At 37.5% G+C, this 72,089-nt stretch overlaps 1 protein-coding gene across 1 annotated transcript; it reads right to left on the bottom strand.

Annotated features, from left to right (window-relative positions):
- Window positions 1–27,125: 27,125 nt before the first annotated feature.
- Window positions 27,126–58,486, bottom strand: LOC113098521 (immunoglobulin superfamily member 3-like). The gene is made up of 2 exons (XM_026263644.1): window positions 57,360–58,486; window positions 27,126–28,054 (listed from the first exon to the last, which is right to left on the bottom strand). Exons 1-2 carry the CDS (start codon window positions 57,397–57,399, stop codon window positions 27,549–27,551), a joined length of 546 nt encoding a protein of 181 aa, XP_026119429.1. The 5' UTR covers window positions 57,400–58,486; the 3' UTR covers window positions 27,126–27,548.
- Window positions 58,487–72,089: the final 13,603 nt, after the last annotated feature.

The following is a 72,089-nucleotide window of genomic DNA, read 5'->3' as shown; positions in this document are numbered from 1 at the left end:
ATGTATTAGATACTGCACAGTCAGTAAAAATCTAACATCTCGTATTGAAGTAAAATTTACCACAGATGTTAGAACTAAAGCTAAGGTAAACAATGAAACACATCATGCACCTTACACACGAAGCTTCTCCACATTATGTCTTGAGCATCAACTTGACACTCAATTGAACCATGCGAAATAAACGTACATGATATACATTTGTCAAGCATATGACATCTATTACCACCCTAGTCACAAAAATGATACTTAAGGTGACGCGATGAGTCAGTCACAGATTCTACAAACAAAACCCACACATTCTCACAGATGAGATGCATCTGTGGGCCGAAGCCGAGACAACGGAAGACCAAAATCACTTTGATTTCACCACTCAGACTAATCAGCTGATGAAATCTGCAGTGAAGCTGATGGAGAAACATGACCTCAGAGCACTCTGATACCATCTTTTATGCAAAAAGCCTCCTTTGAAGACAGACAAACGATTAATATACTCCCCTTAAACTATCTGTATGCTGTGTGAGGCTAGTGAATACTACGAAGCTGAGCAATGGCTCAGAGAGACTCGAATATATGCTAAACAAAAAAAACTACAATGAATTTGTTTTAGGTACAATTTTGGATATCTTAATGGATTTAATCAACAATTTTAGTACTTCTGAGGTGAAAATATAAGTGCAATTTCATTGTAAAACACTGAATAATTACATAATACATTTAGCTGTTTAATAGTTAGACTTAAATGTTGTATATTTTTGATTTACTTAAAAGAACTGCCCAAATCAGTTGGGAATTGCACTGGTTATGTTTTATTGTTTTAATTCACTAAAAATAAAATTATTTGAATCACACTGAAGCTGTAGAGTTTAATCCACTTAAAGAAACCGACTCATAAGATTCCATTTGTTTGGGAATAAGAGAACACTTGTAATAATTTATGGTTCTGATTCACCTAAAAATATTTGGCTGATAAGATTCATTCAACTAGACTGGTAAAGCTTTATGATTCAAAAAAAAATTTCTGGTCACACTATTAATTAGATTAATTAGATGAGGACTAAACCACATTAAATGTATGGTTTGATTCACTAAAAAGAACATGGTAATGATATTCATTCATTTTGAAAATTGAACCAAACTGGTAAATCTGTATGGTTTTGATTAATTAAAAGAAACTGATTTGTTTGGGAGTTGGACTACACCCATTATGCTTTAGGTTGTTGATTCACAAAAATAACAAGCTCATAAGAGTCATTTACAGTTGGCTGTGAACACAGCACATATAGAAGACAGACTTAAGTAACACCATTCATCTCATGAAAGTATTGGAGGGCTAATCTAACCTGTGTGCTGAGAGGTGAATGACAAATCCCCCACAACATGTTTTACCCAGCTTTCTTTTCACTGCTGATGTCATTCTAATTATACTATAATCCTCTGCACACATCATCCCTGACATGAAGACTGCTGGGAAAGGGTGTCCACAGCAACTCTCCAACTTTTCATGTTTTCATATTCATATTTGCTGCTTTCTGCAAGTGGATGTACATCCTTCTGTGCTTACCAGGGAACACAAGCTAACACATTAACAAAGACGTAACAAAAATTCTGAAATCTCTCTATACCTGAACAGTGAAGTATGTACATGTAAATCTGTCACTAGAAAATAAAGTACTTTCATTTCAAGGGGTCATATGACGGTGCTAACAAGAACATTATTTTGTGTACAAAAAAAAAAAAAACTTATTTTCCACAATGTACATTATTGTTTCTCCTCTATGCCCCGCCTTTCTGAAACACATAATTTTTTACAAAGCACATCGGCCTCTGATTGGCCAGCTATCCAGTGCATTGTGATTGGCCAAATGCCTCAAGAGTGTGTCAGAAATGTTAAGCCCCTCACCATACTGTTATGGTATGTCCCAGTCAGAACACCGGCATGACAGGACAAGAAAATTATAAAATTAATTACAAATGAGGCATTTGTTGCATCCAGTGGGTACATAATTACCTATTTTTAAAGACTTGTACAGTCTTTTTTTGCATTGCGTATTGCTCCGAGTAAACATAAAACCATTCCTGGAATATGTTTGTTATCTGAAAATGACAAGTGCTACTCTACACTGCTCAAACTCACATTTGAATCCTCAGTGGCTAAGTCCTTACATATAAAAAAACATACATACAGACTGAGTCTGATGCACCAGACTGTCCTTGCAAAGAGTGAGGAATGGCCAGTGACTTGAGTGAGATATGGCTAGAGAATGTGACAAATTATGCCAAATTTACAAATAAATCACAATGACAGGGAAGGTCATGTAAATTAATATGTAAAAAAAAAGAAGAGAGGAATCCCTGAAGAAAATGCAGTTCCTAAAACTACTGTAATGTATTTAAGTTTTACTTCCTTTTTAATTGATTGAAAAAAAAAGAAATATCCATAGATTAAAATAAGTTTTGAAAACAAAACTAAGAGTAGGGCGCCTTTGAATATGTTTGTGGACTATGTGTGTGTGTGTGTGTGTGTGTGTGTGTGTGTGGATTTTTACTTTTCTGAACTGCCACACTGTGTGACATGACAAATGTAGTCACAGAATAATAGACATCACATCGATATCAGATCACAAGCAGTCACAGGATACTTAATTGAGACATGAATATCATGTGTAAATCTGTCTTACCTGACCACTTGTGATCAGATCACCCGAAACTGATGTTAATGGCAGGCTAGTAGTGAAAAGGGACCCATCACACACACATTAACTGACAACCACACCCTGATATGCCCATCCTTGACCCCAGGGGGCACAGCTGCTCTGTTTTCAATACTACAATGGACTACAACAAAAGAAAGATGGGAAAATGCCCAATTAGAAACACCATCAATCCTAGCCTTGGGCACACAGTCTGTATTTGTGTAGATATGTGCTTGTGTGACTATATGAGTGCAGAAAGCAACCTGACACAGCAGTGTGGTCCACTCTGTCGGCTGTCTTTGTTGCTGCCACACAAAGAGGAAAATGTGAGAGGGCGTACAGGGGCTTTCCCCTAACCCCAGCTTGTGAACAACTGTGTGTCTTCAGTTACGGCAAATACGTTCATGGCAAAATGATGTTGTAGACCAGAGACTGAACAACTGGTCCACCTCTGTGAAAAAATGCTGATGCCAGACAGACAACTAGAGCTGTAACATGGCTAACCAGAGTGCTGAGTCAGTGTGAGAAGTCTGGGGTTTTCAATAACAGGCAGGCAGATCCCGAAACACTGAAGAGTGCTGGCAGATGTTTGGACTTTATTAATGCTTGTCCACCACCTCAAAACAAATATGATAAAAAGTATATTATATACTGTATATGACAGAGTCATTTTCCATGTAAACTCTCGAGTCAACAGTAGAGAGACACGAATGGATGCATACAAGAGTATATATAACATACTGACAAAATTCAATAGTTGCGGAAATGAGAAAACCTCTACTATAAAGAACATTAAACTGTAACTGTTCATATGTAGAGACATTTCTCAATCACGAATGTGTTTCCCAAAAACATCTTCAGCCAACTATGATCTCAGCTTCTGTTGTTACCAGCATAGCTCAATGATTCAGTGTTTCCCGAAACCATAGTTCAAACGAACGATCTGAAAACAGAATCACAAACTTGTGTGGTTGGTACTACAGCATAGTTTCTTATTAAAAACACATATGTGACCCTGGACCACAAACCTTAATCTTAATTAAGCCTTAATTAGCTGGGGTATATTTGTAGCAAAAGACAAAAATACATTGTATGGGTCAAAATCATTGATTTTTCTTTATCCTAACAAACCATACATCAATGGAAAGCTTATTTATTCAGTTTTCAGATGATGTATAAATCTCAATTTCGTAATTTTGACCCTTATGATTGGTTTTGTGGTACATGGTCACATATGTACTTAAGAAGCAAGGTAACATGCAGTGTAATCTATATCTTCCTTTCTACTTTAATATAAAAAGATTTTAAACTATATAATTTTAGCACATCTTCAATAAGCGGCTTTGTGAAGACTAGTCACAACTGTTTCCAAAACACGGCCGCATTTCCGTTATTTGAACCATACTGATTCAACAACATTGGCCCGTTGTTAATGTTGTGGACTATTTTTAAGTTTTGCTAATTCATTGATTTGAGATCTTCCAGACACTGCTTCACTCAGCATGGTACCTGATGAATAAATAAATAAAAATTGTTACCTGTCATCTGGGAATGTTAATTTGAACTATGGTTTTGGGAAACACAGGATCGATTAACTACTGTATGCCAACAGAAGCTGCGACCATAGTTGTCTAAGGATGCTTTTTGAAAGTGGATCCCAGCTTGACACCCCAACACTGGCTCAACCAATGGCATGACTTTGGGGCAGGACTATCTGTTTGACAGACAGACAGACAATGTTCAAGACATGTTTGAAAACATTTATGGTTTGAGACGTAACACACATCACCTTTAAATCTAATCAAAGACACAAAGTAGCAGATTTACTTCCCTAGTAAGGCAAAGATTAAGAGCGATACTGTTCATTCAATGATATTCCATGGCCATGGCTAGAAAACAAGCTTTGTTGTCATGTGATGATGGCTAGAATATTATAATCAGCTAAAATGTGTCAAGGCTAAACTAAGCTAGCAATAATCTTCTTTCACACATCAAGAGAAAAACAAGTCACAAGGAGTTTCAAATATTTTCCAGCTTGAGGAGCAAACCATACTGGGACGATGAGCCACCGACAGTCACAGGAGGTTCTCCACTTAACAAAAACCTTGATGGAAGCACCATGTAGTGATAATGTCATCCTAAATAACCATTCATAATACCATCAAAATGTGACTAAAACATGGAGAGGTCTGTCAAGAGAGTCTGACTGCATGTCTGGACCCTGTTCGCTCTTAGAGCTGGGATTAGTGCTGCATTACCAGCTCTTTATCATTGGGATAATCAGCCCATCATTAAAGGGGTACAAGAGCCCTGTAATCCGATTACAGCAATGAGCTCATTAGCCATACCTCTATTCCCCAAAATTTCAAGCAAAGTTCTGCAATTTGATTTCCAGAAGAAGGGAACAATAAGGGACCGCAACAAATCAATAGGCAAGCAGTAATCTGTAAATCTCATCAAACGAATCAAGAATTTTTAGTGCCGTAATTGAACGCACTGGAGAAAAATAGCACGAAAATAATTACTGATAATACATCTGTGACATCTAGTCACAGTCTCATTACCATAATGTGTGTTGTCGTGGCTTCCAAGGTCCTTTCAGAAATGAATCAGACGATTGATGTTCCAGCTTGAAGAAAGGCCCTGACACACCAAAGAAAGACGCAGATAAGGAACTGGAAAGAACAGGGAGGAAAGAGGATAGCACCCACACCACGACACGACAACAGCAGGAAGGGAAACAAGATGGAGAGGCGGAAGGATGAGAGGGCACAAAGTATTGATGTACAACAATGGGACAATGGATCCACGAGGAAGAGAAAAAAAAGAGAATTAAACCCAAAGAGAAGTAAACAGTAGAGGACAGAAGTGACTACATCTGTCTTTGCTCTCTATCTATTTCTTGATACATTTCAACCCCCTTTGGGAATCTGTCTCTCTTCTTGAGCTCTAGCTCAGCTGTCCTGCTAGAGTCTCTCTGACCCCCACCCCATAAGAATGCTTGGATCAGCAGAAATGTACAAGGTTTAGAGGCACATGAAGAAGTAATTACTAGTATTTCCCACAAAACACACTGAACACATTCCCTGTATCCAGAGAACCAATCGGATTGCAGCACTGCTGCTAATAAATGGGATCCAGCGCTTGCTTTACAGTAAGCAAATGTCTGCTTCTGCATTAGCATGAGAAAAGAGATGGCCACTTATTCTTTGATGCACTATTCATGTGATGTCATGCTTTTTTCTGGTCTGTTTAAAGACAGTCCACCAACAACAAAAAATTATGTCAGCATTTAACTTCACCTCATGTCAAACAAGACCCATAAGTCTGCTGTTTATCTTCCGAACAGAAATGAAGACATAGACATTTGTAATACTTTCTTAGCAAGTTTGTTCATTCTTTGAAATGCTATGCAACTAAAATTTCTCAATTGTCTGAATTAATACATTTAACTAAAGATTTGATTCACATGTAAACACTGATCAACTCGCATGCTGCTTAATGCACAAGAACAAATGAACTTTGCATGCACCAAGTAGATCCGAAGTCTCATTTTTGCTGAACTTTCCCTAACAAAAGGAGAGTGATTAATTTATTTGCAGCAATTTAGATTAAAGGTCAATTGCAAAATCTCTAAATTTCTGTTGCAAAATCAGAGTTGTTTTCTCAAAGGTTTCCCAAGTACTGCCCTTATCTGCCACTGGCCAGACACTGATTGAGCCAAAAGTTTTGTTTCTATCCAAACTGCAAATTTAATTTATGCCAAATATTAGATAATTCCAAAAAATTGTGTGTTTGTGTTTTAATCCCATGTGTTCGAGAGGTGTTTGCATTATTTAATTGCAACACTTCACCTTTAAACCCAAATCAGATCATCATAATAAGCAATTACATAGAGCAATTGAACAAAAATGAAAGGTTATTGCATGTTAATAAACCTAATGGGTGTTGTTTTAGTTTTGTGACATGGAGTAGGCTTTTATTCCAGTTTGCACAATCCTTCTGCAGTCAAATAATGAAGGGAAATCATGATTAATGAATAAAATGAATAAATTCATGATTAGCTTATGAAAAAAAAAAAGGTATGAGGACAAAGATTTTGCCCCATGTGCTCTGGGGGTTTTGGCACCCACTTCCTCCCCTATAAGCGTACCCCCCTCTCAGTCCTTCTGTCATTCGCTCTCCGTCCTCTTCTGCTCCTCTTTTTTTTCATCCCATCTCTCAGCAGCTTCGCCCCTGCTCACGTCTCTCCCAACTTTCCATTTGTCTTTTCAAAAGAGCCGCCTATACCACAGATGGGCAACCGCGGTGACCAATTAAACAACTCCTCAGGATGGCAACAGTTAGAGGCTTTACCATCTGATCAGTCTGCTGAGGTGCGTTTAATGTGCCCGTGCATAAGAGTATGAAATGTTACATTGCGAGAATAAATGAGTTTATGATTCATTACCAGTGCCGTGATGTGAGTGACTATAAGTTAGTTGTGCCAGTGTCACAGCATTACGTGTGGGTGAGGAATTGCTGTCGTAAACCATGCGTGGGGAGAACCAAGGCTTCGGCGAAGGATTAAGGCGACAAAGGCTACAAAGGCTGCACAGCGCTAATGCAGCGGCTGGTTGTAAACCACAATGGAATGGTGTGATATCCTTCATGGCGAGCCAATAATAAAATCCCTCTGATTACACAACCACAAATACCATAGAGACTGAGCCAGTCTGGACGTTAGAAGTACAAAAGAGTCATCAGGAGAGGTCAAATCCATTTATTTGCTAGACTGAGCAACCACCATGGACTCACGGTGAGAAATCAGCCGTAAGAGGAGCCAAGCTAATATCATAACTGGCCACGGAGGGTGAACAGAAACAGAAGGAAGCAATCCAAACAGGGCAAGCCTTCAGCTGGACCGTGGGGGCAAAAAAAGCAGGATGCAGCTTTGTTAAAGGAATAGTTCACCCAAAAATTTAATGTGTCATTATCTACTAAAACAAAATGGATTTAGCAAAATGTGCCTTCCCCAACCAAGACTCATTGGAAATGTGTGCCTGTGCCACGTTTCATGATACTTTAAAAGTGAAATGGGATTGAGTGGTACTAAAGCACAATCAACTTTAAGCCCAAAACAGATGAAGGTAAATCAGGCACCATTTATTATTTTGCACATATCCCAGTAGTAGTTTGGAACTGTGAGTGAGTGGTGCTAAAAGGTTTATGAGCAGTTGGTTAGGTTTAGGGTAGGTGATTTGTTATTTTCAAATGTAATAGTATTAACATTAGCAAACCTGGGATAAAAACACATTTGCTGAAGTAACCATGACATTTTAGTTTGCTTCTACAAGTCTTTGAGCTGTTTTAATGTGATTCATATTCTATGCAAATTATCCTTTATCACCCCCACTCGTGTAAAGTGCAATGCTTTAACAACATGTTTACTATTTCAGAAAAGTCATAATATATATATATATATATATATATATATATATATATATATATATATATATATATATATATATATATAGCTGGTTATTATGACATGTTATGAGGCCATAACACAGTATTATGAACTAAACTACTGGAAAATAAGTCACCGTTAACTTTCACTTCATTGAGATGCTCTGTTAAGAATCTTCTTTTGTATTCCACAGATGAAAAAAAAGTGACTTCAAATGACATAAGTGTGAGCAAACAGTGACAGAACTTACATTTTTGGGTGACCTATTCCTTTAATGCCCAGCCAGACTGCAGGATCACGGGAGGTGCTGAAGGCAGCAGAAGAGGATCTGAATGGCAGGGTCTGTGAGTGTGTGGATGCCCAGGGGTCTGGCCGAGACGCAAGAAATGAGGAGGGAGTGTAGAGGCACACATCCAGGTGGGCAGCAGATGCAACCAAAGAACACCCGTTCCATCTCAACCAAGAGAAGGCGGGATGTACGGATGGGGTGAATGAGCTTTCCCTACAGAATAACAGGCTGGGCGGAGGCGGTTGTGAACGGGCACAGGTGGCAGCATATGTGCACTGTCCTGGTCTATTGAATATGGCTGACATAAACTAGGAGATTAGCATACACAACCCCCATGTCACTATAGCAGAAGGGAGCAGGAAAGAAAGATGCATAATGTACATTATTTAAGGCCCTTTGACAGTGACTAGACTCAACAAAAGCTGTTCTGTAATACTGGTAAAAATCATTAATTGGTTTGATGTACAGAAATATAGATGTTACATTGAAAACAATGGCTTTAGAATGGGTCAAGGCTTGGGCCTGTTCTATCTTAACTTTCAAAGAACATCTTAAATTTCATTCAAGCTATATATAAATTGCTAATATATATATATATATATATATATATATATATATATATATATATATATATATATATATATATATATATACATATATATATACATATATATATATATATATACATATATATATATATATATATATATATATATATATATACATATATATATACATATATATATATATATACATATATATATATATATATACATATATATATATATATATATATATATATATATATATATATATATATATATATATATATATATATATATATATATATTATGATGCAGATATCGGTCCAGTGCCTGACTGAAGGGCTCTAAAAAGGAGTATATTGATTGATATTTGTCCCTGTCTGCTGTCTGGTCACTGAGGTTCATGTTGAAAAGCTGAAATTGGAAAGCAGTGCAGTCAGGAATTTAAGAAAAAGTCATTAAAGCGTGACATTGCTTTAATGAGTTGGATTTTAAAGACAACAGACTGTCAACTCTGCCCTGTGCTGGCACTGCAACACGGCCTGTAATACATAAAATTATTTAAAAAAATAAAAATAATGATTAAACAAAAATTAAATACTTAATCCTGAGTGGCTGAATAAGCTTTATGGGTAGACGTTCCATTAATTAATTCATTTAATTCCCTCTCTCATTTTAATTAGATTCTTTCCAGCTGAATGTTAATAGTGCCTTTTACAAATTCTGGTCACAGGTTGAGGGGGTTAAAATGTGCATCAGACAGAACTGAATTACCATGAAAATCTCCGGACAGGTTTTAAGGATATGAATTTAGAGGGTTTGGATTTGGTTGATTTGGAATTCGAATGCACACTCACCCAGCCCTTTACCTCAAGAAAATGAGACAGGCTGGAGATTTTCAGTAAGTGTGCATAAATGCTTGGTGTGATGCAAGCAGAGAGGACGCATCTGCACTGGGTAAATGATGCACTTATCTTCAGGGCTTTGAAGAACTGGCTGGCTGGGCTGCAGATAAAGAGGGGTTTAAGAGTGTGTTGTCCCGGTTAAACAGTTAAATGAGCTACAGGCTGACTGCTAAGAGTGAGAATCAGTAATACCATTATGCCAACATCTGGGTCATAATACAGCACTACTGAATATTTGAAAGTTTAGTCACAGTCATTCAAAATTGTGATATACTACATTTACTTGTTTTCCTTTCATTCGCTTTGGGCATCAGTGCAATTACATTCGGAATTTGATCAAATATAAATAATTGAGTGTCTGTTGATCTAACAGAAAATAATGTTTTTCCTGAATATGAACTGTGAATAATGAGGAATCTGAAAGGATTTGTTGTGGAGTAAGGGGAACTAACCTAGCCTAGCTATGTTTACAGCCTTTATTATAATGTTTGTAAACATTTCACATCTGCATTATGCCTATTTCTGAATTAAATAATAAAATGTGACATATACATGGCTTTAAAACATAAATATAGGTCGTTATAAGGTGTTTGCACAAACGGCCTATATGGTCGTTTTTTGTTGGAGGACAGGTTCTTAACAGTAGTTCTTCCGGAGGTATGACAGAATACATTAGTTATTGATTAGCTAATTGTAATAATAAAATTGTATTACATATGGATATGTTCTTCCTTAATAGTTAACAGTACTGAGTTAAGTGTTAATGTATAACTATACCTGTTAGTTCTTCAATAATTCCTTATTAGTCTTTATAAAAATTCCTTTTATCCACTTCTGTATTTAGTACATTTCATTGTCATTCTGTTTTTTTAGCGACTGCTGTGCTAAAGCAACTCATGAAAAGGGTAACTGAAGTAACTGAAAAGGGACATAGAAACCACTGTGGCCCTTTAATTCAAATTTAAACTAATTATGTCAAACATTTTTAAATAAATCAAAATTTTCAATTCCAAATAATGAGAAAAGTGATTAACATTTTAATGAGCAGGGTGAAATGGTAATATTTTTTACTAACTCTAGGGAAAGTTGAAAGATTATTGATCCAGGGCTACAGTGCCGTTATCCACGCACCAGTGCACCTCGACAGCCTCCGTTTTATGGCTTATGCAAGTGTGTATTTGCATGGGCGTGCATATGCACGTACACACACAATGCAAATGTGAGTGCGCAACAAGACAACAGGCGTGGGATCGCTTGAAACAATGGGATGTGAATTTATAGAGGCATTAACATTTTGAATGTTGCAAATAACCTGGCGAACAAAACGTCTGTGACGGCAAGGTCACTCCAACAGAAGACAATACGCTTTTTCAAAGGACATGATCATGGCATGACAGGCTTTAATGGGCTGCTGCAGACTTATAGGTATCTTATTCATCCCTTCTTCAGCTTCATTTATTGCTTCATAACTCTGGGCTGACCTGAAGGAGCAGCAGTCAGGAAGGTGAACTGACTGGGAATAATTATAAGCCTTGGTGAGCATCATAAAAGCATGTGCGGTGATGAGCAGATAGGGAAAAGATGTATTGATGGGCTGCATGCAAATAAGTTCACAGTCAGAAGAGAAGGGCACCTTGAACATCTCGCTTGTGTGCACACACTGGAAGAAAACAGAAATATCTTAATTTGCGTTAAACCAGGGACATTCAATACTTCACAAAGAGATATACGTTCCTGCAGAGTCAAACCCTTGATTAGCTGGTTGAGTTGTGTTTGATTAGACTTGGAAGTAAACTCTGCGGGAATGCAGATCACGCTCGAGACGCTGTCAGTAGGATGCCTGAATGTGGTGTACAGCGAAGCAGCAGCCACTGAATTCATTCACAAATGATATTTGTATTTTATTTATTTTTTTATTCAAGAGGATTTGTTGCATTCATTAGACACTGCTGAGGAGAGAATGCCTGGGGTTTAGTGGTTTAAGCAAATCAAATCTAAAGCAATGCAGCAGAGAAATGCTTTGGCACAATTTCCCAATGTAAAGATGAACCTGGTTGAAACAGTCAAAATGTATAAACCCATTAAACCACTCTCATTAGCCAAGAGCTTGTTATTGTTCATGTTCTCAGGCCCACATTGGTTCCAAGTCCCATTAATTCCAGCACATGATGGCAAATAGCTTAAACACGGGCCTTTCTCCATGGAGCGCCCATTATTTGAAGAACCGCTCCATGGTGCCAGATTGATCACCCAAACCCAATGGTCGTAAGAGAAAGAATCGCAAAAGACTGACTAACTGTATTCTCACTCTTCCTCCATCAAGCTCCTTCTCTCCTTGTGCATTTTTTTCTTAATAGGTTTCTCAGCCATTTACCATTCAGTCCACTTCAGTCTACTGATAGCCTTCTGCCAGCTCCTGGCTAGTAACGGTGGAGATTGTTCAGAGCAAATTACAGCTCTAATATCTATCAATTACTGCTAAAGCCAATCTCAGTACACTTTGTACCATTATGTCATTACTCCAGGAGCCCCTCCGATGGCATATGGGACTGTCAGACAAACCGGAAATAAATTTCTATCCTACAGTGCAAACAGTGCAATTCATATGTGCCCAATGAAAGCATGTGTTAAAGACTACTCACACATATGCGCACACGTCTGTATTGTCAGCACTTGCAGATTTAAAAAAATAAAAACAATTGATTTCTGGGATTCGTCTTTTGGAATATCGTTTAAAATGCCTCTACTACCTGACATGACAGATATCACTTTAATAGGTGTCCTTAGAAATTCATGCTTTAAAAAAATGACCAGAAATGATCTTTGCCTGTCAATCTGTACATGTTCTTTGTGCATGCTTTAGGAAGGAAGGCATGTAGTTGTGGATAGGGACCATCTAATTCAGTGGTGGTGGTGAAAGTTAGCAAAACTTCTGAATCATCCTTTATCATTCCAAAACCGTATGCCATTAGCTTTCTACCAAAAAATATTTTTTATGAACTGTCACACAGATTTTATTTTTATGCAGTGACAGCTTATATTGGCTACCGGTTGTCAAGTTCCAAAGAAAAAGCATTATAAAAAGCGATTAAAGTAGTCCATAAGTCACACATGCCATTGTCGAGTCCTTTGAAGTTGATACAATAGCTTTGTCTGAGGAATGATTAGTCATTATTCAAGGATAACTGTCACATCCACTGCAGCATTCAAATTGCAAATACTTTCTTCCATCAAATATACTTCTTCTATACAAATATACATCATTGGTTACAATGAAGAAGCAAAGACCAAGCTACCGTATGGCTTCAGAAGAGTCACTTAGAATATTACATTTTGTATGTTGATGTGTGTTGGACTAACATAGCAGGTTTTGGAATGCGTGAGTAAATAGTCCCATATTTTGTATTTATGGGTGAACTAACTATTTACACTAAACTACATCCAGATGCTTCTGACAAAATTCAACCAAACAGTCAGCAAAAAAACCCACAAAATCATTAACTGTGGAATATGACATCTGCAGGCTCCACAGGACAGACATGAAGATATGTCAGACAATGACCAGCACACTGACAGTCTGATAACAGATTGATAACAGGCTCCCAGCTCGTCTGTCTCATCACCTCTCAGCAGCCTCCCTCTTCTCCTCGGTTGTCATCTGGATGGTCTCTTTCTTGTCCCCTTTTCCTTTGGTCTCCACAACTTCTACTCCATTTTTCTCATTTTCATACTTTCTCTTATCTGGCTGGTTTAAGCAGCTTTTCCTGACTCTCAGAGAGCCTTTAATATGAAGACTGTCCTTTCTAAGACAGGAGGTGCAGCTCAAGTTCTCCGACTTCAGTCTGGCCATAAACTAAACTCACAGTACAGGGATAGAAATATCAGTGCAAACCAGAAGTGGCACACATATAGTGAAAAATAAAGGAATAGAGACAGCGTAAGAAAAATGTTCTCACTGCGACATTCCTCACACAAGAAAAGACCAAACGTCTACCTAACTATGGCAGGCAAGACGATTTAGCACTTCACAACCACTCAAATCAATTTCCCTCATAGAGGTGAATGTACTGAAGTCACCGAATAATGGGAAAGGACATTTTAGTTAGCCTGAAAAGAGTTTTAAAGATAAAATATAAAAGGAGAAACAAATTGCATTCTTCTATGCTGATTCTCTAAAAGAGATGAGAGGAGCAGCTATCTCCAGTTTTAGCTCTCCCGCTGATCTCAGCAGAACCACGTTTAAAACATGCTTCCATTACGCTACATTACCCCCACTACAGGACCCCAAGTGAACTCTTCACCCCTTTCCCTTAGCACAATCATTCAGACGCTGTGTCCTCTTCATGAGGAGGAATACAGCTGACTCTGGAATATGATTTCGTACTCAAACCACAGCTTCATTCTGATCGGCTAACCAACATTCCAAGGCTTTTTGACAAACTGTATTTTGAACCAAATAAATGAAGCCTTCGTGAATATATAACAGACTTCTTTTGCAAGAAAAAATAAAACTTGCAAAGTTTCTAATTACCTGAACCCCATAGATCCCCTACAATCTGCCATATCAAAAAGACAAAGAAAAGGAATGGAAAGGAAAAACATGGATAAAAAAAAAGACAAACAATTTAGATTAACTTGGAATGCACAGCAATTATAGCATCTGGAAAATCTGAAATGGTCAAATATCTGGTCATAATTATATTTAAATCTATCATGAGAGGTGCATTTATATGGACACTCTTGCCCAAAGTAGCCCACAAATATTTCAATCAAAAACACTTAGATAAAACTATAATAATTTACCCCCATTATTTGAGGCGACTTTCCTTTCTTAATCAAATCAGAATTGGGCTCGGAGTAACAATGTAACAACTATGCCTCTAAACAATATAATTCATTGTGAGAATCATGCCAAATGTTGCTGGAGTAAACATGTATCTCACTGTATCGAACATTGTTCACACAATAGCCTAAATTCTCACAAAAACTAATTTCCTCCCCAGCAGGTCCATGACTTGATCCTCAACATTTTTTATTTATCTATCTCATCTTTGCTGAGAATACAGCACATCTCAGGAAACTGGAAGCATTTTCCTTGCTCTCCTTGTTATATAAAACATGATTTAGAGATCTGTAGCATTAAAAAGTTAAAACCGTTCACTGCTATTCAAATGTTGTGATGATGTTTATTGATGATGTTGTGATGAAATTAAACACTTCAGCTTTGCACCACAGCAGGTTAAGACATTTGAACTTCTCAAGCCTATGTGATGGTTTCACTCAGAGGTTTAGGCTGCTGTCCAGTGCTCTCTGAAAGTTAGTCCAGACCGCACTGCTCCTCACACTCTAATGAGGTATCGAGCCAAACACCAGCCTGCAACCTCTGACTCATGCTAGCACACTTCTTAAAGAAGGAGCTCGGCTCCTAAATTACTAACGGCCCTCTGGACTCCCCTCGCTGTCAAAATACGCTGGCTGACAGCTTTGAAGAGGGCTAGCGCCGTAGCTCTTTATGACTCAGGCACTGCTGCCCAACTTGTTCATGTGTTTTGCCATGATTAAGAGAGGGGAGGTCTCTCATCGCCGGCTCAAACGAGTGCTCGCAGCACATGCTGGCATTCAGAGGCACTGATAGCCTTGTTCATGGTTTAATATCATTCTCAGTGTAATATGGAGCAGTGAGCATGTGATTATTGGGGGTGGAGGACTCCCTGCTACACATGCTATAAAGTGCAGGCTGTCGTTTTCTGTGTTTCTTGCGAGGACTGGTGCGTAGGTTGGAAAGCTCAGCTCCAGATCTTCTCCCACTCTGCTGGATCAATGCTAAGAGAGAGGCTGGGAAAGTGATGTTTCAAAACCTCTCAGATTCTAGTATTGCACATGCTGATGACATATTTTGCAACCCACATTAGGGAATGTTACATGTAACATTATATTACAAGTCCCACTGAAGCATATAATGTTACATCACTGCTTGACGAAATAACAAAATGTAATGTTTCTTAATGCTAATCCAACCAATAGCAGAGGGTGGGACCTGTTTGAAGACAATCATTAATTGTAAAATTATTTTAGACCGATTTCCCCTTAAGAGTTAAGAAAAAAGAATGTGTGAACTAAAACAAGTCGAGAAATTTAAAATGTAAGAAACTGAAAGAAAGTATTTAAAATGAACAATTATTTGCAATCACAGAACATAGCTGCAAGTAGGAGACAATTGATATATAAGAGTCGAATACGACATATAAAATAGCAATTTTTAGATTACGTTTAAGTTAAGATTGTGAGATATAAGGTACGATGAAGTCACATTTGCCAGAATTATAATTATTACTTGAATTAAACTGAACTGAATTTAATTTTATAAATTTGGAATTGTACAGGCTATTTGGGGGTGGGGGGGGGGTTACAGTATCATAACATATTTAAAAACTAACATTAACTGTAGCTTCCAAAAACTATTCAGAATGTCTAAAACTGATTAGAAACAGGCAAACTAAGGACACAGAGTGTGTAACTGTGGAGAAAAGCTCCACACGCTGTTCTCAAGGTCACAAGAACACTGATTACACTGAAAGCACCAGTGTTTACAGCGATGGCGATGAGGGCTCAAAACATTGCCATATATGGACAGAAAGATAACGACAGACAAAAGAAAGATCATCTTGTTCTTGTGGTTTGTCACTCTTAATTTCCCAGACACTGATGACAATGTTCATAGATTCATCTCTACAGTACCTTTCGTCATTACAGGCAGAAACCTGCAGGGTAAAGTGAGTGTGTCTTATAGATGTATCATGTTGCAGCCTGTCCAGGTGTGCTAACACCATGATACTTGTTTATAGTTTTAGTGAAGTATACGGTTTTCTCCCTTTCTCATGAAGCTGACACACCACTGACGATCCGCTACTGACTCCAGCTCACATCCTGGTTTCAGCCTGACTCACCACTGACTCTGTTCTCTCTGGCTTTCTCTCTTTGCTGCCCTCACTCACATTTCAGGTTGTTTAAGGTGATCTGGTGCCAGGGGCCTGAATTACGTCAGGTTAGAGAGGATAAGACATTGCTTGTCCCTGAAACTGCATACATAGCAGTTAAAAAAAAACAACAGCACGTGAAAAAGCAATCCAACTGACCTTTCACTAAGCCATGACCTTAAAATGTTATGAGCAATTCTACCTTAGAAACTCTCCCATAATTTCTCTCTTTTTTATGCACGAAATATATGAGAGCTTTGGACATTTTTATACAATTTTAAAGCCATCCAAAAAAATATTTTAGTTGTCCATGCTGTTGTATTAAAATGTGTGGTCCCTCATTCACAAATTAACATGTACTACATCAGTTAGAAAACCTACTTTTGCTCCCAGGTAAAATACAGTTAATCATTTAATGCTAATTCATTTAAGTATTAATTCAGGTCATAGGACTAAAGGTTGTGGTAAAATTAAAAGTTATAATTGCTAACAATGCTTTCAAATGAGATTCCTGTGAGTAGCATTTACCCTCTGGAGGTTTTAGTTGTTAATTTATGTTACTGTTTTGCATGTCAGACTTAATTTAAACCCATGTAAGAATAATATTACTACTTCGAGAACATTTTAATAGGGAACAAATTAATAAAAAAAAATGAAAAACATACAGAAATCTGCCTGATATATCCATCAAATGTGTAACCACACGGGTCAGGACATTCAGTTGGCTCTCTCTCCACTTCATCTCTAGTCCTCCACAATTTCTGTACACCTTCTCATAAATTCAAAGTGTTTGAAATGTTTTCCAATTAAACTTTAGACACTAGTATAAATCCAAACTTTGCTTAGACACACTTCAGGACTGGAGGACAGATGATCTGGGCTTCAGGGAAAAGGAGATAAGGAGGGATATGTTGGCATGCACACCCAGTGGAAACTTCAGAGGAATGTATAACACCCTACATGCATATCAGCTCTGCTCTCTCGGATACAGTCCAGCTGTCTGCAGCTACAATCTGCGCGTTTCAAACCTATTGGAGGTTAAACAGCTGTAAATCTTCACAGAAGTTAGTTCTAAAATAAAAAAACATAAAAAAAACATACATTCTTCTGATGAGTTTAGCAACACAGAAACTGTCATTGAAATGCATCAACACTGACTCGAGCTGAATAACGACTCCATTATTTCTGTAGGGCTGCTTATACCTGAATTGAACTTGTTTTATAATTGATGAACTTGCACTGTTATTAAACTGAACCAACAATAAACGGACTCCAGCTGAATAATAACACTACTATCTTTTTTAGAACTGCTTTACATTGCCTCAAATATGATGAAGTGTGCATCATTGATTCGTGTCACCCCCCTTGTTTCCTACTACGAAGCTGCTTTGAAACTATCAGCATTGTATAAAGTGCTACATAAATATAGGTGACCCGACTAGACAAGAGAATGATGGCTTCACCCACATCTTAAATATGCCAAAGCATTAATTGTATTCATACAAATGTTTTACATTGTATCACAGTATATTTCTCTTATTTGTCATTTGTAAGATTTGTGATGATAATGGTGTGCATGTACATAATTACATGTACATTTAATTGAAGAAAACTGATTTCTAATAGGAACTTTCAATTAATCTACAGTACATAATTAACTTTAATTAGTTGACAAAATTAACCCATATCCTTCCCACATGAAGATAACCTATTTTACACAAAAAAACTCACACTCAATAGATGAGATCTATAGGAGCCTAAGATCAGAAACCATGGCACAAAATACAAAAATGAAAGGTTAAAAAAGCCCAAACACCTTTTGTTTCTGTAAAAGCCATGTTTGCACACAGTTTATGACATGCCAAGACGTACTAGCTTTCCTTAAATGTTTTACTTCACTCCATCAAATACAACCTTAACCTGTACATTCTTTCAGATATCTCTAATAGAGCTAGTTCACCCAAAAAATTAAATTCTGTCATCATTTACTCACCCTCATGTCATTCCAAACCTGTATGAGTTGCTTTCTTATGTTGAACATGGAATGTCAATGGCAACCACCAACAGTTTGATTACCAGCAATCTTCAAAATATCTTATTTTATGTTCAACATAAGAAAGCAACTCATACAGGTTCGGAACGACATGATGGTGAGTAAATGATGACAGAATAAACCTTTTTGGGTGAACTATCCCTTTAAGAGGATCCACAAAACATCACAGGAATTCAATGAAGTCTGAAAAGAAGAAGAAGAATTGTACTTCATTAGGACTCATTAGGTTATTAGGTACTCATGTATACATGCTATTCTGAATAAACTAAGAAACGCCCTTTGTTTGCACTCTTTTGTTCTTCAGTAATAATAGAGATGCTTACTCATACCATTCATTATTCTGTTTTTGACAATTCTGCACAGTAATTTAATGAAATAATGAATTCTCATTCATGCCCTTCAAATTATCTTAAAACGTGCACAAAACCAGCCTTGAGTGCCCTGTAAAACTTCATAAGAGTGACTTGTGGTTCTTTCACACTTTTAATTGGTTTATTCTCATTTCTTTTCATCTTAAAAATACATCTCCTTGGCTTGCTGCATAACAACATGCTTAACATTTCACAATTGCTTAACATCTTGAAGGTTTAAAACTACTATTATTTGGACATACTCTGTGCAGACCTCAAAATATATTACAGTGGATATTAAATACAGAAAATTGTGAAATGAGTATCAGATAGGAATGTTTAGATACTGGATGTGCATTGGATTGAGAATAACATATCAAAGTGTTCCACAAAAAAAAAAAAAATTTCTATAACCAAATCTGGTGCCATATAACCATGGGGAGAATACAATAAACTGGTTGACAGAGTAAATGCAGCCTAGTTTAGTAAAGTGTCGGAGGAAGAGGATTTCAGCCTGAAAGCTCATAGTCATAAAATGTTTCAACTAACAAAAACATAAATAAATTATACCCAAAACAAAAACCACACAGTGCCAAACACCCAGTAGTGATTGTATCGCTCATGTTTGAACAGAATTGCATCACTGGGGACAGGGTTGAAAAAAGCACCAAGCTAGAGAAGAGAAGAAACCATTTGAAATGTACAACTACAAAACTCTAAATCTTCTTCAGAAGCAAACTGTTCAATAAATCATTGCAGCTGAGTGAAGCAGATTAAAAGAGCATGTTTCGCCCGTTTGCTTGAACCGTTTTTCTGGCAGGAGCGAGCAGAGCTTCCTTTTTCCCCAATGACGTCAGAAACAGCAAGCCGCCAAGGGACCGCATAGAAATGGCCGTTTATTCAGGAGAACTGAAGTCTATCATCTTATTTCATCATTCCATCATGCAAAACACCAGATAAAGCCTAGCACAATAAATATCACAGACTACAGGGAGAAAGCTTTTAAAGGACAAAACACAAATAGAGAAGAGGTAAAAAGACTGCACATCTCACAGAGATACAACTGACAACAGTACAAGGATAAATCTCACAAAAACATGCTTTGGTTGCATTTCATCCCAGAAGAAGCAAAAAAAAAAAAAAAAAAAATTTGTATAAAAGACAAGTAAGCCTTTTTATTTATTTTTTTATCATTAAACACATTTACCAATGTTTATCCTTAGCTTAGCTTTTAAATTTTATAGTGGAAAATCTCTATTGCACTCAGGGATTTTCATTCTTTAAAAAATTGATACATAATAAATACATTTTTACAACACTGGAATTTTTGAATTAGTACGAATTTTGTGGGTAATGGATTTGGCAATGATTTTGCATTTGGAAAGGATTTAAGTAAATAAACCACAATATTATAATAAAAATGACATTTTAGACCATACAAGAAATATTTATGTATGGTGTGTATGGTGTGTATGTGTGTGTGTGTGTACACACATACACACAAATATACACACATACATAATTGTGTGGTCTAAATTGTATTAATTTATTTATTCTTTATGTGATTAAGATATAATAATTATAATTTGGGGAGTAAGTTTCATTTAAAAACAAAATATGTATTTTTATGAACTGCCTGTGAATCATTGCATAATTATTTTGTTATTATGATTATTGAGATTAAATATGATCTGCACATGTTCTTGACAGGAATACTGATATATTTACCCAAAGTTTATCTGTGAATACAGAATGAATTAAGGACAAAAAAAAAGAGAAAGAGAGGTAGAAAGAGAAGGCTGGGTGATTTTCGAAGACAGCATGCATGAGCTGCCAGGGGGTGAAGAATTGAAAGCATGGAGGGTTGTCCAGTAATATGAGCAAGGCAGCGGGGAAATGGGTTAAGAGGTTAGAGACACACAGAGGCTCCACTTAGTATTTGTGCTTCCTACTCTCACCTCACCCCACTGCCTAAAAATACAGGCCACAATGAGCACAGCCATTACTCCTGTCAGCAGCTGAGAGCAGCCAAATCATGGCCTACATTCAGTTCACACATTCCTAACCCACTTATGAAGCATACTGATCATCCATTAATCTATTAAAACACACATACTAATTATTACACAGGGCAAGGATGCATAGCATTACATTCGCCCTGATCAGCTTCCACGACTTCAATCATCACATGCTTCAGCTGTTAGCTTAGCGTAGCTTAAACACTCACACACAAACAGCTCCAGTATACAATCTGTGGAATTCTACAGATACCTACTAACATAGAGCATGACTGACATTTGTGATTAGTCGACTTATTCCTGTCAATGACTAGAAAATCCCTGAAGGTCACACAACTGCTGTGTCTGTTCAGTGGCTTTGTTCCAAATGCTAGTGAGCTGCTAACATTATTTTTAGGCACTACTAAGATAAGGCAGTGTCGTAGCAAAATTATGCTCTCTTAGTTCTCTCTGTTTGCCCAATTTTGGAGTCCTAGCAGATACACAAAAAAAAGCACACACAGTGGCAGCTCCATGAATGGTTTGTTGGGGGTGCTAAGGAGGGGCTTAACAGTTCAGAGGGGTGCTAAAATCTAATTAAATTGAGTGAAAGTAAAGAACATCTATAAGCTTCAGCAATCTAAATAGCATCCAAATTCAGACACCTTGTGTTTTTTTATACACAGCAACTTCGAAAAAGCTACATTAAAAAAATAAAAAATCTGTGGTATTAAACTTCTCATATGCCACTGTTATAAGTTATATAACTTCTAATGCCAACTGCCAAATATGACGTTTACAAATTAATAAAATTTATGAATGCACATAGAAAAGAGAAAGTAGGTTTTTTTTTTCCATTGTTTTCTTTCTTTTCTTTTTATTATTATTTTTTTTACACTATATAGTAATTTCTTCTGACCATCAAGTGTCAGTCACTCACTTTCAATGCCAGAGATCAGCTGAATGGATTCGAAAATAGTAGAACTCCACTGTTTAACCCTAGGGGAGTTGCAAAAAGGAGGCTTTCCTTTAAACGTGACCATTTAACCCAGATATTAGATTAATTATGGGGGGGGGGGGCGCAAGTGGCTCAGTGGTTCATGTAGGTTGTCTACAAACCGGAAGGTTGGTGGTTCGATCCCCGGCTCCACCTGACCAAGTGTCGAGGTGTCCTTGTGCAAGACACCTAACCCCAGCTGCTCCCGCCGAGCTGGATGGCGCCTTGTATGGCAGACACCGCCGTCGGTGTGTGAATGTGTGTGTGAATGGGTGAATGTGAGGCAAATTGTAAAGCGCTTTGGATGGCCATGTGGTCTGTTGAAAGCCCTATATAAATGCAGTCCATTTACCATATTATTAGTAGTAGTAGCCCTTTATTGTCACTAGTCACAAGTACCAGCGAAATTAGCCATCAACCTGTCCATACATACTTATACACAACAAACATGAGAAAGGGGAGAAGAAAAAAATAACCCCCAGACTATGCTCTTCTGGGAGTACAGTGTGAGAACAGGAAAAACACCTCAGAAACAAAAGCACATAATCAATGCAGCATAAACAAGACTTTGCAACAGGAGGGGAAAAGGGGTGTAGAGGTAATTCAGCACAGGCAAGCAGCCATCCGGTCCTGCAGCCATTCTCGGTGCTGGTCAGACTGGCGGTAAAAAGCGGCGAAGGCGAGTGATGGGGGGTGGGGGGATGAATGCATATCTGTATATATGTGTGTATGTATGTATGTAAGAGTTTGTGTATTTGTAGGCCTGGAGAACTGGCATTTAAATCTAGGTGCCTCAGTCCGCAGATTGTGATAGCGACACAGCAAGTTGCCATGGAGACAGCCTTAATCAGGTCCCAGACAGAGTCAACAATCAGCAGGTGTCTGTGGTGAGGGGGGAGGAACGCAATAGCATTTCGCTGCAATGCTCTTCCGGGGTAGCTGTTGTTCCCAACATTGCCCTTGTCCGAGGCCAGTGCCGGTAGAGCTGAAAGAAGATAAGATTGCGATTGTTTGGTCTTAGGCCGAGTAGTCGTATTCCAATTTACCGGTTACTCCCTTTGTCCATTCTGGTCTCCAAATCCATCCATTTTCCTTTACAAAGCCGTGAGCTTCTCCATGAGGGTATCCATATTGGGGTTAATAGTCTCAGTCTCAGTGCTGACCGCTCTGCCAACTGCTTCAATCATGACGGGCAGCCTTATGAGGCTTTGGACACCTGTTCCCATTTTCTGAATTATTTGATAACCCAGGGCAAAGCCTAATCCAATCAGCAGAAGTCCTGTTATATGGTTCCAAATAGGTAGATATCAATGATGCGCGGGTCAATGTATAAACAACCCACACCTGGCCGATGTTTTCAACTTACCCGCCCGCAACTCGGACCGCAAAAAAAGAAAAAGAAAATATTGTACCTGACCTGCTTCCTGACCCGCGTTTTTTAAAAGTAGTAAATGCGACGCCCCTTTATCTTAATTTAATTACTTAAATAGGCTATAGCCTACAGGATAAAAAGCGTTATGACCACACACATAAAGCTTGTCACAAAGAACCGGTTAAAGTAATGATTATGAATGTGTCTAAATTAGCAAGGAGACATTTAATTGTTTAGTAGCTAATATGATGTTTTCTGTGTTGCTGCAAAAGATGAAGTTGACAATGCAGACTCGCCATGAACGCCAGAGAGAAAAACACATTTCATATGGATTACATAATCAGAGAGTAGCCTATTTATTTTGGTTTGAATATTTTCGATTAAAAGTAGATATTCCAAGCTTTCTGTAATATATTGCCTATATTTCTTTTTAAACCCACTGACTAAAAGATTAAGACACTACCTGACCCAAAATATCACCCAAAGTTTCTACAGCTTTTTGGAAAAATGACTGGGGCTAACTTGTTCCTGCAGTCGGTAGAGCGATATGAATGTGTGTGATGTACGGCATGATAAATGCTCGTCACTTCTGCTGCTGAAACTTTGTCAGCCTGTGAGTCATTTGGTTTATTAGAAAACCATTGCACTGATTTGTATGTTTCTTGATGATGTGCTTTTTTTCTGTGGTACTCACATGCACCATGTCGCTTCACGTCGTATTCTCCTCCATGTCCCAGAGAAAAAAAAAAGAAATCTCTCTCTGCTTCGCCATCTACAGGTCTTAACCAAGAGTATGTTACGGTCCATTCGCTATTTGCATCTTCTCTTTTACGTGGCCACACTGGCCATGGCTGCTTAACCTGACCGAATAGATCGCGCTCTCCAATTTGAGATCGTTGACAATGTTGAGGAGGCATTCGTGCACCAGTCAACAGTTTGATTGACGTACGACTGAGCCTATCGACTAACGCTTTTATTGCTTTCCTCTGAACATTGGACATAAGATAACAGTACGCCTATGGACGTATCCGTGTATTTATTAGGCAGGGTCAAATGAAAAAGCGGGACAGATGCTCAATTTGCGTGAGGCGGGACAAAGAGTAAAATTGCTGTACAGTACAACGTAAACCCAAGTACCCCCAGCTGCAGCCTGCAGATCGAGGCAGGGCTGTGCAACCCCGCCCCTCACCTACTCTGATTGGTTCGATCATCTTTCATATACAAACATAATAGGAAATGTGTGCGTAGTTGGTGTAGGACAGACAGGTGCAGCCCCACCTCGATCTGCTGGCTGCAGCCGGGTGCTTCTCTGTAAAGTGGGACATGTTGTCACTCTATAATCTTGCCAATTATTCAGCCAATAAAGTGTAGGCCTAGGTATTTCAAAATTGTGTCTAGTACCATATAAATTGCAAAGGTTTAGTTGGCATCTTTATTTCAAATGACCCCACCGACCGCGACCCAAATATCATTACAAATATTTTTGGATGACTCGTAACCACGGGAAACCGCTCATTTCGGATCACTTGTAGATATCTTCGGTGTCCTCCATGAAAAGAGCCGCCTGACACACGACCCGCCTCCTCTCCCACGTGTCCATCGTGTAGCCAGCCTCAAACGTTCCGGCAGGGCAGTCAGGTTCCCCCGAACCCAAGCTTCTCATCGAGAAGATGGTGTCAATTGCGTTGAGAGACCCGTTGATCAAATCCATGATTTTTCAGTTTGGAGAGAGCAAGAGCAAGCAGGGAAGATAAGGGGGAGGAGAGGGAGAGAAAAATGCGTCTGCCTATTTGTGGAAAGCAGTATTGCCTATATTTTGGAATATATCCATTGCTATCTGTGTTTTCCAGAGCTATTGAATTTAGCCAAATTTTACTTCTGACCTTAGCTTGTCTTTCAAGCATAAGCTTGCCTGAAAGAGACATAAAGGGTTGAAGGATGTTTTAGAGCTGATCCTGGTGCACTGTGGGAATTTCAGGATGTGAGAAAAGATGTAAAAGAAATCAGATGTAAAAAAGGTCACAGTACCCTGACACACAAACACACACACACAAACACTGTTTGTGTATCTAAAACACGATAACAGTTCTGTTTCACCCTGTTCTAGGAAAGGGATTAAATTTAGATCAACACTGCATTTCATTAGGAATACGAAATCCTGCAGCATTAGGGAAAGTAACTGGCATGGAACAGTATAAATGTATTTTATTACTAGCATTAGCATCTCAAAGACAGTAACTGAACTCTATTCAGCATACAGGGTACTTTTTAAACCAGTCATCTGGGGCCGGATTCATTAATCATTCTTAGCATGTACAGACAGCAGGAAGAATGATGGTATGTTTAAAGAGGGACAGGGATCTCGGAATGGGGCGCTGAACAACATGCCTGTCCTTAAACAGGTGGCTCTCAGTGTGATGCTCCCCAGCCCACACCAAACACGACTCATGAGTCACCGATCCCATATTAAAACTGTTCCTGCTGGTCCACATGTCCATTTGTGCAGCCTCTCAAGACATGCGGTGCATGTGAGCCTATGCAGCAACGCCTGGCGATGACAACTCAGCCCACACGGTTAGTCACAATCAACAGCCGAACTGCTAACAATGAGCTTTTTGTAATAAGTTACGGTCACTGATAAGCCCATGTGACTGTGCTATCAAATAGATGAGACATCAGCGGTATGTGAGTGTGAGCAGAGCTGGAAGGATAAAGTTTAATTACAATTACAATTAAGAGGACTACTGATACTGATATCATGGTGGCAGGTGGCAAGGCAGCATTACAAGCCTGTGCCCTACTTAATAATAGGGTGAGATGGCACACAGATGGACTGGCATTCTGTCAGGTAGATTCTCTATTACTCCACCAGAACAGTGACTGATTTGTGCAGCATAAATCCACTCAGGCATTAAAAGTCCACCAATTAGCGTAGATCCATTAACATGAGCAATGACGAGTTGGAGAGGATTCAGGCTGACGGCTCCAAAAAAAGCTGCATTTCAAAATGTCATAAAAAAAAAAAAAAAGATCTCAAAAGCGACTATCCAAGCAAATCCAAAACTACATTGCTAGAATTGCTTGGGAAAACTCTAAAATCAGTTTCAAAGACTATAATAAATCAGTAGTACTATTAAGAGTAAATATGTTTTTAGTCACCGTTATCAATTGTGATGAACAATTATTACAATTCTGACTGATGCAGATAAGCTGATAATTATTTTCATTCTGAAATGAACAATTTAGCCTGAATAAATTAGAAATAAAACAAAAATTAGCTAGAGGTGAATTAAAATTACAATGTAGAGTATAATAAAATGTATATTAATTGTATTTGTATATTCACATTTAGTTTTTCTAAAGATCTAACAGGAGTTATACACACACACACAGTATATATAATTGTAACATAATCCAATATATTGTGCATCCCTATAATTAACATAAGATGCCTGACATTTCATGTACAGATTCAGACAGGACTTGGTTGTCTATGATCGATTTAATTCTCTTTTTAAATTCTCTTTTTAATCTTTTATAGATTTAATTCTCTTTTTAAATTGGATGGGCTGTCACTAGTGCTTGAACCACCAACCATTTTATACAGAAAGCTGGTGGAAAATGTCTAAATCCAAGGACAATACTGTAACTATAACATTCTACTTGAGCTGACTGACAGCTTTAGTTATGCCTTTTAATGAAAGGTCAAAAAAATGAGTAGAAAAAAAAATAATAATAATATCCCACAAATCACAGACATTGCTATCCGGATGGAATTGGATTTCTCAGAGGACCCCTGAGTTATCTGAAAAACGGTAGGTAATTTTCTCTGTAATTTGCACCTAGGTTGTGAAAGAAAATCACAGATGTGTTTGATTCAGATAAGAATAAAATCACAAAGTACGTCTGTGAAACACGCATTTACCCAGCCTCCTGCGGGAAAACCGGTCCGGTTTGAATAAAGCTCATGAATGCAAAAACACATTGCTGTAGGAAGCATGCTATATTATAAATCAGGGTCAAGTGAGAGTTCAGAGGGGGCTCACCGGTGAGGTTGGTACGGGCACTGTAGGAGCCCAGGTAGCGGCTGTCAGTGTTGGGAGTGTAGCACTCGTACATGCCCTGGTCGGTGGCCTGCAGCTTGGTGATGTGCAGCAGGACAGAGTCTCCACTCAGCCTCTCGATGTAGATCTCCTTGCTGTTGACACGCTGGGCATACAAGGCATAGGCGTAGTTGTGCTGAGATGTGCTCACAATACGGATCTCTCGATCGGGAGTGGTATAAAGGTACATGGACCATTCAAAGTCTTGCTCGACCCCTTCCTTGTAGCCGGTCACGTTACACCAGATGGTGATGTGAGAGCCTTCCGTCCGGATCAAGGGCCCCGGCTGAACTGTGACCTGCCGCTGGGCCAAGCATGAGACCACTGTAAGAAAGACAGAACGGGTCAAAGATGCGAGTATATTCAATATAAACATCTCACTATTTTAATTTTTGACTTAAAATGGTGTTTTGTTTAATCAGGTAAAGCATCATAACCAGTCAAAAGTTATTTCTTAAAAATGTAGTTATAATCTTGATATAGTCTACTCCTGTCTGATAAGAAAAGCTTCAATCTTTCGAGTACTTGAAATGTGTGTGTTTGTGTGTGTGGGGGGAGTTTGCTGCATGTGAAGAACCATCGTCTCTTCAAGAAATCAAGTGGCCTTCAGCCAAGAGGCCCATTATACAGTAAACACAGCCACTCAATAGATTCACCTTTCAAGAAACACAAACAGCGTGTCAATTAACACCCAAATAAAAGTCAAAGTGTCAGCAAATTATAATAAGTTTATGAAAACACATTCAGTTCAGGGCTTACATATAAAGCGAGAGATGTGCCTAAACAGACCTAAGACCTAAATTAAGTATGTTTGGATTGGGAAATGATGTGGAAAATAATGCTGTCAAATTGGACAGGTTTTATATATATATATATATATATATATATATATATATATATATATATATATATATATATATATATATACCTAGCCTCCTTAGGAAACGAGCAATACACAGGACTGAAGACAAATCACATTATAAAATTATAACAGCATTTCGGTGCAGATGAGTGAACGGTAGCAAAATGTGAATAGCAGATGTGGAACATTCACTAGAAAAAGGTAATCTACCATTTTTAGTGCAATTTAATGGTTTTCATGTGTGAAAGTGACAATTATTCAACTCTGTATGTGTATAAAGTTGTTATTTTTCCTGTAAAATTATTGTATACTTAGTTTATATATTTTTAAATATTTGGACAATATATCTGGAAAATGGACTTTTGCTCAACGACTCCGTTAAAAGGGGTTATCTACCTAGAAATACATATACGTACATATATATTCATGTAGAAATATTTAAATCTAAAATTAACATTAATTGTAATCATCATATAATACTTTATTATTGTTATTATTATTATTATTATTATTATTATTAACCTTATTATTATTATTATTAACCTTATTATTATTATTATTAACAAACACCTACTGTACTGTACACCTAATTTGCTGATACATATATTTATTATGATACCCATTTTATAAAAATAACCTACAATGTGAAATTTAAATGTGAATTTTAAGGTGAACCATGAATTCAACAGGAATTTTTATTACAGTGTAAAAGTAACTATTTACCATTTGATTCTCTCAAGCCACCACGGGACACACAAGTGGCATTATTTTTTACTTTCAGAAGTTTTACAGCATCTGCATCTCTGAGACAGCCACAACACCTCCTCTGTCAGAATAATGAGAGTTCTGTACAGTCTAAGAAATGTTAACCGATACACAAATGTCGCCCTAGCCTGTCCGAGTTTGACAAAAACGTAGGATAAAGAAAGACAAGTGAGAACATTTGGAGTTGAGAGAACCGGGAGAAAGTCATTGTCCAATCTGTAACAGAAAAAAGACGCAGCCCATCTGCTAGTGCGTCCCGTCTGCTGTGGATCTGTGACAATGAGTGAGCATGTGTGGGTGAACGCTCCCCATGCCTCAGAAGAGATGTCAGTGATTTAATTACTTCTAAATATGCACATGCATCTGTATCTCTGAGCCATCCCGTAGTGAACTGAAAGTGGCTTTTATCACTTACTTTATCCGTTTCCTTCCCTCTCATAACCCCTGTACGCCCACACAAGCCTGTCCTTTCCTCATACCAGCTGCCCCCACACACACAGAAACTCTAAAAAAAATACCACTGAAACAGCATCCTAGTGCCATGTCAGTAAACAGCTCACTAGAATGGCAGCAGACAGCTGCGTTATCGTGACTGTGCTGCACTATGGCACAACCGTGCACATGGGAATTTACACTTCCCAAGGTGATCTGATGTTTGTCATGCCCTGCATTTCTCTCTCCCCCATGACATCCGGCTCTGTTGGAGACCCATGTTTACCTTCTGCCAACCTGGCTACCCATAAACACTTTCATGTGCAGTAAATTGTTCTCTATTCAGTCAGAATTATAGCTCAACAAATAGAGCCAAATTAGCCTCAAAGAGCAACACATGAAGTCTGGGCCACATTGAGGCATATTTTAAGTCAATAATTGACTATAAAGATGAACGCCTAGATGACATATAAATTAATTGAAGATTATGTACAAATGGGGATGATAAAAAAACTACTTAGGACGTTTTTATTATTATTATCATCTGCAACACTACCAATATTACGACACATAAAACTACAGTTTTAAATTACAAATAAATGTGATTCAAAATATCTTTCTTATGATAACTAATTACCTCAAATAAAATTCCTAACACCTTTTTATGTGTCCAAAGGCTTCTTTACCAAAAATACATAAATAAAATTAATATATATTAAAGATTTCTACTACCATGTTTTCTACTAACCAAATTTGGTTTTCGTTTATATATATATATATATATATATATATATATATATATATATATATATATTATAATTTATTATATATATTATTATTATTAATTAAAAACATTGCGTTTCCAAAAGTGACAGTAAAGGCATTTATAATGTTAGAAATAGTTTCGGTCTTAAATAAATGCTGAAATATGGTAGGCAATTTGAGAAATCTACACGCTAATACACAATTAGTGTTGGGCGATATGGTCATTTTTCAAATCGTCATATCGTCAGCCCATGAGATCGATGATACACGATATTATCGTGCATTGGTGGAGCAAGAGAGAGGGAGACTATTTGTTCTTGTCATAGCATAACTATTTGGTTTGCGAGAGAAAACCTATGGAATCACCGATAATAATATATAATAATATATACTTTAAAATATACTGATAAACTAACGTTAAAAGGCATTATAATGTTAGAAATAGTTTTCTGTCTAAAATAAATGCTGAAATATGGTAGGCAATTTGAGAAATCTACACGCTAATACACAATTAGTGTTTGGGCGATATGGTCATTTTTCAAATCGTCATATCGTCAGCCCATGAGATCGATGATACACGATATTATCGTGCATTGGTGGAGCAAGAGAGAGGGGAGGACTATTTGTTCTTGTCATAGCATAACTATTTGGTTTGCGAGAGAAACCTATGGAATCACCGATAATAATATATAATAATATATACTTTAAAATATACTGATAAACTAACGTTAAATATAAATACTGTATTTAAAACCGCATGTTCATATAGTCAAACGCAGCTGACAAATTTGCCGCATCTGCGCACGGAAGTTATCAGTCTACATGTTCAGCAAAATCAGTCAATTGGTGAAAATCATTAGTACATTTAATTTAAAGTCCAGCAGTTTATCACTAATATTGGTCATAAATGAACACGTTAAATATAAAGTATTCAAAACAGGTAAGTTCATATATTTGGATTAAAGCTGAATTGAACAGATGCATCAGTCATACAGTGCTCCGGACCACACGCCTTGTGATGAGACCGATGCACAGCCACAGAAACAAGAATGAGATGCATTCTAACATAACTGTGGCATTAAACTCAGTTAGTGGGGGCTAGTTTAAAATATTGCACACATATAGGCCATTCAGATTACTTGTTAAAGTGAAATGAAATACCTTTATCTGCAGACGATGTACGTCTGTTTGTGGATGGAGACTTTGTAACGTCCGAAATTATGTATTTTGCATGCATCACATTAAAGTGCGGCGTGCATGAAAATAATAACGATAATAATTATATTATCTATAATAATAAAGGCGGCAGAGCAAACTTATCCATAGTGGTTCTCACGTAGTCCTTCTATGTCATCACCACATAGTGAGTGTTATAAGTTAAGTGATCAGTCTTTAAGAGAATGACTACGTGAGAACTACTATGGAAGATAAGTTCACTCTGCCGCCTTGTTATTATTTTGTCTTTACTTTATTTGTAAAACCAAGAAAGAATGAATCTCTCATGTATGAGAAGAGCGCGTTGTCGTGTACCAGCCATTAAATGTGTGGGACACCAACTCCAAATTTTCTATCTCTTTCATTTCATGGATTTAACGAGTTACCTGAGTCAAAGTGGACAACTTCACCGAATACAGGCTCTACTACTGCTCCCATGTGGGTATGTGTGTTTGAAATGCGATGCTGAAGTGAAATAGCTGGGCAGTTTGATAGCCAAATTATAATAAGCCACCTAATAAAACAAAACAAATTTTTTTATTATTTATTATTTTTATTATTATCCAATACATTAATAGGAAAACGAGCCTAATATCGTCTTGATTATCGACAGAGAAATCTTCTTATGTCGATATCTTTGACTATCGTCGATACATGATACTACCATCTATCGGCACAACCCTATACACAATATACTCATAGTCACCCAATGCTGATGTTGTTAACATTAATAATTTAAGAATAAAGTAGAACAATAATAATATGCACGTTTTGATGTGATACAAGCTAAACAATCTTCAGATTTAATCACCATATATCACGATTTATTGTAATCCTTTATTCCTCAATTGGTAAGAACAAACGTGGCAGACTTGATACTTACTTACATGTTCAGATGACACTGTATAGTATGGTGAAAATTCTTATTTGGGTCATATATTCAAAGATGTTGGCTAGAGTATATGATTGTAAATATCCACACCAGTGCGGTGACTGACTGCCGCACACACGCTCCTCAAAACATTAGACTCATCTGAGCTGGAGCCGTGCCGGCGCACAACCAATGCAAGGAAGAAAATTCCGCAAACAGCTGCAATTGCAGGTTTTCAAATGGAGATGGGGACAAAGGAGGCAACACTTACGGACTGCAGGTTTAATGAAATATTCAGCGCTGGTTAGAATAAGAGACATCTTTTAAAAATATTATACAAAATCTTATAGAAGTGTATATCTTTTGAACAGAGGTGTATTTTATCCTGGCACCATGTTTCTTGGTTGAATTACAGTACAATAACCTTCATAAGATGCATAACAACCAACCAATCACTGACCAGATTGTTTTTTGTTTTTGTTTTTTGCTTGTAGTAACCTACATCAGACAGTCGGTTAACTGTCCGTAGGCATTCTGCACCTTTAAATCTAAATGCTGGTACCAAAGTCTCGGTCTTGTTTAAATTCCCACAAACCCTTAAAAATGTACCCTTCTTTGAACTTCATATCCGTGTCACCCTCAATTTTGGTATTCTCATTTCAACCATCTTCCTTATTGAAGATGTGATCCCTGGTCTGTCTGCTGAAGTTTCGCTTCACTGTTCCAAAGTCCTCCGAGCCGCTGTTCAGGAGTTTTGAGACTGAAAGACTGGCTGGGAGACATTTCCCCTGAAAACCAGACTTTACCTGTCAGCACAGACCACTGCAAGAGTACTGACTGTTACATACAGTAGCTGACAATGCACTCCAAGTTTGAGTTCATACATCTGTTAGATTGATTTGCAGGACTCATATTCTAAATTCATTAGTCATTATGTCAACTAGTAAACAATGCCATCTCATCATTTCAAGAAACAAATCTTTACAGTACAGTATGTGGTTATGAAATGTGATCAAACCATGTTACGATTCTTAAGTGCACCAGGGTCTATTTTGCAATTCTAGCACGCCTGGAGTGACAGGCCAGCATTTAAACCCTGTCATTCAATGCATAAAAGCGACAGCCTGCTAGACCATGAACCATCAGTCTGATTTCAGCGGGATGAAGACATATGACACATTAAATCCAGAGACATTTCGGAGATATTTAACTGGAACATTCATGTCAGGCTCATTCCTCTTTTTGAGCTCGGATCATGAAAGTAGCATTTCCATGTGGGTCACAGAAGACTTCCCCAGAATAACCAGCTCTGGCCTCCCATCAGCTCTGCAGCATTAAATATGGATCACATACTGTATAAAACACCATGCGTTTCTAACAACACATGCTTTCTCTCTCTCTTTCTCATGGAGGAACCAAAGGCATTTTGATTCCCATGCAATTGATGGGGACTGGAGATATTAAGACCAAAAAACTGTGAATTGGACCAACCAATTCACTAAAAATGTTTAAAACTTCCTTCGCAAACTCTCCAGAAAGAGCTTGGTTGCATTTCGAGACAATCAATAAATAAACATTTCACACAGTTTAAATAAAGGACAAGTCATAAGTGTTCCAGAGTTGGACAGCAAGATTTACACATTTATATATATATTAACAATACTGAATGTCATGAAAATCATTTGTATACTGTATTTTTTGACAAATGAAAGCACTGTATAGGAATTTTTTTCTCAGTTCCCAACCATAATCTTAACTACACAAATCACTGTAAAGAGAGTCCCACGGGAATAAAAAGAACAGAACAAAACCAGTTTAAAACTATGGCAACAAATTACAAACAGAAGACAATGCGAGTAAATAATAGACAAAGAATAAGAGAGCAAACTAGAGCAAATGCGGTTAAAGCTGCAAAGATCAAAAGAAAACCTGTCTAAAAGGTAGAATACAAGAACGAGCGAGGAAGACAATGCAGGAGGAGACTACGGTCTAGACTTCGGTCAGCACAAAAGTCTCTGATAAATACTGGTACATGAGAGACAACCACTTTCCCAAGCATGCTGTTTGTCTTGCTTTAATTGCCTCTCTCTCACACATCGAGTCCAAAAGCACTTTAATGGAGCCGCTGTGTATACAGACACAGCCATGATGCCGTGTCTCACGGCTCAAGAGAGTAACGCAATACCCCTCAAAAGACATTCTCATATACACACACAGCTCTGGTGTTTAACAGGACACACACACATGGAGCAAATTGGCCTAGACCATTACCACCATCACCACACCTCACAAATTCCAAACCCAGCGGAGCAATTACCAAAATCTCTTCTGCTCATTTGATGCAAGCCAGAGTGTAAGCACTTCCTCACAAGGAAAGCAAAAAAGGGGCTTGGCGGGAAACCACAGCCAATTAGAGAAGGTTGTAGCGAGGCAAATGACCAGAAGAGAGGATCATATTGAGAAGGAATATAAGTTCACAGCATTTGGCAACCCAAAATCCAATTTCTTTTGTCTGCGTGTGACACTGATTATTTTCAGAGCAGTGTGAACACAAAAAAATCCATTCTTTTCAATCCGGTTTGGGCAGCTTTGATATGTGGTCCTCGATCTGATTATATGTCCAATTCATGGCCATGTGACCAGAGCGTGAACCATCAGTTTGGAATTGAATGGCTTCTTTAATGCCAATTATTTTGTTATGTACCAATAATAAGCACTGCGTGTGATTTACTCATTTTGTAAACGTGCAAATGGAGTTGCTTTCATGCTAGCTGGCTGTTTGAGCCTGTAGTAAATGTAAAGTGAACAATATCAAACCAATAAAAAAAAATCTAAGCAAAAAATAAATTAACAGAATTAATGTTGAGCTTTAAAATGAGCAAAACAAATGGAAATGTCAATATCCACTCACTCTCATGTCAATTTAAACTTGTATTTTAGACTTTTGTGATTGCTGTCACTTCACTTCTACATAGAGTAATACTTTAAGGTGCTGGCTTTCTGTCTGTCATCCAAGTGCTGAGCTGAACCAGAAAGTGACGAGCAGCTTTTTTAAATGTTTAAGGTTTAACCAAGCTCTGCTGCGTAAAAAGCCAAATTTAAGAAGACTGTCCCGACTGGAGATCAAAAGGAACTTGGGACTTAAGAGGTTTCACAGGAGAGGTGCAAGATCAGAGTCACATTAAACAAGGAAAGTCAGAGCCCATGCATCTCATTACTGTGCCAAAATACAGAAACAGAGAAATGCAAGCCAGCAGATCTATTGGTTACTGATTGCATTTCTGAGATTGTAATTAGACCAACATTAAAGCAATAAAATAGGCTTCTCCAGAACGTACCTTCTACACGAGGCCTCCTTATCTTCAACTTCAAATCATTAGAAAACAAACAAAACATAACAATATATGCATTTAAGGGTGTTAAAGCATGCAAGTAATTTAGGAAACAAAAAGACAAAACGAACAAAAGACAGAATGAATAAAGAAAAAAAGAATGAACAAAGGGGTTAGGAATACCAAAAGGTCTAAAAACAAATGTAGAAAATCTTTTCATAACTAGCTAACAAAGTAAGGAATGCCCCCAATTAGCTAAGTATACGTGTGTGTGAGAGTGTGAAAGAGAAAAGCATATGCGCTGCCTCTTCCAGGCCAGGACAGGGACTCCAGTCAGCACCTCAGCTGTGCCGGTTAAAAAAACAACACCAGTCTTTTAGTACAGGCAGACGGGGGGTGGCACACTGCTTCCTGTGTGTGTGTGGATGAGCAGCTGGAGGCACAGCTGTACTGGTGTGTGTGGCAATGAGTTTTTAAAAAGTATTAACTATATTTAAGAATGGAAATTATTTAACTGTCCAATGGCAAGAAAATAAAGGGGGGAAATGGGCTGTGGTCTACAGTCCCAATGGAAGGACAGAAAATGAGTAGTAAGACCGCATGCTCTGGGTTTGATTGGATCAATACAAAACCTTTCAGCGAGCAAGTTATGACCACAGCAGTCATGATGTCTGCTATGTGGGGATTAGTGTTGGGCCGATAGACGATGCCATCGTCCATCACCGATGGATAATAGAAATCACAATGTTGAAGTGGCATCTTGACCCCCCGCAATTAAACTAAATTAGCACAACAAAACAGAAACAAGCTGCAACGCAAAAAAATAGCACAACACAGTGCAAACAAGACACAACAAAATAAAATTAGCACAACACAACCTAAACAAGCCACAACAGAAAATTAGGACAACAAGGTGGAAACAAGATCCAACACAAAAAAATTAGCACAACACAATGAAGACAAGCCGCACCACAACAAAATTAGCACAACACAGCAGAAACAAGACGCAACACAACGTAATTAGCACAACAAAGTGGAAACAAGTTGCAACACAATGGAAACAAGATGCAATGCAACAAAATTAGCACAACACAATGAAAGTAAGCTGCACCACAACAAATTAGCACAACACAACGGAAACATGCTGCAACACAAAGAAATTAGCACACAACAACCAAATTACTCCAAAACACTGTATCATGGCGATTTTGTTGTGTTGTGCCCTACTGGGCCACTGTACTGAAGGCCCCTTCACACAACAAAATAACAATAGCTTTATTAGCATCCACACCAAGTATAAGCATGCGCAGCATATGATATCTTTTAAATCTTTCCTCTGTGCTGTTACCATTATAGTTGTGGTGTGGACTTTCAAAACCAAATCTTTGTCATTATACTTATCAGCCTTAAGCCTCTGCTCCAATATCATTTTAAAGAATCATAGGTGGTATCCCAAGGTGAAAGCTATGCAATGTAATTACGAGATTCCTTCTAAGATGCCTTCTTTTGGAAAGCAGCATTGCATCTGCCACAGATAAAAACAATTTCTAACAAGAATGAAGGGTTAGGCTCAAAATAGGAGACAAAGCTATAAACAGATAGGTAATCTAGGGACAGCATGGTGTGCGAGAGGGTCATATGCAGATGTAGGGTTTGGAGAAAAAGATGTAACGCAATATCCTGAGGGGGAGACTGGCTGCATGGTTTCTAGGGTAGAGAACAGAACAGGCCAGCAGAAAATACAGGAAGGTACACAGAGCTTCATAATGAACCAAAAGAGGTAAAATGTCTGTCAATCAGAAGACTGTAGGACCAAAGAGCAGTCAGAAAACACGTTGCCTATAGACCATGGACGTAATTTGTGCAACCCCTGGTTGCAGACACTGGGTCGTGGAAAAAATGCATCCTAGCAGAAAAATAAAGTGCAAGTGAGATGGGACAAACGGTGTGTCTTTAGGCACAATTCACTTCATCAATAAATCACCATGGTAGAATATTTTAAGTTAATGCATGCTGGCCTCTTTCTGACAGTCTCCCATTCACTTCCATCACACTGGCAGTCAATGGACTTGCGCCTCCGAGCAGTAGCGTACATGCCCGGAAAGGCTATTTAAATGAAAAATGAGCGGCCTCATACACCGAGCTGCACCCAGCCAGTCGAAAAAACGATATGAAATAGAAGACATTCATTTGTGGTTGTGTGGAGCCATATTTACAATATATGCAAAGCTACTCCATCTTTATTCCCCACCCCTCCAGCGCTTTCATTGTGCTGTTTTGTCAGGCCCTCAGTCTCGGGATACTTTTTTTTCCCTTGAGCTCATAAATCCATTTGATAACTTGAATTTCTTTAAAAAAAAATGTACTCTGTTTTTTTGCAAAAGCGCAGTTTAATGGGATTTGCATTCTGAGTGTGACATCATTTCAGAAACATCATTGCTCAAGGCTCTTAAGATGAGACAAAATCTCCCCATAAACTCCAACAGCCCTGTTGATATTATTTAAATGAATTAAATGCAATAAGCACAACTCTGAAAAGGAGGCCCTAAGGAATTCAAGCGGTTTTAAACCTCATTCTAATCGTGTACTGGTGCATTGTGGGATGGTTTTCACAATTTGATACATTTCTGGAGTGCTGTCTGCCAGGCAAGTAAGAAAGTATTTCTTTAAAAGGGCAAACAAGAACCACTGTATGACAGAAAACATGGCGCCTTTCTGTCTGACCAGTCCTTAAAGAGAAGACCACAGAAACAAAGCATTGTGGGCACAGTGGATGGTCTGGCTCTATGTCCCAGATTCATCATGGACAAAAGAAAACATATGACAAAGTGAGACTGTGAGATACATTATGTATTCCTCATGCATTATTGAAATACTTTTTTCCTTTTTAATACTATAAACTAAAGCTGTTTTTACACAATTCGTATTATAAAAAGCGCTAGGCCTACATAAATAAAGGTGACTTGATGTGTTCCAGGACAATGTGAGTTATACACACATTTAAAAGGATAGTTTACTCAAACAGTACAGTAAAATTGTAATTTACTCATCCTAAAGTCATTCCAACCTTACTGTCTTTCATGAAACAGCAAAAAGAAATATAGCATAATGTACAATCTGTTATATTCCATGTATTGGAAATAGATACAGACTAGATGTGTCCTGTAATGTCCTATCCTCACTCTAACAGCTTAGAGTGAGGAACGAATAGAAATTTCACATATTATTTACATAAAATACTATTTTACGTTCCTTTTCATTGTACACTTCAATGGAGAATCTTGGGTCTTTTTTTTGAAAGAAATAAATACTTTTATTTGGCTTAGATGCATTAAATTTATCAAAAGTGACAGTATACACTTAAAATACAACAAAAGGTTTCTGTTTTAAATAAATATTATTGTTTAGAATTTTCTATTCATCAAAAAAAAAAAAGCACAAAAAAAAACAGCTTTGGCATCACAGGAGAAAAATTATATTTGAAAATATTCTAAAACAGAAAAGTCTGATTCTTTATTATTGTTCCTCAGAAGAAAAAAAACTATTATAACAAAATCCTTCATTGCTTAATTAATTGAACATTTTTGCACAAGAACAAAATCAAATAGTGCAACCAACAAATACCATAAGGTCCAACCAACATGTAGCCTACAAAATTATTTCAAACTATATTCCAAAGTTTCTTAAAATCCAAAAAAGTATTTTTTCAGATTGTCAGATTTTTTATCATGGACACTCTTTAAGCCATTGACCCATAAATAACTACTTTAGTGTTCAAATAAAAGAAAAAAGACAAAAGAGATCAAGTACAGACTTCTTATTTTGAGATGAATTATCCCATAAGTACTTAACACCCATATACTCCTTCAAAGAGCTGCTCTGTTTGTGCTTGAAGAGCTGGTAAGCAGACTTCAGTCAGTAAGAAGATTGCGGCAAATTGAGGTCCGCACACGACTGCTCATAAAAATGTCATCACTTGAAGTGCTAAACGTATGTTCAGGGGAGCTGATGCAACTTAAAACGAAGTCAAACACCATATTTTATCCTTTCAGACAGAGCAACATCACTCTCTTGGTTTCTATTTCCCTTGCTTTTTTCTTCCCTCTCCGTTCGTTCGTTCTGCCCATGACCACATGTGAGAATCCCCGCTGCTTGTGTCTGTCTCAGAGATCTTTGAACCCTTTCAGTGAGGTTTAACAGGCTCAGAAAGACTTCAAAGTGAAACGACTTCTCACGTAGGCTGAAAATGAGGTCCTAAATCCCTCATCAGAGGCGTTCTACCTACGTCCTGACCACAGCTGCCCATCCTAACACAGCATTAACCCACATCTAATATCTAGTTTCACATCCTTCGCTTCTGCTGCCAATATAATCTACCCAACCCACTGTGCCGTCAAACTGTTCCCTTCTATCTAGCTTGTGATTGCTGGACTCGGAGCTCCAGTGTCCCATTGAGAGTGGGAACCAGGACAAACGTTCACACGGGACGGCTGTGTGCAGATTATGCACACGACAAAGATAAGGAGAATAAAGAACTAATCCATAAGAAGCATGCCACGTTTCCTCCACAGAGGCATAATCTCACTGCTTCATTATAATGTGACACCATGTTCTTAAACCAGCTATGGATAATCCCACTTCTTGTGCACCTCTGCGTGTCTGGGACTCATCCATAACTCGCGCAAGTTAACAAGAAAGCCCTGTTTCTGTGTCAAACATTCCCTCTTAGGTGCACAAAGACGTCACTTTAAACGCTTTTATGATACAAGCTGCAAAACGTGGAGATCCGCAGAGTTAACCTTGTTTGCCATGTTCCAACAGCATTTTAACCATGCACGAGAGGAAAGAGCAAACGCGCAAACATGCTCGCACAAAGTGGTGCATTGTACTTGAATAAACACCTGTGATGCCAGACACGGCTGGCCGAGAAGGATAACAAGCACAGGGCAGAAAATCTACTGGACGTGCTCCACTTAAATCAAACCGAGGCGAGGACAGACACACACAGACACCCTCCAGGAAACGACGGGGAAGTGCAATTACCATAAAAATCACTCTCGCTCTACAATATCGTCATAATAATACCTGAGAGCTTTATCTTTCAACCCAGCAGGCACAGATACTGTAAATGTCATAGGAGGTGATAAACGAAGTCAGACAGCAGAGGCCCCTTCATAAGACTCTTGTTGAGGCCTGAACGCACCTCTCAACACAAGTGGCTTTGACCTCCACATGACAAGCACTGCAAATAGCATCATGGAAGAGATATTTAACAACTTTGCTAGTAAAAATGGGTCATTAAGGTTTACTGGTAAGGTTAACTAATTTATAGAGATTTATTTCCTTTGCTGTGCTACAAAGGGGTTGAATTTAGAGATGCAAGTATGCTGTTATAGCATCTATAACCAGTGTTTTAGCATGCTCAAGTAAACTCCAGTAGTGGTGTCTCTAAATTCAAGTACTTTAAATCAATGCAGTTAAAGCATTAAAGTGCTTTAGAATTCACAGACTTCAGACAATAATTAATATGTAGAATTTATATGTTCTGCTGTGAGCAATGTTACTGCTGTTATTGTCTCTGTTATTTTGATAACTATGGTTGTTCTTTTGGCAATGCATGTAGACTAATAGATATTTTCTTTATACACTGCCATTCAAATGGCAAGTTCAAACCATCAAAATATTTTTTTTTTACATTTAACTGGCCTCATGATATTCTGTGTTCTTGAATTCCCCACTTCAGTTACAAATTTGACTAAAGTTTAAAAATTAATAGTCGACCCTAAAATTTTCATTATTTACTCACCTTCATGTCTTTCCAAACCTGGGTGATTTACTCTCTCCCACACAACACAAAATTTCTCTACAAAATCCACTGGACCTCACTGACTTGCTTTGCTTTGACAAATACATATCTTCAAAATATCTTATTTTGTGTTTTGCAGAACAAATTGACAGGAGGATGTAATATAGCAAGAAAGCAGGAAGTACGATATGCATACCACAGTATATGCAGCGACAGCGCTCATTTAATGATACGTCACGCAGATTGTCTGGTAATCATTGGTTGCACATCAGAAGGCCAGCAGCAAACAGGGTAAATGCTTGCAAATTGTTTGACTACTGCATTCAGATTGATACGTATGTGACACTGAACACAGCTCTCAAATGAAACATGTCATGAGTGTACGCATTGTGTATGTTAATGAAGGGAAATAAACCAGCCGTGAGAGTGCTGGTAATGGAGCAGGTCAGTGAAGTGTTGAGCGAATGAGGCGAAAGGGGTCTCCGGTCAGCACTGCAGTGATAGGCTACTGACCTCCGGTTAAATAGAGACTTACGCACTACCAAATGATTTAGTTTTATTTTATTTTTCACTCAATTTTCTAAAAGGCAATTTCCTTCCAGGCCTCAGCTGCTGGCAACCCAGATGGATAGACAAAAAGAGGCCGGAAATCTTCAGGTGCCTTCTAGATTTATCAGCAAGAAGATGGACTAAGAATTTGTCTTGTGTTGGGTTAAATAGACTAGTTGATTTCATCAACCCACCGACTAGTCTATTCAGAAAATGTTGTTTAGCTCACCTCTAATACACGCATATGTAAGTGCACGGCACTTGTGAAGAAAGCATCCTGCATTAGGCAGTGAAGTCTACATTAGCGTGTGCTTTTTAAAATGCTGATGCATTAGCCAATGTGAGGCAAAAAAGCACTTATAAGGCCAACACAGGCAAGCCAGTCATTAGGACTGAGCATTCTGCCCCTTCCTCCTTAATGGATGTATCACACAAACAGAAGAGTAAAGGCTATTCTGTGGCCCATCCCTGTAATTGGTAACAATTTAGCCCTCCATAGCCACTCCATCTTTGGTTTCAAAAGGAAGCCTGCCGCTGCACACAATGGGTGAGAGAGCCGGCCTCTGTTTAACACGGATTCATTTCTTTCAAGAGACGAGCACAGTGTGAACCTATAGTTATCCATTCAGAGTATTTTCAGTGCTGAAGCAAAAGCTTCAACCCTGAAGATAAGACAGTTCATGGATTTTGCAGTTAGCTGTTTATTGTAGCGCTACGAAGCACTTTTCCTTTTGTTGGGCCAGGGTAGTTCTCCTCTAGACTCTAGGTCAGGGTCTTAGATGAATCAGAGAGCGTGTGCTAGGCTGCCTTTATGGACACACAAACAATATGAACTGAGCAATATCCTTGGGACACGGAAACAGGTGGTGTTGGATACTACGGTCCACTACACACTGCATGTGTACAAAGACAGGACATCTGACACGCAACATGACTCAAAATTGGGTCCTAAATATATATATATATATTTTTTTTTAAAGGGTCCTAAATATAATTCAAAGGTCTGGGCCTGATTCAAAACACGTGTGTGACTGCACATGCGATTCCTTTCACGCAGATGTAAACTTTTACATTTGATGGTTACTTAAAACACACAAAAACCTGGAGTCAGGGGCAAGGGTCCAGCGCATAGGCAATCCCATATATCAGTCGAATCCTGATTTATGGTACACGGTCCTGAGCAAGACAATGTTTACTAGGGTTGCATGATCGAAATAAAACCAAAATCTTTAGTTTACTCTGTAATGTGCAATGGCAGCATTCAACAAAAAAGAGAAGCATTAAGGACACCTTCAATAAAATAAAATAAATTCTGTGGTTGGCCATTTACAAACTGATTCTTCCGTACAAATCAAGTGGTTCTTGGCCAAAGTAAGATACAAATGCAGTCCAGAATTTATATTCTGAAAAAGACAAAAGTCTTGTTGGAACGACTACTGTAGCTTCACTATAAAGCCCAACATACATGCAAACACAGCCAATCAGTGCTCTCTCTTTCCTCTCTGGCAGGAGTATACAGGCCACACAACCATCTGCTGCTCTGCTCAGCACTGTTCTCTGCATCAATAATCTATGAACCCATCTAACACTTTGCTCTTTACTTTGCAACACAAAGGTGAGACTGAAAAACTGACATCTACACATCTCATACACACATTTTAAATATTCATTGTGCCCAGTTATGTTGCAAAGCCTTTATAGAGGATGACACATACAGATGTATGTGGAATACAAACACACTGATTAAACACACCAACACACCAGATCCAATTCTTTAGCAGTGATTTTACTTACTAAAACACTGCGACAACCAGTAACAGACATTTAAATATATTCTAGCTGCTTGGCTTTCCTCTTAGTTCATTACTATATTTAAAATAATTTTCAATAATAATGGATTATTATAATATTATTTATATCATTACATTTTTGTTTTATTCTATTGACAGTCATAGTTTCTTTTTCATATTACTGCCTCTTTATCAATTCAATTATAAAAGTCCCTTGCACATTTTAGGATGGGGCCTAAACAGAAATGATGAGAAATCCTAGTTTAGATATAAAACATAGAGCCCATGCAGACCCCTGATCTAGTATATTCAAAAGTAACCAAGAAGTTGGTATATAAGAGTAGAAAAACCTATATCCTGGCTAGTACACCAAACCTTAAGGTCCAAAAGAAAAAAAAATCTTCATATATATCATGAGCCTCCAAATGTTGTTTATATACTCTATGCCAGTGGTTCTCAACCTGGGGTCCGGGACCCCCTAAGGGGGACACCAGCATCACTCACGCACACACACATACACACACACACAGAGAGAGGTCAGAGATTGCTGATTGGACTGCACACACACAAACTTCTTGTCCCCATGATTTTCATTAATAAGCCTAGATAATAGATCGCTGTAAAACTGCTGTTTTTTAAGTAATTGTTTGTACAGAGATATGTGCAGACGCAGCACGCAGGTACTGTTACGAACAACAACAAGTTGTTGAAATACATGCTGTAATTCATTCAAAAAAATGTGGTCTTACAACAATATTTCATCTCTGTATATGATTTAAAACGGACATAGCCCATTTGGTCAAATATTATGCTGCAATGAGCAATGCCAATTTAACTCGTCAATAACTTGGCAAATTACCATGGAATAAGTGGGATGTGCATTTAAAATCCTTTAATGCACGACTAGCCATTGCTTATCCCTTATTTAGGAAAAAAGGTTGGGAACCACTGCTTTATGCTATGGAGGCATTTCTTATTACCAAAACAAGAAACAAAACACATCTTTCCAAAAACTGCTTCTTGCTTTATTGTATAAAAGAGGGCAGAAGATAAATGGGGGAGGCTATTGCACCAGAGCCATACAACAGGGATACTTCCCTCAGCTTTCACTTAATCCTGAGACAGAGGAAACAGTCAATGTCATTAGAACCACAGGCAGAGGAAGTGCCCAACAGATTCAAATTGTCAGCAGTGATTCATGAAGCATACTTTGAATGTAGCTTTAGCGATTATTGATCTGGCTAGTTCATTTACTACTAAATTTCAGTCTAGATAAAATGTAATGTAATGTAAAGTGAGTCTTTACATTGTATTCATCAATCAAGACATTTGTTCCCTAAAAATCAAAGTGGCATTGCTTGCATCATACAAGCTGAGCAACATGAACAATACTTTTACATATTTATTCTAAATTGCCCTGTATTAGCATTTCAGATCATGTTTCATTCTTCCAGCAGGAGAGCATAAACGGGTCTCGAGGAGCTTTGAATTACATGTGCCACAAACAGCTTAATGATCCCAAATGTATGACCAATGCTGCACTACTTCAGAAGTAACTTTACCTGGAGTCTTTCACAGAGTAAAAAAAAAAAAAAAAGTAAAAATGGGTGAAACAGAATTGTCCGAGTGTGTAGCGAGTGCAAACAGGGCTGTGTCAGGCCCCATTTCCACCTGGCATTGTAATGTGTTTTAAAATATCCAATCACAAGTGATCAGTGCTAAATACAGGTGGATATGGGGTCTAAAGTGCTTGGTGATTGAATCACTGAAACCACATGTGTATGCATTCAAAAATGCAAGCGATCACATCGCATTTGTAGTGGAAATACTACAGTCCTGAATGCTTCACTGCCTGAAGTGAAGCTCTGCCTACTCGCTGCCCACACATGATCATTCTTAGACATGTTGAGAGAAGGTGCATCAATCTACGTCATTGAAATGTTGCAGAATTATGTAAAAAAAAAAAAAAAAGAGAGAGAGAGAGAGAGAGAGAGAGACTGCAGTTGAAATTGCCATTGCCCTCCTTATCCTTTTTCCACACAACATGGGTTCATATATTCAATAGATTTCACATTACATACTCCTGTGAAAAAAATGTAGAGTGAAGAAACAAGAGGGGAGTATCTTGACAAAATCTAAACATAAGTGGTCATAGAAGATATATATAGAAAAGGTATAGTTAATAATAAAAATTCTGTTGACTTGCGAAGTCTGACACAGAAGAGAAGAAATAGTTGAATAAAGTCATTATTTTGGCTTTCTTTGTGTACAAAAAGCATTCTTGTAGCTTAATGAAATTAAAGTGCCCCACTATAACATTTTTAAGGTTGCTAATATTGTTTTATGAGTCTCCTAAAACAGGTTTACATGTATGCAATGTCAAAACACATGTTAGCTTTCTCAGAAAATAGATTTAATTTTAACTCATATCTAAATGATTCATAAACGACTCTCTAAACCCCGTCTTTCCGTGAGCCCTTACTGCTGTGATTGGTCAGATGGCTCAGTCCTTTGTGATTGGTCCAGAACAGTAGAGATCTCTCTATGGGTCTGGATTGGTCTACCACGTACAGCACGTGAAAGAAACGCCAACTGCCATTACAGAATGACAGCCCTGGAGACTTGTTAATACATAGCAAAGATTTTATGTATTGAAGCTTACTAATTCGAGCCGGAGTCTGATGATGAAACGGTTGAAGTGGTTGATTGACAAGAGACTGATTCACAAGCACGACTGGAGCAGGACATTTCTCAGTGGTAAGTGTCAAGAGTTGACAAGTTTGTGGTAATTATGAGATGTGATCAAACAAATTTACTCTCAAAGCGTAGGATACAGTGTCTTCTAGAAATTATGTAAACCACATAGAAATTTTACTGTGTTTGTGGGCAGGCAAGTTGGCGACCTAAAACGTGGGCGGGCATTATGCAAATAGGTTACTTTGTGACGTAGAGCTGTAAGAGTATAAGATTAAAATTCCTGACGACTCGTTTCAGTGTTTGCGAGCTAATTTTTTTTTTTGACAGATAATAACTTTATATATCATGGACTGTTGGCTTCACAACTTTGCAAATAGTTTCTGTAAACACATAGCTACATTACACAGTGCATGAAAGGTAATAGTCGAAAAGACATAATGGGGCACTTTAAGGTTGAACCACTGTCACATGGAATATTTTAAATGACATTCTAACTTCTTTTTACATTTTTGGGACTTGAACATGACAGTTCAGTCAGAAAGCTCACAGATTTCACCATAAATATCTTCATTTGTGTTCCAAAGATGAACGACTTAGTTAGTGAGTAATTAATGACAGAATTTTCATTTTTCGGGTGAATTATCCCTTTAATAGCATGCGTAAAAATTAAAGCATCTCAACTGACCACTTGTGACTAAAACTTGTGTCACTAAAAACACATCTTAATACCAGGTGTGAGGGAAGCCCTAAAACTATACTTAATTTAGGATATAATTTATCCAAGTTGGACATGTTTTAAATCCTTGAACATGGTGATTAAACAATTACAGCAAGAAATTTATATATACATTTATTGAACCCTTAAAATCTTTGGCAAATGCTGGTTTTGAAAGCAGTGCAGTCTAATAGAAGCAAGTAGCCCCAGCAGGAAAGTTGCCCGAGACCAAAAAAAAAAAGATGTTGTCCAGAAGTGTCCTACTTACGGTCAATCCCTCAGAACAGTACAATCTTTGTGTCTACTCAAGACCCCATCTTTACACTCTATCTATTCAATCAACCCCCACTCATAGACTGACCCACCTTCCCACTGTCCCTTGAGTCCCCTTGTAAATTATTCATGAGGGGGTTGCAGACAGCCCACTCCACCATTCCATCCATCAGTTCCGTGGACATGCTAAAAAATTTAGTGTTTGTGACCAGTCGACTTGATTGCGCTCCAACATCCCACCAGTTAAGCGTCTAGTCTAGCCACCCACAAACCCCTAGACTGTCTCGCTTCTGTGGAGTATTTCTCCCTCCCTACCCCCTTTCCATAGCTTCCTTTGTATGGACACACTTTAAAGCACTAAATCATTAAATGTTGAATGATAACTGCTACTTGTCAAAGAAAACCCAATGTAACCTTAAGCTAAACTAAACTTGAGTGTCTTGAGTGAATGACAGCTTTTATCTTTTAACTCAAAATCTCCAACTCCATGTTTGTGCATACAGCACAACATTAGAAAGAAAGCTAATTAGTAATTAATTAGTCTCTTCGGACTGGCTTCCGTAGCAATTGTCAGTCACGTCCTGTCTTTGGATTGCAGTGTGTCCTAAAAGCAAAGTAGAAGCCTTTATCCTCTAATCCCTCATTCCTACGCCACCATTTTTGCCCATCCATTCTCTCCTTTGTTCTAAAGAAAAACAATCAGACAGCAGGCATCTGACCAGAGTTAATGAAGCCTTGCCAACACCGTGCTCCTGACTGACTGCTTTATTCTGTTGTTTTAAGTGCGATCACTCAGATTCCTTGGGTTTGCTAAACCAGTAATGGCAGTGTCTCTCAATAGAGTCAGGCTTTCGTCTACTTCCAAAAGCTGTTTTCAGACATGACAGATTCTAATTATTAGGGTTGGCTTGATCACTGGTGTTCAGGACCTTCCCCAGAGGGACGTCAGGACTTTTGGTAGTGCCTGGTATTAGGGGCATACAGGAACTCAATATGAGTAAACATGAAAGAGTCAACAAACTTGAACTTAGGTTTCTTTCAAAATTCACCCTAACACCTTTCGACCTACATTCACCAAACTTGTCACAGCCATACAAACTATTCTGACTCAAAAGTGCTGCATCTTTTTTTAACTTACTGTACATCCTTTTTCCAGTTGTGGAGTCTCAAACAGGACAGGAGCAAAACACTTCCAATTGGTTTCCACTGAAAACTTCTGAAAGTAATTCCAACTAGCCTAGAGCTCCCAAGCTATATCCACCAAACTCAACCTGTTCTGGCTCAGATTGCTATAGTATTTGGATTCACCAGAGAATCAAACCAGAGCAAAATCCTATAGGTTTTGAAAAGTTCTGACTGAAAGCTCCAAGAGGAATTACAAGCTATGTCAAACTCTCAAACAGAAGCAAATCCTTCTAAGTTTCCACTGAGAACTACTGATTTTAAATCCTCCTAGAAATCTCAAGCCATGTCCACTAAACTCTGCACAGTCTTTTAGCCTGTTCTGTCTCAGATTTCTATGCCTCCTCTTTAAGTGATAATAATCATATAGAGTTACAATATGTATAATAATGATAAACACCTCAACCTAATATTGTCAAAAAATTAAAAACAGGGTTTTGACCGTCAAAATTCTAGATTTTTTTCATATTCACACTTTAGGAAGTGTTACTACAGAAGATATAAATGTTGTTAAATAGTAATTTATCTTGTGTCTTGTGTGGGTAGACGGAAGGGTTTCTGCGGGGTTGTGGGTGTTTGCTGTGTATGGGGGTCATGCAATTGTGTGTGTGCTCAGCTGTTGGGGGGAGGAGAAGATCTTGAAGAGAAATTCAAAGAAGTGACTGCTACACTTAAAGCTACTTGAATGAGGTCCAACACGCAGGAAAAAAAGCCTCAGTTTCTTGGTCAGCTCTTGAGAGAGGGTCTGTTTTCCTGTAAGTGTGGAAGAGCCAGAGGCAGGTACCAGGCACAGATCAGAGCCAACTACGGAAATCTTGTATAATAGCCAAGGGGACAGAAATGAGCTTACTAACCCCAACCCCCTGCTGCATGTTTCCATTATGTTTAGATCTAATCTGAGCCACTTCAGGCAACACACACACCTACCTGCACAAACAAACACACAGAGAAGGAACCAAAAATAAACTACAAAGAACCTGAGAGGACACACACAAACACTGGTGAATCAGGTGCAACACAATTTAAGCTGATAAAGTCTCACAGCAGTAGACCTGATAAAGACGAACAACTGGGAACTGACACACCCACACTAAAGGCCTTCTTGGACTTTTACTCATGATAGTACAACCGACTTCCAGCATTCCAAGGGATATAAAGTATACTATAAAGCTGTAGCTTATTTTGGACAGTTAACTGTATCTGACAACATAAAGCATGCAGAAACTTCATTCAATTCTCATACATTTTTAATCCAGAGCTTTGAGTTGAACATTAAGATGTTGATATGGTGAGTTCATCCAGGACATGTTGACTTTTAAGACAACATTTTAGGAGAATTTGAAGAGAATCAAGATAACATCAAAATAAATACTTGCTTTTAAGTTTAAATGTATGCACATATATTTGAACACTATAAATTCTATCCAGAATATGGGGTTAGCTGATGTAATATTGACTAGGATATGTCAAAGACATTTCCCTACATATTTTCATAGAAAACTAATTCAATAACCAACTTTTTTCAGTAGAATGGTAGTAAAAAAACAGAGACCACTTCAAACACACAAAAAAAGCCCAAACTGAACAACAATTTGTTTGCTGTTGTTGTTTTTTTTTCTTTAAAAAAATATACATGCAATCTCGCCTAAATAGAAGAAAATAGTAGGTTCAAATAAACTTTAACACCTGAAAGAGTAGGCTAATTCAAATTCCTTTTTATCTGTAACTGAAAAACTATACTTTCTGAAATTTAATTGCTTTTTTAAGTGTATATACACAGATCTTCACCACGGTAATAATCCCCTGAAGCGTGGAAAATGAACAGTATGCCATGAATGTATAAACACGTGGAGCGCTGGCCTCATCTCAAGGCAGCCCTGAACATACACAGGATGTGTCAGACATATGACAAATGCAGTCCTGGGACCCCACCCAGCAAGACGCTCGTAGCTAAACATTCATGGATCAGCATTCTGGAGCAACGGGTCAACTCAGAAGTCAGGCAACTGAGAGCACCCCAACCACTGCAACATTCTCAGGGTTTTGAAGGACAACCATGTTCTACAAACAGAGTGAAACGACTGACTGAAAAGCCATGGCGAGATACCAAGTGTTGTGTGTGAGGTGTAAATAGGCCCTTCGGTAAGAGTGCAATGATCATGTTCCTATGAACACACTGTGTATCTGTGCAATGTGTGTCTGTTCGTGTTCTACAAGAATCTTACACATCGCTGGAACTCTTAACCCCATTGTGTTGAAGCTGAACACTGGGTTTAAACAGCTCTGATGCTGGTAGATTGAGAACATGGCAGGGTTAGAATAAAATGACCACTACAGTTTTGGCAGTCAGCTGGTGAGTCCTACCCCCTCTAACCAAAGCCATCACAAAAAAATATATTTTTATTGTAATATATAATTGTATTTATAATGAGTTAGTATATATAAATAAATTACCAATCTTTCCCACTTCAAATATAACTTCACCCCAGCAGTGATGGGATTGATAGCCACATTTTCTGGAACACCACACCTAAAATGCCTCTTCTACTTGGCATCACTGAAATGGGTGTCCTGAGGAATGACACCTGTTTCTGTGACATGCTATGTAGCCAGTCAGAAACACTGTCTGTAAATCATTTAGCTGACTTGGACAATGGGGGTTTTTGAGAATCAACCATCAAGGTTGAATTTACACCACCACTGGTTAAATCCACGGCATCTGTTTTTACCAAATTTTTTTACCATATTTGCACAACCAGTGTAGTCCGATTCAACATGCGAGCCAGTTCTTTCAATGTATTATCCAAAAGGACTCACGGTTTGAATCGAAGGCAATAGTTCTCAAATTGGGTTGCTGCAAATATCCAAAATGGGTGGCAGAATGACTTAACAGTAATTAATAAATAAAATATTAATTTATTAAAATGTTTTTTTAAATCAAGATGCTTAAAATAAATTAAATCAGAACATGCAGTGATTTCATACAACAGAGGGTCTTTAAGTAAAACATTGAGAAACGCTGAACTTGCCTGAATGAACTCACTTACTAAACTGCAAGTTAGCATAACATTATCAACTTAAGGGTAGACTATGTGATTCCTAATTAGAAATAGGAGAAAATCTGTTTGAGGTGAATTTCTTCTTAATTAGGCTTACTAAATGTGTTTACAGCATGACATTTTCATAAGCAAAGCTAATTAAAAAAATTGACCATTTTATGACCAATTTACATTTACTTAGCAAGCTATCTGTTAGTCATATTAGCCCATTTGTCAGCAAAGCTCAGAACAAAATATCACAATAATGTGCAAAGGTTTTTAACAGACCTAGCCAAAGTCAGATAGGAATCTGCAGAGGGGTGTTGACAAGGGCATGCTAGAAAAACAGAGCTAGAAAAATGTCTAAAATTGCTTACAGCGCCTTTAATTTCCTCTGTATTTCTAATAAAACCAAAATCCACTCAGTGAGGCTTTATTAAGCCCAGCCTGAGTGTCAGGAAATGAGAGCATTGTTTTGTGTGTGTGTGTGAAATCCATGCAGGGAAGCTAAGCTCGGCTAATTGTGCCCGAGTCAGTAGGAGGCTAATAGAGGCTTCCGACAAACACCTTGAATAATCTCTCTCTAGCACTCATTTTTTCCATTCTGTCATTCTCTTTATGACAGCTTCCTCTATAGTGTTCAAACAGCTGCATTAAAATGGATGAAAAGTAGTTGTATTTAGCATACTATGAGGCTAGTGTGTTTCTCAAAATGGATAACATTGCTTATTGGGACATTTTTTGCATAAACAAACACTGCTATCAGACAAACACAGTAAAACTTTATCTAGCATAGACACATTAGCCTTATCTCCAGACCACAATACCACAAGTGTAACATCTTGATAAGCATGAACATTAAATTAGGCTGGGTGATAAACTATATCATATAAAGATTGTGATAAAATTGGTCTATCAATGATAAGCTATTAAAATGTTTACTTGATATGGATTCATTGAAACAGCATTAAACACACACAACAGAAATAAGTAACTGATTGATTGGTGTGGTTTCATCCACACAAACTGTAAATTAACTCTTATATTTTCATTTGATTACATTGGTTGATTAAACTATAAAAGTGTAATTACTTTGTTTCATTGGACACCATTTTTGATGTTTGTATTAAACCATAAAACTCAGAACTCATAGGGCCCTAAACTAAGTTAGCCTACTCCATGGAGTTTAATTGTGACCAAACAGGCTACTTTGCCCTTCATTCTCAAGGACTAACAAACATGTAGAAAAACATTTCCTTCCACATTAATGATAAACTAATATCAAAACAAATATCAATAGTGTGTTAATACTTTTGGCAATATCGTCTAGCCCTACACACATGGTCCTGTAAAAAGATATTTCCCAGGAGTCAGGAAAGCTAATTATGAATACAACAGTGACACTCCTATTAAAAAAAAAAAAAAACTTTTTACGGTTGTGTTAACCGGTTTGTGGCCCTATTAAATGTCTGTGAACGAAGAAGGTTTTTATGGCCTCTCCTTCTGTTTTGCGAGCAGTTTTAGAGAATAACACATGAAAGGGGGGTGGGAAGATGTTCACTCAGAATGAGAAACTAAATATTTTCTGCTCCATTCGTGAAGGATTTGCTTTGCTCACTCAAATACAGCTCAACTGCATATGTGAATATGAAAATAAGCTGTTCGTACATTTCCTCAAAAACCGTTGAGTTCCCCTGAGCTCAAACCCACAGCGTTTTGAAGATCTTCTTTATTGAAATATGATAAAGGCATATCATTTAATAGAACCTCAACGCTAAGGAACAGTACAAGTTTCTATCAAAGATGATCTAGGGAACTGGTTTTCTATAGTAACACAAAAGTTCAAAAATGGTACAAATTAACTGTACTTCTCGAACTCGTTTGATCAAATCATCTTGCTGAGAGCAAACACAAAAGCATGCAACCTCATTGATGCCATTTCTTTTTTGCATCAAAAGTTAGAAGAAAGCCAACAGTAGCCAATGCTCCATTCTCACCCAGGCCCCTCTCTGCAGAACTAACATGCCTCTTGTCCAGGATGGTACAGCCATCTGTTACTTGTTTGGAGGTAGAGAGTTTGTGTGAATGAGTAGGATGGTTTTTGCTTGTGTGATGAGGAAAAGAAAGAGGACAAATACGAATGGGGGAGGGAGGTATTAGTAGAATATGTAAATGTACACATTAATGGTTTACTCTGTGACTGACACTAGGGGAAAGACTGTGAGTGAGCACTGACAGCAGCTTAAAAGTGTTTTGCATGATGAAAAGAGTGTTGATTAATGAAATAACAGACTTCTCTTTCCTGACTCCACTTATCTACACAGATATGGGGATACAGCCGGATGGGGTTGGGATAATACATGGAAGTCCAAGCTCAATGTCATCTTAACCTACTGTAATTTCGTTGGCAAAACATGCTTTCTCACAACAAAAACACAGCTCCAGCTGTCCAGCCGTTTTTGAGTGTATAACCTATAGTGTCATCATCAACAGAGATACATTATGACTTAGGCCTGGTTCACAAGGGACGATTTTAAAATTGTCGGCCGATTTTCCAAATATGAGAGACCCCACACACAGCGATAAAAAATCACGGGTTTAACAGTTTTGGTCGTTCCGTGTGTGGTGTGCAGCCACACGGCAATATCAACTCATCACACACGAACCGATTTGACTCCCGAGCATTCCCAGGTCAGACGGGAAATCTCGCAAAATCCCTCGAGATCAAACGTGACTTCAGAGTAAACAATCATGGCGGACGAAGAGGATGCAGTGGCCATAGTTTGTGCTTTGTTTTTTAACGAAAAAAAAAACATAAGAAAAACAAGAAAAGGCGATGGTCAAAGAGGTGGAGACAACGCGAGGATGGACTATACTTGCTATATCATAATATGGAGATAAGTTGTTGTTTTCTCTCATAGAAATGTTGTTACGTACTACACAGATTAATAACCGTTGAAATAAACGTTCATATATTCGTTTCCATGTACTCTGGTGGACTGCAGTTGTGGATGTAGTTATGCTCATCGACTTTATTTGTATTTGTTATATTATATACGCCGGCTGTTTTGATTTTGTTTCCCGGTACTATCACTGCCTCGTCACCTCACTTTCTGATTGGCTACACGCCACAGTCCACAGGCTGCGTGATTGTTTGTCCTCGGGGGACACCACACACGAGACGAAATCGGGCCAAATAAATCCAACATGTTGGATATCCCCGATTTGAGATCGGAGCGGTCCCGACATTCTTCCGAGCAGAGGAGATTAGTCTTAACACACCACACACGGCAGGAATATTTGATCAGATTATTTTACGATAATCGGAGCATCCTAAGATTGTCGGAAGGGGTGAATCGGGGCTAAAATCGGCCTAATTATCCTGCCGTGTGAACCAGCCTTAACACACTGTGCTTGTTAACCCAATGACACACTATGGCATCACACAGGTGAGTCTGAATCCAGGTGTGTGTGATGTCTGGCTTGTAAAGAAATTGTGTTTTTCAATGTCATAAACTTGTTAGGACGCAGACTTGTCTTTGCCCTCAAGCAGTAGGTCAAAATTTAAAACTGTTGTTATAAGGCTTAAAGCTGCACTCGATAAGTTTTTGTGTAGGCCTAAATTGAGCCGTTATTCATCACAAACAGTATTTTATTGTTATATATTGCCCTTAGCAGTAGTAGTAGCAGTCACAGTAATTTGCACTTTCAAAATCTCTTGAGAAGTTCATGTTTATGAGTTGGAAAGTCATAATAATTACAGTGTCATGCGAGTTCAAATCACCTTGGTCAGAGAAAGACAGCGATGTAGGCTACCTTTTCTACAGACAAATACACCAAAGTTTATAAAACACACAGAATGTGCATTACGAGTTTTTTTTGCATCTTTTATGTGTATTTTCAATTTATGCAGGTGCTATCTCATAAATACAGTCTTTCCTAAATTAACCATATCTACAGAAATTTCATGGTAAATGGTAAATGGACTGCATTTATATAGCGCTTTCAACAGACCACATGGCCATCCAAAGCGCTTTACAATTTTGCCTCACATTCACCCATCCACTCACTCATTCACACACCGACAGCGGTGTCTGCCATACAAGGCGCCATCCAGCTCGTCGGGAGCAGCTGGGGTTAGGTGTCTTGCTCAAGGACACCTCGACACTTGGTCAGGTGGAGCCGGGGATCGAACCACCAACCTTCCGGTTTGTAGACAACCTACATGAACCACTGAGCCACTGCCGCCCCATAACACAGTCAACATGACAGCACTCATAGGAGGGCATCCCACTCCATGTCAATCAAATCAGATTTTTCCAGAACACTGACAAGCCTCAAGTCTTTATATAATGTTATTCATATAACTGTAATTCTATTTTTTGAAGTGTTAATTTCTTTGAAATTAAACACTAATAAGCCAAAAGATAATTAATATATATATATATATATATTGGCCTCAAATCAATCAAATCAAATTCAAATCAATACCCCAGTGTTTAGTTGATTTAATGCCCCCCATAAATGAATGTTAATCTCCTGCTGGGCTTTCTAAAATAACATTAACCCCAAAAAAAAACCCTACTCATCTGACCAGAGCTTTTGAGACCCAGCTGCCTCATGTTTGTCAAGTGTGAGAAAAAAACAAAAAAACAACAACACATGGATAACAAATTAGAGCAAGTTACTGCTGCTAAATCTAAGTGCTGGTCAATCAACTCAGCCACCATTACATCCATGTTAAACATGTAAATAGATTTTAAAACAACTGACATCTCACATTCAAACCATCCACATACAGAATCTGCACCTTTTCATCACAACGAGGTGCATCCCATTATCCACATGTACAATAATCTTGAATATTTGGCTACATGTTTGCAATTCATCCATGGTATGTAGCCAGAATGACAGCTTTAAGAGGTTTTAAGGAATACATAAGAAACCTTTTCAACATCTAACATCCCACTCAGAAAACTTTCAATACCCTTCATCAATTTACTATCACTCTGTGTTTAAGTGCTGACTGGACCTAATCGAAAACTACTTACTATTCCAGTATGTACTACTGGCATAGAATTATAACTTGGGTTAGGTGTATCCAGTCATGGAAACGTCTCGACGTAGACGAGGAAAAAAAATCGAGCATCACCAGATGCAGCCTACACTTCAATGTATCTTCTCAAATACAAGGACCATTAATCAAAAATGACACAAAACTGCAACAAGTTCGTGTAATTAATTAGAAGGGCATCTTATTAATCAGCTCTGGGGTAATTAAACGGGGGGTGGGGGTCACAAAATCATAAATAAGTATGTAATAAAATCACAACTTACCCAAAAACGCAAAGGCTATAGTAAACCATTTGATATCCATAGTTCTACTGTTTCTGCACTGCCGATGAAGTCCAAATTTTGCAAAGGAAAAAAAAAAATGCAAATGTGGTTATAAATTCCTAATCGTCACTCAGTCCTTCAGAAATCAGTCCGGATGGAGTTCTGAATGCGTACACCTGTTCGGACCGCGTGAAAGTGCGTATACCGACTCCACAACGATTCAGTCTCTCCCGAGTCAAATGCGTCTTTCGCGGTTAAAAGACGGATGTCCAGCCTCCGAACAACAGCCGTGTTTGTTAAGAAGACGCGTGTGCAATTGAAAAAGCCTTTGGATGGCTGCCTCCGATAAATTACATCCGCCGTTCACGAATGAATCCCAACATAGTGATTTGAACGGTGGGGTGGATCGGAGCTCTCTCGTGCCGCTCTCCGGTTCCCAGCGCGAGCAGCCCACGCGTGGAGGAGGAGTGAGACCAGCTCGTCCAGTTCGCGTCAAATCACCAGCTTACTGTGGTCGTGGGTAAACTTGGGGTAGGTTTGTCAGACTGAAGAGAAGATGTGGTGCTTCTGTCTGTTCTCCGTGAAGAGCAATACGGTGATTCTGCCGGTCCCGTGATCACCTTCAGCTCTTCTCTATTGTCACAAAGAGGCGGCCCAGCCCATCTCTTACTTTCAATCATGGGCTGGTGCCTGAGGATAGTAAATAAGGGAATCCTACCAGAGACCACTACAGTTGTGTCCCGGTCTATTAAATCTGCTTTAGACAGTTTTGGATGGCTAAATCACTTTTGTTAACAGTATTATGTTGCCTAGATTCAGTTGTCACTAGCGACGGCGCAGTTTATCCTGAATTAGAAGCGCAAGCGCCTTTTACTTTGATAGAAGTCCAGACGATGCTTATCATTAAGAATTGCCATTTACGTGTGCGTTTTAGTTTGAACGATAGCCTACTCAAGTTCATTTACAGTCTGTTTGACATCATCCTCGAATAACCTTTTAACAGCGCATGCTTCGCATGTGTTACGTAGCGTGTTGCACGAAGTTACACGCTACCAGTAATCTCCACTAGTTTAGAGGAGAGCAGCGAGCTCTGTAAACTGTCAGGTGTGTTGTTGATGTTATTATGTTGTTTACATACGCCGCCGCAGGTGAAAGTTCTAAATATGGGAATTCGAAATTGTATATCCTGCTGTCCTGCATTTGCGCTTTCAAACTATCGCCCCTCCCACCTACCGGTAACCTACATAACTCCGCCCTCTTGGCGTAATGCCACACTGAACCATCAGGTAACAACTGCCCCCTAGTTTTGAAACCAGTGCCTAAAGAATAACAAGTATTATGGGGACATTTATGTTTTTACACATTCTGTTTAATGTTTCGGATTTCTATTACAAAAAATGCAATATATATATTATTAAAATAAATAACAAAATATATTAAAATAAACCAATTATTTTAAATTGAAATAATGTCACAAAATAATATTTTGACTATTATTATAATGTATTTTGATTAAATAAATTCAACCTTCATGAGCAAAAGACACATTTCCAAAACAATAAAAAAAACTTTTTTTAGTCTTCAGCCCTAACCTTTCATGAACTTTTGATTATGCTACAACTTTGTTTAGAAATCTCCTGTTATCACTAAAGTATGTAAATGAATGTAAAGTATTCAAAATACTTAAATACAATAAATATATCAATATTTATGTAAAATATCAAGTTACCTTAGTATCAGACTGAATTGAACCACCAGCTGAAAACATGGGCATATTCAGATTTGTGCATAAATGTATTGTATTTCCCAGCCACCCCAAATTTCAAGTGAAATTTTAAAAGCAAGTGAAATTGAAAACTACATTAATATGAATGTACATTGGAAAATTATAACCCTCCTCATCTGATAAGCCATAATATAAAATTAAATAAATAAATAAATGAACACGAGGAAGTTTTATATTAAATTACCTGTCGATTCAGATTATATCAGTTGTGTCATTCAGTATCTATTGGTGTGGTCACAAATCAAATTATAAGCCAGATGTGATTTCTTATGACCTTGCTTTTGACCTGTTACTGTGTTATTTTATAATATTGGAGGGTGGTGCTCATGTATAATTTCACTCCTGTCCTGCTTGTGTATAATTGGTTAAACTGATGGTTTTACAACTCACCCCATCGTGTAGCCTATAATTACTTTCTTGATATGAGAGTCAGAGTCAGGGACTGATCTTATGTATGATAAAGGTTGGACTCTGATCAGCAGTCAGTCACGGTTGGATGTGGAGGGATAGTATGCTCCGCCCATGAGGACAATCACTCCATTGTTATTGCTGCATATACAGTACAATACTGGTCTGTTTTTAATTGGGATTTGTTATACCATCACAATGCATGGAACAAAAAAACATATTTGAGTCAATGTAAAGTAATATGATCTAATGAGGGAACAAGCCAAATGCAATATCATCATATTGCTCACTGTAATGAACCACTCGGTTATTCTGTTTGGTTTTTGTTAGAGAATACTGTGGGCATAATATTTTGCTCGGATATTTAGACAGTTTTTTCCCCATTATTAAACATAGTTTTAATCTTACTTTATTATTTTTCCACTTTTTGGAACAGAATATTGGTTTAGAAGCACAAATAATCAGGAAGTTTGAACAACTTAATTCCATCACTGTTAGGAAGCGGACTGAAGCGGTTCCCAGCGGATTTCACTATATTCCTGCTCCAGGCGCCACCATCATGCCCCAAGCAATGCACTTAACGTCTGCATCTGCCAAGATGAGGCTTTACAAAATCAATTCAAACCCAATCATACTTAAAGGTCAAAGATAAGATTGCTGTCAGTCATTTGTTATACAAAGAAAGATAGCTGTTTTATAATCGCAAAAAGTGATGATAATAAACTTGCCAATGTTTCATTAGTTATCTGACAGTTTCATTATGAACAGCTTGTCCAGAACCTTTTTAATATACATAAAAATGTTTGTGTGTAATCTTTTGGTAATGTTGTGCTGGGTACATCAAAATGGCAGTGCAGCTCGAAAACTGAAAACAAACATTTTAAAATTAGGAATAAAATCTGATAAAAAAAAATGTCATTGTAAATTGTTCCTCTTTAGCTCTTGAGTTTTATAATTTCTATAAATGCAGAACTGAGCATTGTAATGCCTCTGAAAACTGACTGGTGCTTTTAACTGCAAGATGGAGTCATTATACACATAAAGGTTAAAGGTTCTTTTTTGGAATTGATGGTTCCATAATGAACTTTCAACATCCATAGAACCTTTCAATTTCATGAATAGATTCTTTAAATTGGAAAAATGTTCAGTTAAAAAAAATATTCTATAGACTACGAAAAATAACACTGAAGTTTATTTAGGGGACCAAAAATGGCCATTTTGAAACCTTTATTTTTAAGAGAGTACCAGCCATAATTTCCATTCATATATCCAATTTATATTTAACAGGTCCATCTCCTGTTATTTTTCTGGTAGTATTTGGCTGGTCTTGTGATCTCGACCCACAAGAGGCAGTTTGCTCCATGTAAAAAAAGAGTTTTAATAATATTAATATAATCATACAAATAAAAACTAAGCCTTTAAAGCTGCGGTAGGGAACTTTTGACGCTCTAGCGGTTAATAAACAGAACTGCTTGCGTCTTGCGGAAGAACATCGTAGCCGGAACTTCTTCTCTCTGTTTATGTCTATGAAGAATCACAAAGGTACTGGGTTACTCCGCCGCGGTACCCCCGAAGCAATCTAAAATAGTCCGAATATAAACCCTTATTATAGGTGCACCTTAGTCATTCAGGACAAGCTAAAAACACGGTTTGGAAAATGGATTCATGATGTACTCGCTTATTATATACATTTTTCTACATTTTGAACACAAACAAAGTTACGGACCGCAGCTCTGATTGGTTGTTTTTTACCGGGAGCGATGGAGTTTCTGCAAATGGCAATAGGACCACTGGGAGGAGCCAGAGGAGCTTGATTTATTCACAGATTATCTGTCTCATATTCTACTGTCAGGACATAATGACAGGTTTAACAAATATGTAAAAAATACATTTTTACAAAAGTTACCTACTGCAGCTTTAAATGGTATCTTTTTTTTATTTGCAGTTATGTGAATGTTTAACAGCTGTGTACATATTTGTTCAATTGTGCACAACATCACCAGTGCTAGACCTATTAAACCAGAAACCTACAGAATCTGTTCAATGACCCCGCACCTTGAGGCACCTTCAGATACCTTACATTACCTTCCTTATGAAAGCAGATCATCTGCTTAAATTCATTCCCAAACCTCATATGTAAGATGCACAAATGAGGCATCTGCTTAATAGTTTTGAGTCCTATAATGAGGAAAGGAAAAACGGTTTCATGGTCAGTTTTTAAAGCTTTATGATGACTTCAAGGAGCAACTTAACACTGTGTTGTTGCCTCGGGGAGATAGATTTGCTTAGGCTTTTCATCTGACGTTTGCATATTTTGCAGCGCATTCAAAAAGTAAATAAATCATTAATTTCTTCCATTTGCCGTGTCTCTGGGGCTCTTTTGAGAGCTCATAAGGGATACTGAGCTAAAATGTGAGAGCAATTTTTCTTTTCTCCTTCATCTCTTCCAGTGTGTCCAATCACACACACACGCACACATGCAAAGAAAAACACACACACATTAATAGTCTTAAACAAAACACACACACATGTGAATAAAAAAACTGCTTACTATCACGTCTCTACAACCGGGTAGAATAAATTGAAGAATTAAAAATGTCTACAAGCAAAAACACTTCTCAACTAGGACGTGATTTTACATTAGACACCAACTACTAAAATAACCTGTAAATCAAACACTGGAATTAAAGGAACCTTTCACCCCCAAAATAAAAAAAATAGCTGAAAATGTACTCCCTCAGGCCATCCAAGAAGTAGACTAATTTGTTTTTTAGAGAAATGAGGCATCAATTACTCACCAATGTATCCTCTGCACTGAATGGGTGTCGTCAGAGTACATTAAAACATAATAATAATGACTCCAGTCCATCAATCAACATCTTGTGAAATGAAAAGCATGTTTGTAATAAACAAATCCATCATTTGTTTGTTACACAAAATATATTGTGGTCAGTACAAACTCCTGATCCTGATCCTTGCCTCAAGTTAATTTGTTTTACATATTTAATATCGTTTAGGTTTTCAAGGATGAATGCATGTTATGCTGGCACCTGCTGAATTTGGCATGAATATTTTTATTTATTATGTTATTCACACTATTAGATTAGTAATCTATTTCATTATATAGTTGAATTTTATTATTTAAATGTGTTTGCTGTCTTTGAACCCACCAGTTGAAAACCACTGGTCTATGATACTACTGTGAAAACAATGAAACCAAACTAAGCATTTTGTGAGTCAAAGTAAAAATATTCCATGAAAATAGTGCAAATTCAAAATTTCTTTGAGCAGATTTGTGTAAATCTGCTTTGTATTTTATATTGTGATTTATGGTCTTGCAACTTATGATTGAAAGTGTTATACAGGACTCCCTTGTAAAAGAGACTGAGAGCTGAACTGAACCATCTTCATCATCACAGTAATTAAAGTGCAAGGCGATGTAATGTGCTGCGTTGCTTGGATGCTCTCTTTTTAGCAGATTGCATCAAAAAAAAAAAAATTGAGACAATAATTACGTCTGAAGCAATCTTGTTTTCACAGTTGGGGATGATAAATACCCAAAGTCATCTAAAGTGGTGTTGCTTTATTATTGCTGCTAATGACAGTAATTATTTTGCTATTTTATATCGGAGAGAATCTTATCTTTTAATACTTTTGTATGCAATACCAACCACCGTGAGTCAATTTCACTCTATAATATAGTATATGCCTTATATTGAGATTGATACATCATCTGAAGGTGCAAAAAAATCTAAATATTGTTAAAATCACCTTTTAAGTTGTTCAAATTAATTCTTAGCGATGCATATTACTAATCAAAAATTAAGTTTTGATATATTTACAGTAGGAAATTTACAAAATATCGTCATGGAACATGATCTTTACTTAATATCCTAATAATTTTTGGCATAAAAGAAAAATCAATACGTTTGACCCATACCATGTTTTTTTGGCTATTGCTAATAATATACCCCAGCGACTTAAGACTGGTTTTGTGGTCCAGGGTCCCATATGACAAGAACTATGAGCATCACAAACATGTGCTCTGGATGGAAGTACCAATTTCAGACCAATTGAGAAACGTTAAGAAGCAAGACATGTGGTGTCTATTGGAGAGAGGAAGAGATGGAATACAAAAGAATTATTGAATATTTCATTATATTGTGTTAACTTTACTCATGTCTTATGCGGAGACTATTTGAATAAAACATGACATCCAGTGCAAAAAGGGCTTTGGTGAGGGAATAACTCCTCCGAGATGAAAAGCTCATATTAATGAGCTGTAAGAATGAGAAAATGTGCTTTTTGTTATTTTTCTCTTCTCCTCTGCCTCCTTTTCTAATATGAACAGCGCCGACAACAGAATGGCAAGGTCAATAGGGCCTGACAGTGTAATATCTCTTATAACCAAAATTAGAGTTTAATGAAACAGGATATGAGAACATTCTGACATGACAATGTGATTGTCATAGGAGAGGCAATTCTTCCTCGTCTCCGGCCTGGATGGAGGCTTTCACACAGACTGCTGTATGATGGGTGAAGACACAACCTGGAAGAGTGAGAAATCACTCTTTATTACAACTCCTGAAGGAGCTGATGTGTAAATGGATGTAACAAAGCGGCGTATGACAGCTTGTGAAGACCCAGGGAGATTTTGAAAGGAAAAACCAGACACGCCGCCTCAGATGTCCAACAAAACTGTCTTCATTTTGATGATGTTCCCAGGACCTATAGTGAATTATTATAGGAGCCAAAGAGAGATAAATGAGAAAAATCTAGATGTCATTTTTCACAGAGACTTGGTTTTAGTCACAAACACAATTAGGACAAATAATAGATGTTCGACTAAGAATCATTTCCATTAACACGTGTACTGTAGAATGGTTTTGCCTGCAAATTTGTACTCGTGAGCCCTGACTTAAGGGTATAACAAGACAAAGTCATTATACCATTTCATTAGTACACAGGAATGTCAAACTGCTACATTTTTTTTCTGAATCAATTATTCATCAGAGAGACTTTTATGTGAAGTATTAATATAAAATGACTCTTTCCTATGCTCTTTCCTCTTTTGCAGTTTATAAAATAACTCTCTCATTTTAATGTTCACACAAGCTACTAATAGTACATTAACTAACCTGATCTCACAAGAAAATGCAACTATTTTATGAGGTGGCTGTATAGTATTAATCTGGATATGATTTGTTTTTTAAAGCATGATGGTCCACCCATAAATTAAACATCAGTGGGGTGTACATACATTGTCATGTGCAAATTAGATTCTAAATATTGATTAGAAATGACATATGATTAATATGTCAATTAATTAATGATTAATTATTTTTGCTCCCCAAAAAATATGACATATGATGACTCTTGATGCTGTTGCTCCTCCAGTGGCTGTTATTTCTGAATGATGACTTACAGTATTTATTAAAACAAGCAAACAAAAATAAAATGTGGTGTGCTTTGAAATGCTTTGTGAATGGTGAATGTGAATTAGTCCAGGGTAAGTGCAATCCAAGAAGATTCATTCCCCAATAACGAGTCCTTTCTAATGCACTCTTTTATTCTCATGACAGCAGGGTCATCAGACACGGTCTTTATTCTTTCCATTTATTACATCTTTCCCAGTCTGTCGATAATCTGTGACTCGCTCTATAATAAAGGTGATCATTATGATGAGCTGCTCTGCAACTTCATAATCATTACATTAACGGAGAAGGTTGGCAGATGTGCGCATGCTTTAACAGGCTCACATATGCTCTCCAGCTATTCAGGTGATTCATATGTGCAAGGGATTCTGGTTGTATACAAAACCAGAGGTCAAAGACTAAACAGGCTTAAAAGTTTTGTGCAAAAAGGGTCCTCCAAATATTCGGACAATATTAGCATAAATTCATTTTGTCATGACTTTGAACTGACAACATAAACGGTGGAAACATTTTCCTTTTAAATAAATAAACAATAGCAATTATAATAATGAATTTAGAACAAAGGTAAATAGAGCTTTTTAAAAGTAACCTCTAAACTGTTCTAACTGGTTTTTAACTTGCTTTATTATTTGGCAATAAATCAGTAAAACTCATATTGCATTTCGGAAAAGTAATAGTTTGTTGTTGGTATTACCAAGAACCTTTAACATTCATGGAACCTTTCCATTTTCACAAAAGGATTTAGCAGAATGTAATTATTTGCACTAAAATTCACAAAACTATTTTAAAAACCCTATACTCAAAGGTTCTTTAGAGAACCAAACTAATATTATTTTATGGCATCATTGTGATTGCTGAAGTTAGGATTAGATACTTAAAGATGATTGCAGGTGCTTACATTCACTTAGACCAACAATTTATACTGATATTATTCAAAAATGTTGATATGAATTGAAAACTTTAAACTAATGTTTCCAAACAAGCTTTACCTACTGTACTTAGAAAACTGGTTACAGACAGACTTCCAAGACACCTCACAATGTCACAGCTATTGGTTAAGAACAAAGATGAGATTTTTAGAAAAAACAAATCACATATTTTTAGACAATCATAACATCGAAATATATTTTAAGCAGATGCTTTTTGCACCTCAGCGTTATTGAAACGGATGCTGCCTTTATTTTAGTCTGGCTTAAGCAGACAGTGGTGGGTGGAGTTAGTGTAAATAGCCTTTGCCAACAAGATGGCTATTTGCACTTAGTGTAAATAGATACTCTGTAAATGTAAAAAAAATGGGCGTTTAATTCTTTAAAGTGTTCCACCCAACAGCATTTTTCTACTTTCCACCAACGGCAGCTGGGACACGGGATTGTGTGATGTAATAGACAGGAAAGGATACATCAGTGCTTTACTTTAAACTTTAGATTTAGATGTGCCTTAATGCCTCCCTAACTCTGTATACTTCCTGTGAAGGTAGGTTTCAGAAACAGCCTCCGACTTCTAAAGAGGATGCTCATCACCACACAAGAGGGCTGTAGGAAGAGAGTGGAGGAGATAACTCACTTTACATTTCTAAACTATCCTTCATCAAACAAAAACACATTACAGCTCAAAGCTTAAAACAATTTGAGACTCATTTTGGTTGATACATTCAGCATTTATGTCCATATCCCAGCTGTAGCCACATGTATAGTCAACATTGTCATTATCATCATTAACAGTTCAGCTGCTGGCATCTTTTTTCCTGCTGTGTTCACACTGTCCTCCAGAAGTCGCTGCTATGAATTGTTTGCTCTCATCAAGCGGGGTTTGATGATGAGGGGTCCAGCTGCACACCGAGCCCACCTGTTTTGAGCACAATGCCAATCACTCCTCACCCGATGATCCCGGGCAGCTGCTGGAGCGGCCACAGCCTGGCACAGTCACAGCATCCGCACTGATGAAAACACTGAGGTTTAATCACTCCCGCTGCATGCCCGATGCTGTATGTGTCACAGCAGTGGCAGAAGCTCTACTGAGCAACATTGAGTTATGTAATTGTTTTTTTCGAGCTTGAGAGGGTGTGAAAACAGTGGGCTGGTTTGGGACACGCAGTGGAGGTGAAGTGGTGATGGAGGATGAAAAGCAGAGTGCTGAGCGGGGAGAAAGGAAGGGTTGAGCGCTGATGATTAATGTTTTATAGTGAACAAAATTCACTTGAAAGAATAATTTGACTCTTTTATTTTTTTACTCACCCTCATGTTGTTTCAACCCCGTATGCAGTTGTTTTTCAATACAATGATGATGGTTGATTAGTCATTTTCATGGATCTGCTTGAACTGGGATCATTTTGACAGGAAAAACATTACCATTTTTAGCACATTAATGTTAGTAAATGTACCCTTAAAGGGATAGCTCACCCAAAAATATAAAGGACTCTATGCTTTACTCACCCTCAAGCCATCTTAGGTGTACTGGACTTTCTTCTTTCAGACAAATAAAATGAAGTTATATTAAAAAATGTCTAAGCTTTATAATTGGCAGTGAATGGGGTTTAAGATAAAGTTATGTGGATGAAGTTCAATAAAAGTGCATATATTTAAAACGTTAAAAAACATAATCTCTAGCTTCCACTAATTGTCATACTCTTGATTTTATTCACTTTAAAAAATAAAATCATATACACCTAGGATGGCTTGAGGGTGAGTAAATCATGGGGTAATTTTTATTTTTGGGTGAACTATACCCATCCTCATATCATTCCAAATCCTATATGACTTTATTTGAATGTTTAGCTACACAAGGACTGTACAAAGTCACGCAGGACTGTCTTGACATAAGGGTGATTAAACGATGACAGAATGTTTGGTTGAACTATTCCAAAAGATTTCAAATCATCAGCAAACACACTGAAAAAACCCAGTGGAAGTTTAGTAGCAAATGGCTAATATCCCATTAACTGATCAGAAGGTAAGTTCCCTTACGACACACACTGAAAATCTGAAATAAATAATGGGACATTTAACACGAAGGAGAAGTTGTCACCTAATGGTTAGAGAGTCGGCCTCGTAATCGAAAGGTTGTGGGATTGAGTCTCATACTGGCAGGGATTGTCTGTGGAAGTGAATGTACAGCACTCCCACCTTCAATACCACAGCTGAGGTGCCCTTGAGCAGGGCACCGAACCCCTAACTGCTGCCCTGGGAACTGCAGCAAAAAAAAAAATGGATGCCCACTGCTGTATGTGTGCACTTTAGATGGGGAAAAAAGCAGAGCACTAATTCTGAGTATGGGTCACGATACTTGGCCTAATGTCACGTCACTTAAAGTAACCCATCAACTCAATTTTTGGAATTGAAAAAGAGCTGGTGTTTTGAAGTATAAAATGTATACTTACATCCCGTGCCACAGTGAATCTGTTCTTAGGATGTTTATCATGTATTTGTACATTTTAATTAGAGTGTTAAGATGCTCTCCAATTCACTGTATTCATTGTGCATCTGGGCTTACTGGGTACTAAAATAAACTCCTAAAAAGCAATCACAAACAGCATTCTGTAATTAAAGACTCACTTGTTTAACATCAGACTGGGGTTTTAGAAAGAGACATGATTTCAAAGTAAAGATCTCATCAAAGCTCACTGGAGGAAAAAAGCATACTGATTTTCTAAAAACAGAAATGCCTTGCATCTATTGCCACTGAATCAATGTGTTGCATTAGCACATATCATAAGCGACTACACAGAGGACAGAAAAGCAGACATAATAACTCAGAGAGACACTGGCCAGGTGGACTAGTAATGACTTTCATTGACTTTCTGAGGTGCTTGGCAATTTCACAGGGTTATTTCGGTTCACACTGAGCTAGTGTCCTCACTAGCAGTGTTTGTGTGCATGTGTGTGTGCTTATCACAAGGGATGACACAGTGTGCCTCTCTCTTCTAAAAGTTCTAGCTCTCTCCCACTCACTCACTCACAGTCACAATCCCATCTTCTATCTGTTTCCCAAACCCTCGACAATTGTATAATGCACTTAGCAACACACAGAGGAAAGAGAGGAAGGAGAATGAGAGAGACAGGAAGAGGTCGCTCAGGGAGAAATAAGTGGCTGTATCTCATCCATAATGCAGTGTCCTGGTCAACAATCATGACACTTTGGGTAGAACTTTCAAAAATTCTCTCCGTTAAATTCCAAAATCCTTTCAGACAAACAACGCAGTGGTACACAAAGCAAAACTGCTCTTGATGATGAAACATATACATAAATAAGTTATAATCTTGTCTAATGCAGGTAGAATACACATGCTGTTCTGCGTCATCATATTACACTACAAACATTCATGAGAGCCACATGCCAGCTAGGGTCTGTTTTCCTGAATACAATGGAACTTAAATACACAAGCAAATGAGGATAATAAACTAAACAAAGGTGAACAGAATGACACAATCGAGGGGAGACAGAAACTAGCTGTGCGTTCCAAGTGGAATATATTGCCCTCCAAGTGACACTTAAGAGTGAAAACAATTATGGCAGCCATATTGAAGAGCCATTTCAAACCGAAAAGCTCAAAACTGGCCACTTCACAGGGCCCTAATCCTAATGATGGACACTTTGGCCCCCGCGATTCTTTGCACAAATTCAAAAATGCATTCTAAGATAAACTGGCTCAATAACACACTTAATAATAATCCAAAAGAAAAAAAAAAGGTTTGTTTGAAGGTTAGGTTAAAAATATATATATAATACCATGCTACACTATTTGGTCTAAATACATTTTAGTATAAAAAAATATAAAAACATTAATTCTTCATTTGAAAATGTAATTTTATCCATCAATATGGATCAATATTATCAATATTATAATAGCCTATTTAAATATTATAATTACAATATGGCAATCATCATTTTGATAGACTTGATATTCATTTTGAAAGTTGTTAAATTATAGTGTTTTCAAATATGAACAAAGTGAGCATTAGATGATGGAACGTAATCAAAGTATAAAAATAGAAGAAATGAGCATCCACAATTATGTTGTGCATCCTTAAAGAAAGAAAGAAAGAAAGAATCATTAGCTCAGAAGTCAATGGAAACCAGAAAACTAGGAAAAACAATTGTTTTTGTGGGCATTCTTTGTTATAAACACACATGCAGTAAACAGAAGATCTGAGTCAGATGAAAAACATCCTCAGAATGTCTTGTTTTATGCTTTTGTTTTTGTTTTATGATCTGTATCATTGGCTGCTTTTACTAAGTGACAGAAAAGCTTGTGCCAAAATATCTGATGTCAATGACAAAAGTTAAGGGAAGTGTTTTGTCCTATCTTGAAAAAAGTGCTGAGTAAAAAGAATTCTGTAAGATTAAGGTACAATGCAAAATGTTAATACAGATGTCTTTTTTTATGCATTGCATTGTTTTGTGTCTGTAAACTTAGCAGAACAGGAACTGGTAATATTCTGTCAGTACATTACTCATTTTTTTACTAAATCAATTCTCACTTATACTTATTTTGCTATACATGATGAGTTTGACTTTACATATATAGGATATCAAACAGCATGTTGTCATATGATATAATTATGTAATATTAATCTATTTTATATAAATTCATAAATCTTAGAAATTATTCCTCATGAATACAATGGGCTTTATATTACAAATGAAATATACCTCTGACATTTAGTATGTTCATGAATGTGTGTAATTAATGAAGATATTCATATGTATTTTTGGTAACACATATCATGCAAATGATGTCAAGCAATGCATCTTAAATGCAAATATATAGCAAAATGAATGTTCAGTGGTAAAGACATGTGGCAGTTATGACAGAGGCTTATGCTTAAAGCATATTTATGACACTCAGAGATGAGAGGGAGGGCCGATATCAGTCACCTCTGAGCATTAATACACACAGCATACATCTCTTCAGAGCTCCTCATGAGCTGTAGCATTAATAGCTGATTGTGTGTGTGTGTGTGTGTGTGTGTGTGTGTTTGTGTGTCAGGTCACCCCTCTAGCTCTCTCTCTCTCTCTTTTCTCAATGCTTAAGCTGTCTCAGGTGGAGTCAGTCGCCATGACAGCAGCTCAGCCTGAAAGAGGCATCGGGGAAGAGAGCTGTCACTCTTTCCTTTCCCAACGCTAACCACACACTCCAGCCTTGAAAGTTCACAACCATGTTACAATAGATAACCTATCTCCTGCTCAAACAATCGTTTATGGTGTTTTTTTTTTCTTTTCCTTTTTTTTTTTATTTTGTCATTTTTCATTCAACCTTGTAGCATATAAACTAAATGGCCAATATTTGAGTACCACGCATATATACTTTGTGAGTATTTCGCTTCAAAACCATTGGTGTTAATTAGTTTGTTTCTTTATATAATAATTTATCAATCATTTACATGTACTCTGAAAATAATATTACCACTGAATTAACCTTTAAATAATCAATGTATTATGAATTCAGAGTGTAAGTGTAGTCAAGTAAATAATCACTTTTAATTAATTTAATTAAACACTGTAATTATTAGTAGTACAAACCTTGAAACTAGAGAAAACAAAATTATGTTTTGAGCGGAACAGGTTAAAAATGGCAGAACATTTACCTTTAAAATAATGATTTGTTTTGTTTTTTCTCAATATAAATATAAAACATTTAATTTCCTTAGAAATAAAAGAAAACAATAATAATTTAATAATTTAATTTAATAATATATCTATATAAATTTGTAAATATATCATTTATTTTATTACAGTTTTAGTACATCAAGTTAATCTAAATAAAAATATTAAACATTTCCTTGCAACCAACTGAAATAAAATGTGTTTCTTATTTAGTACATTTGGTTTTAGTTTTAGTTTAATAACCCTGGTCCCTAATTATATAAAATGTTAATAAAAAGTTTATTACTTTATACATCAATAATGATTACTATACATCACAGTGTATGTCAACGCACTAATAGAATTATAAAATATGTGTATATAAATTATATACACGTATTTTAGGCCAGATTAAAAATGCAACATACACGTAAAAGGTCTCTGCTCCGTCCTGTCCCTAAAAACAGTTTAAAGAGTGCTGGCATATTTAATTCACTTTTAATATATTTGCTTAACCTT

This window comes from Carassius auratus, unplaced genomic scaffold (genome assembly GCF_003368295.1).
Source record: "Carassius auratus strain Wakin unplaced genomic scaffold, ASM336829v1 scaf_tig00216580, whole genome shotgun sequence".
Lineage (NCBI taxonomy): Eukaryota > Metazoa > Chordata > Actinopteri > Cypriniformes > Cyprinidae > Carassius > Carassius auratus.
The sequence above is the reverse complement of the archived record's forward strand: the minus strand, read 5'-3'. Positions and strand labels throughout refer to the sequence as shown.

Excerpts from the sequence above, each read along its gene's own strand:
- LOC113098521 (XM_026263644.1), bottom strand. The coding sequence starts at position 57,399 with ATGGATATCAAATGGTTTACTATAGCCTTTGCGTTTTTGG. Across the intron at positions 28,055-57,359 it reads TATAGCCTTTGCGTTTTTGG|TGGTCTCATGCTTGGCCCAG; the intron begins GTAAGTTGTGAT and ends TCTTTCTTACAG.